This window comes from Varroa destructor, unplaced genomic scaffold, assembly GCF_002443255.2.
Source record: "Varroa destructor unplaced genomic scaffold, Vdes_3.0 BEIS01000005.1, whole genome shotgun sequence".
In the NCBI taxonomy this organism is placed as follows: domain Eukaryota; kingdom Metazoa; phylum Arthropoda; class Arachnida; order Mesostigmata; family Varroidae; genus Varroa; species Varroa destructor.
Genome location: NW_019211458.1, coordinates 19,527,872 through 19,599,960, shown reverse-complemented (window position 1 = coordinate 19,599,960; position 72,089 = coordinate 19,527,872). Strand labels below are relative to the sequence as shown.

Here is a 72,089-nt window from a genome sequence, read left to right as displayed (position 1 = left end):
GGCAAGCGAGCGGGCCAACTAGGCCTTGCAGCCTGCAGCAAGCTCAAGATGAAGACGAAAAAACTCGACGTCCTAACGTGATGTCAAACGGGGTCGGATTAGGAGCTGTACGAAGAGGGTCTACTGACAACCGCTCGCCCATAGGATACGGCGATGCAACCAGAAGAAGACATTAGTGAGCGAAGAGCTTTTTTGGCAAAGAAAGGAAAGGCCACCATCGGCTCTTTGTCGGATGCATTAGAAGATTTGTGTATTACCGCTGTAACACAGGGCTGTTGTATTATCTGTGGAACAGATGCATGCGCATATGTGAGCAAAGGTTGAAAATAGCTTGGAACAGAGCAATAGATATGTAGAAATTCCTCAGATACCTTCGTTAATGAGGTAAGCTCTTCACGAAGCGTAATCCTTTAAGCGCTAATTTCGCGATATATTCGGATATGCCTACGTTATCTCCGGAATATAGCCCATATTTGATGAAAACGGTTTGGGTGTAGTTGCGGGAAGCTGCGAGAGTGGCATTCACTTATAATGTTATCGGCTGTCTCGACAATCGCAATCAGTTACGACAGATGGTACAAAGACGTGATGCCTCTATGTTTCGAGTTTTACGCCTGGTATCGCCATTAGGTATTCTATCAGACGGCTGGCTTCCAGAACGAAACCAAGTCTGTCTAAGCCCGGGCTTTAACCCAGACCGCAACGTGTCCCTAAGATTAGCAAGCAAATACGCTGTCCACTAAATTATCACGAAGACAAGATGTGATGCCATATCGTTTGTAAACGTTCTGTATATCCGATAAAGGGGTAGGACTTGTGAAAGAATTCCTTGATTAGAAATCACAGTAGCGTTGTATAGGGTTAAGCAAGGTGCGCCAAAGATGAACGTTTCATCCAGATCATTTAGCCGAAATCAGTTGAGAATTAGTGCATCCTCTCGGATTCTCGTTATCGTCAACATAGCCTATTTAGGTTTGTTCAAAATTGGTCGATTTCAAATATATCGGTGGGAGGAAGACTTAGCAAGACATCTTCTGGCTAATTAAGTAGTATTGAGCAGTTCTATACGGCTAATAACGAAGGTCTGTCTCTCTTATAAAAACGGCTCGCAGGACTGGGAGTTGTTTTTCAAGAAGTTGATCAGCTTCTATTCCCGGCCGATGCATTAAGTATTCTCTCGTAGGCCTAAGAGAAGAGACAGAATTTTTATGCCTTTATATCGATAATGCCTTGTCGTAGTAGAGTAAAAATAGAACGTATTGATTTTATTGTCTGGAACATTAGGTAAAGTTTTTTTTGAACGTATGTTAAAGTAGAACTCTAGTGTTAGTGGCGGAATAGATAGCATAGCTGCTTTTCAAGCGACTCACCCAAGATAGATTTCCAGCCGACGCGGCCCATTTATTTACCCAGACGTCCAGAGAAATACAAAGTCAGTGGCAAAAAAAGTTGCTATAAACTATTATATGAAAGAATCGATTGCATGAGGTAAGTAATAATACTCCCCCAAATGATAATTCTTATAGTTTTTGTACGCCACATTTCATTATCGTCAACGCACACGTCTTTCACGATACAGGGAAACTATACAGCAGCGACTCATTTCTAATAAATTTGCGTTAGGGAACAATTTCCGACAACATCTCTATGTCGGTTTCTTGTATGGAACTTGCATAGACAGTACACAAACTTGTCCAATTTAGAAGTACGCGTTTCGACTACCTACTGCCATTGGCAGATGCGTACCCTCGGCGCATTGATTGCCCATTGAATCCATCAACTTGTGATTCATATATATTAAGCGCGAACCTTTTAAATATATACTATTTGAACGTTTGATCTTTGATTCATTCATACACCTTAGTGTACTAGTCTGAAGCAAAACAATAATCAATAAGACCTTAGATCCAGTTCGAGGGATGCCATTACTCACAGGTCCTAGAAAACTCTAAGAGGTATTAGCTAAAAGAATAGCGCTCTAACATATGTATCTGCTCGTTGTTTCGATTTTATCTAACATCAGTATCCATTCCTATTTTGTAACCCTTCGTCCAGTGATCAGTACTATCAAACCATGGACCACTGTAAGACTATGTATTTGCATTCTTAGTCGCTAACGAAGGCGATATGGCGTATAAATTCCGCTGTCTGTGGTACGCATTACACGTGTGAAACACCGAAGCCGAACCGATGGGAAACCGAAAGCCGTGAGGCTTAAAACTCGTCTGCAATTGTGGGTTTCGATCGCTTAAATGGGCATGAGAGCCCCCGTCACTGTGGATCATCAGTAGGGGTCATGGCGGCTTCCTACACTTGAATGAAGCCCTATGGCAGAAGGAATCGAATGCGGAGGACGTCCTAGTATCTTAGTTCTCTTTAGAAGGCAACTGTTGAGTTCTCGAACTCCTCTTTGCCCGTCCCTTTGATGGTTCTAATACGGCCTCTTGGCCTGTTAAAGTTGTATGTCGTTTCGTCCGTTTCCGACGAAGAATACGTTGTATCGCCGTTCTTCCGAATTTCATTATCCTTACCGATATCTCTTTCTCTCTTTTCCACTCCTTCCTTTTGTCTGTCCTTTTTTACATGCTTTTTCAACTACTCATGGCCCCCAATAGAGCAGCTGACACGGCGTTCTTAGACCTATCGGGTCCGCCCGTCCCCGCCAACCTGTTTCGTTCTCTCGCCCCACACGAGCTGTTCCTACCGGATTTCTTGCACTGGTCTTCCAAAGCAAGCAGCAGGTTCGGAGCGAACAACTCAATATCATTTAATTGCAAGCTTAATATAGGAGGAGAAAACAGGACAAAGAAAAACGTCGTTTTTCGGCGCTAACCAGCTATTTAGCTATCTAACTGTCGTGACGGCGGCGTAGCTATATCTTGCCTCTGCGCATAATATAACTGGAATTGTTAAGTTTATTTTTTCTTGTATTTCACGCATATTGAACATTATTGAAAGCAACAGGTCACACTACTACTTATCTAAACAATGAAAGATCTATTTGTATCTCGTTCAGGGCAAAGGATGTTGATAAGTATTGGACAAGTCTTTACAGAACGTTCCCTATGTTTGCGGCGTCTAGGGATTCTTTATATGCATCATTACTGTTTTGTTCTTATTCGGGCTATTACTTCGTCGTTGTTTAGTTAAATTTAAATCGCTTACCCCTCCTAGCATAACATCTGTACACAGCCATACGTTCGTACTCTGCATTTTAGCAATAGATAGAATCACTTTTGTGGCATTGGCGACTACAGGATAAATTCAGAAGTGATCGTTTATTTATGTAAGTGAATACTTACGAATCATAGCTTAGTCTATTAACGCTACTGATAGTACTATTAGTAAGCCTACCTGCTATTCCGTGCCGAGGGAACGCGTGTGGCGTACATTAACAGATATATGTATGTACGGCTGTATGTAGTGACTGCATCCTACTCGGACGGAGTGTGAAACTGAGTGTGTTAAATTTTTGTGTGTATCTGTATGCTGTTAACTGTCGCGTCGCAGCACCCAGGCAACTATTCTCCTGTTATTACTCGGCAACACATTAAACCTAACTTAGGCAAAAAGTAATGCTACTTCATCTAAGTCTCCTGCCGTTCCTGCTGTGCCCTTCCAAGCGGATTCATGATTACCAGCTAGCAAACAACGATGAGTCCCTTTTGCCATCTTCAGTCCCTTGCGTATATGCTACCTCTTAAAAGGTTCAAGATCCCTTCCTTCTTCCTGCCAAACTAACTCGCAGAGTACTGCTTCTAGCATTCCGTGTCTCCCGCTTACCATGTACCTCCTGAAACTGCTGAACATACTGACAATGCTACCAAGCCTACTGACGAGAAGGATTCTGTGTCAGTATTGATCGCTGCCGTCTAGCAGTGGCCGACGGGTAACCAAAGAGAAGCTGGTTACTATGCAACTGTACTCGTATGCGTCGTAGCTGCAGCAGCCGTAGTTAGAGAGTGGCGGGCCGCTGTCCTTCTCTCTGTGTGACAGAAGCCGCAGTGGGTGACACAGTTGTGGCGGAACGCTAGCACTAGGTATGTTGCAGCTGTAGAAAGCTCTTCGGAGAAGTAGCCGAGATGAGGAGCACAAAAGACCGCATGGGACTGCGTCGGACGCGAAGAGTTCTTATCATCAGACAGAGAAAGCCGCTTGTGATTAATGGGATATTTGTTGTTCGTGCTGTTACCGTCTTTGTGGCTGTAGACATCGTCACTGCAATGGTATCTGTAGTCGTATGATACGATATTGTCATTATCGTCTGTGTTCGTGGACGGCGTGCATAAGATAAGAATCACAGCCTTATACTAGTGCTACTTCGGCCGCTGGTCTCACGTCAACGTTAGCCAACGCATCACCGTTATGATAAAGATACGAGAAGAATATATATCAGCGCAAACACGTCAAAAAGACGAGGTAGGATATGAAGAAAAGAGGGAGAACGGCGAGAAAACAAAAGGCCAACGAGCTTAGTAAAAGTCTTCGAGAGTCGGCCAACATACCCCAGCGCTGCGCGTAGTTGCCTACTATGTGTGTACTTATGTAATACTTGATACCCGCTTATTGTCTATGGTGTTCTGTTATCCTGCTTTAATTTATTTTAACACCTAGTGGGTATTCACCCTCTTTAACATCATGCTATAATAGGGTCAGGTACGTGGTCGTAGAGCTACGTGAAGCGGTAAGCGGAGTCAAACGAGGACGTTCTTGAACAACAGTTGTTGGAACAGCGTTCCACAGTGAGAAACGGAAGTCGCTTGGGTTATTAGCGGATTAAATCTATGTCTTGATGTTCTATTTGGACAAGAACATGTATGACGTTTGTAACGCTCGCTTGACAAACAGAGGCTTTCTGCAATGCGGCACACTTACAAGAACTAACTAAAAATGCTACATTTATTTGTCAGTATGGTGATGATTTCTTCGGATGCCTCTGTGTTCCCTAATCGACTTATGGTAACCGTAATTTACCTTATATATTCTACGAATACTTACTTCAGATGAGACACTTTCATTTATCAGTTGTAAATGGTAGGCAAATCTATCAGTTCGATAATGTTTTGTGATGAACGAATAGGCACATACAAATAGTGACATTTTGCCCCACAGCGCTTCACTCCCACTAGCGTTTTTCCTTGCCTTTTTTCAACTTAGCTATCGCCAGCCCTTTCGTTACCATCGTAACGTTTTGCATCGAAACTATCTGATAGAGTCACATCAATGCCAGCCACGGCCTCGTCTGCCCACCGTAAGTACATTGCACTCAACGCTATATCGTACTTCATCCCTCACCCATGTTTGGTCTATCACATTCATCTGCGCAACAGCCGTATTTGAGCCCATTTATGTCACTGCCGGCTCGGCTGACGCGCAATAGCAGGTCTGCCCTGTTACCCCGCGCGTTTTCGAACGAACCCAGAGCCTCCCATCAGCGCTTACCCACCCAATGCTCGCTGTAGCCCTTCCAAAGGGAGAATCCGCTAATTTGTCCCCTATTGCGAACTGCCCTTCAGAGGTGAACAAACTGCGAGAGAAGCTGGTAGTCTTTGAACTATCTTGAATAACTCATTGCCGCTGTAGTCGAAGTTTCACGAACCCCGCTTGCCCCACCTGTATCGCCTCCTCGTCTATACAGAACCTTCAGAGATCTACATAAAGGTCTGCGTTGGTGTGTGTGCGATTGCCACTGGGCTTTGATGATTAATTCCACCGTCGGGAGTGGTGCAAGGGGAAGTTGGGTGTGGTGCGGCAACTATGCGTTATTCACGCGAAGGCGGTTTCGAGATGGAAGCCGGCCCGATATAACGGAAAGGGGCTTTGCCACTTTAATCTCATCTTCTCCCAAGGACAATGAGTAGACGGCGGAAAGAGTGCTCCACGAGCGGCGGGGGTAGAAGCGAGCAAGGTGATGAAATGGGGATGACGCCTGAATCCAACGGTGGTCGCGGCGCTGCCATCATTACTGCGTAGGTCGAGCTGGCAGCCGTTATAGGCCTGTTTGTCCTACTACGCGGTTCTACTGAGCCAGCCGGCTGCCTGGCCCCAGTATACGAACTAGGAGCAGTTAGCACCACATCCATTTGTATTCGGCATCTGGCGCTCAACACCTTCCGCATTCTATTAGCGAACACCGCGCAAGCGATGAATGGCAAGTGGCTGCTCGCAACTGGCTTTCCTGGCAATTTTCAGTACTCACAATGCCCCACTTCAAACTTCTCTAGGCATGAGCGTTTCACCGACGTATTCGTCGAATACGTCGTACAGCCGAAAGCTGTTGTATTGAAACCCAGCTGAGTGAAAGGTACAAGCTGTGATGCTACTTGGATGCACATAAGTACAGGCAGATATTCATATTCTTTCGTACGCACAAATGCATAGGCACAAGCAGATTATACGCACCCTTAGCATTAAATTCTGTTTACACTCGTTCTGAATTAAAACTTATGGGATAGCTACTACATTCAAAGAAGTCACAGACAGAGCCGAACCAAAGATAAGGCCGCTACTCAACGAATTTCTAAAATGATATGAGACAGGCGTAAGCGTTTGTAGACGGAGCCGACAACAGCAACAGTAGCAATGTACAGACTGAAAGAACTTGTGCGTGACTGTTTCTCCGTGCAGCAAGAGGCCTTCAGAATGTCTCGTGCAGATTGCGCATTCTAAAACATTCAATTGTTTATATAAGCCTTCATAGGCTTAAGGGCAGAGGACGAGTAACCGCAGTTGAAGGTGCTAGGAGGAACCCCTAATGTTTCTACTACTTTAGGTCGAGGTAGGTATTTTGAGAGACGAAATGGTTCGATCTAGATATTGCATAGATCGTATCATATCTAGCAATGGAAAATTCGTCGAGAGCTTGAGTCCATCGAACAAAAGGCTATAGCGAAATTTTTCGCTGTTTTTGCTTGTAGCCAGTTTTATCGGCTTTCTCGGATGTTTGAGGTGCGTAAATTCTCCCTAGCTGAAAGATAGAGTGAGGTGAGGGCGCGTGAAACGATGAATCACAATTAAAAGCTAATTTGGCCGCTACGGACGACCTTCTGGACAGATCATTACGAATGTTGACGGAAGATCGCCTTGAAAGATATTATCGTCACGGACGCCACCATGCCTAAAGTTCCTAGGTGATGCTAATATTTGTGAAGTGATGACTGGGTCAATAGTAACTGGGCCTATTTGTTGACAAGCAAATACGGACTGGTAGCCAACGAAAGCTGAATCTAGTTAGTTTGAATGGCTCAAGCTCATACGTCATACGGCTATTATCGCCTGAACACACATCAATGCGAAAAACGGGTCCTTTTGTAATCTCAGTGGAATCAAGGGACGTAGCATCAGAATTAACGTTGCCCAATGAATATGGACGTGCTTGTCCGAAAGTGACGCAATGGCCGCGTCTACTACAACCTGTAAATGAATAAAAAATGCAAAATGGATACTACATCATTTCTGTCGCTACTATTTGATTAAAAGCGATGACCTACTTTTGCTTTTAAAACTTCCACCAACGAAGAAAGTTCACTTACAGCAAACGTGCATTACTGCCGTACGGTCGGTACCCACAAAATATCCGAACACCTTTTTCCCTAAGCCTTTCAGCTTTTTCATTTGGACACAGATGAAATAGTCAGACTCGCCACCGTACATACCCGCACAAACAGCACAGAGCAAGTTAGTACACGTAGACCCAGCTTCATCATACCCAGCTTTTTTCAAAATCCCTGCAGTCGATTTCTGCTCCCTCGCGCGATCACCCTCGTCTGACAATCTTTCGACTACCGTCCATTCCGGTTACCGCCGCGTTTCCGTCGAAGCTAAACCCTTCTGTCTCTTTAACCTCAAATCGGGCTCGAACCTCAGTCACCCGCTCTGCAATACCTAACCCCCTTCCAGTTGAACCGTTCTTCAAATGTGATGGCGTCCATTCAGTCCTTCAGCCGCTGCGTTCCCAGCGGCAGCCGTCATATCCTCGCTTAAGAGCAGCAGTACAGTGTAACGAAGATTGCCCCACTGGCTACATCCGCTGCCGTCGATGTCACCATCGTAGTCGCAGCGGACGTCATTCGCACCCACTTCCGCATCCTCTTTCGTTTTTTTGGCATCATGCTCTTCCGGTCCTCATCTTCCTTACTTTCACTGTATATGTACCTCTCTTGTTTTCTTTTTCTCTATCCGTTTCTTTTTTTTTCTCACTGTTTTAAATTATTTTTATTTTATAGTATTATACTGCGTGATTTTACTTTGCTTTCAGAGAACAGGGTCCTGTTGTCCTAAAAGTGTTGTCGCTTCGCGCAGGCTCTGCGTTTAATTTTTGCGCGTGGTACTGCGGCTGCGTCAATAAAGTCTAGACCGCTTCGGCTGCCAATACCGACGGCTGTGGACCTAGAAAAATGGGAGCAGCAACCGAATCCTATGTTGTTTTGCTTCGTCGTATACTGGCCACCGAGAAGAACCTTCGTGGCATTAGGTTGTCCGTCGATCACCGCACTTAAAGGTCGTTTGTGAAACGTAAGTCTCCACTGAGAATTCTTACAGGTCTACTGCAACTGAAGTGTTATGCGCAACGAGTCCAGTTATATCGGTCGGTCTAATCAGGGTCGATTCAGCTCCTTCAGCGACGAGTGGGGCTGTTCGCACGGACTACCACTCGAAAGCAGTCGACGACTTTGATCGAGCTGCCAGTATGCGCCGCATTGCATACGTTCGTTACATCGGGCCGAGTTGGGCAGCTGGCCTTGCCATTTAACGTTTCGACTCAACACCTTCCTGAAATCCCCTTTTTGAAATGTGGGCGCCTGGTAGGCGTTTACGTTCCCCGTCTGCTGTAGTATTTCATAATGCCATAGAGCCATGGCCAAACTCTGAAGTAAGCGCAACGGTTGTCAGCTTTCCACTATGCCGTGACCACTTGGCCCTTTCAACCGCCACCGGTGAGGCCGTTCAGGTGTGGCCACCTTAGCAAAGTGGCCTAACGCGTGCTGACCAATCCAGTCCTGGGTGCATACGTTGCCTTCTGCCGTGTACCAAGCTGTAAACATAACCTACCGTTCACTGTGCTCGCCGAGTTTCGACTTCTCAGAAAATTTGTATAGCCGGATATTGTCGAAATACTGCGAGCTAGCTGATCCCCTACAAACGACTTGGGGAACCCTAAGTGCTGCCTTCTGGCCAAAGCAGAGCGAAGACTGCGTCTGTCTTATAATAGGACGGAACTAAAAGACACATATGTGAATCCTATAAGTGAGTTGAAGGTTTACCACAGATTTAGCACACTGCTGAATATCTGAAGGACTAGATAGGTCGCAAACGTAGACAATTTCATTTCACGCACAACTACTCTGTTCGGGTAAAAATTTGGTATATTAATGAGCTTGCCTAGGTAATCGTCAAGTATCGGCCTACGGACCGCTTTTAGCTAAGACTTTTACCCATCTATGCAGCTGAAAAGGGATTCATTTCCAAGGAAGTTTATCGCTTTTCAATGCGGGTAACTCAAAGTACAGTATTTTACGTGGTGTGTTTCTCCTTCCAGACCTCATTACTCCATTATCGGATTCTCTGTGTTACATTTGTAACCTCAGGTACATCTGAATCGAAATGAACAAAAATATTGTTCCCTTATCGTCATAATTTAGTTATTATTATCACTTAGTAGAAATAAATGCATTAAGACGCGTGTAAGGACCAGGGAAATTTTCATAGCCTATAATATTTATGGCTAGAACATTTTAATGAGCCAGCGACGAAGATCAACTCCTCACAACTCGTATGTCCTTCACGGGTAAATATTTGAGTCGGCTATTTTATCTTTAGATCACTACTAATTTGACTTCGTGGACAACGTGAAACATCCAGATCGAAGTACTGATCTTCACGAAGTCAACCGGCTAGGCCGCAGCGTCAACTGACAGCCGATATTCTCTAAGCTAAAAGGTTCCCGACAAAACATAGATCATTTGGCTGAACAGCACAGAAGAAGGTCAAACATTTACCGACGGAGTGCCGATCTTGACCGAAATCGACCTTTGCGCTGTATCTTCCAGTTGCCTTATCTAATAATTAACTTTTCGATTTACTCTTTGAATCGGTCAGCCTCTCGGTTAGCAGTCACAAAATACGTCATCACGAATAGACTCGCAGGGAATAGAAGAGGATGGAATGGCCAGATCGCACAGAGCACTGAGGCCGAAGGCGATGAGGAAGCCGTTAGACCGGAATCCTTCTCTCCGATGTCGCAGGACAACAAAGTGGCCAGGGACGGCTAGATATGATAACAAGCAGCAAATATGAATTAGAATAGTATTCATCGTTCGAATAATGGTAGTATTATACGGTCGTGGCATGGGAAGTAGGCCTTCGTTGCCTAAACACTACCCCGCTCTATTCGAGCAGCGTCGGCAACCAGAATTATCTATCGACTGCGGACGATGCCCACGGATATACGCACGTACTATCCATTGTAATGCGCAGAACGCGAGCTTTTCGCTTTTCAGATGATATTGTTGTGTCTATCGATTTAGAAGATTAGATTAACGACCCATGCTACGAGTATATATAATAATACATGCTCTATTTTAGGTTGTAGCGCATAGAGCAACGGGGGCGCTGACGTCGTCTACTGCTGCTGATGAATATTGCACAGACTTTTCCATTGCGGCTGACCACAGAACAGTTGACACTGCTTCTTTATAATATGGTTGCGAACAACTAGAATACTTTCCATACTGCGGCCCAATTGCACCGGCGGCAATTTGTTCTATACATATTTATATATCTACATATATATAAAGAGCGAAGCACAGTACTTTATAGCTGCAGACATGTACCATCTGCAACGATCTCCGTAGTGTAGGCGATTGTGCGCTAGTCAAAAAGCCGCCACAAAGAAGAGAAGCAAGCGAACGCAAGAACGATAGCCATAAGGATCGCCGCCACCCAGCGCGTATCGGTTCCGCTAGCCGATAATCGTCCAGCCTTCCCTCAGATCGGATTATGGAGTTCAAGAATTCAACTGTATTCTTTCGAGCGAGTTCTTTATGAGACCGATCAAACCTTGCGGTCTGGCCTGCGCATTGTGCCTTCTCCGAGCAGAGTGTCCTTACGGGGCCGCGGCATCGCGGTCTTGCGCCTATGTAGTGGTCGTCATTGGCTTTAAAGGCGATGTTTGCCGCAAAGTGCCACAGAAAGCCAGTGCATGTAACTCTGTGTGAAGCCACTGCGTGCATACAAAGAGCGGTAACTGACAGATATATGGGACTAAATCGGTAGGCGTTTGTCTCTGTTATCACAAGCCTATGCCGATCGCACGTGAGGGCGAACGAGCCAGCAAGAACACCAGCTGAAAAGCCGCCGATCAAGGTGGCAGGGGCGTTACAGACCAGCGTGCGGAGTATTGCTACAGAATGATATAGGGATCAACCTGGCGTCGTCCCTAAAGTTCGTGACGCTTTTCCAGATAATGCTCACATGAGCAGCTGGGCGCGCTAAAAGATGCCCTATATATTATTATAAATAGAGTCTAGTCTGGGACGATGCCCGAACAATAAAAACAGAAACCTTTTCCAAGCGCAGCGTTTAAATACGATAAGAAAAAATATGCACGACTTCGTAAATGTTTTCCTAATAGCCATAATCGACCTACTAATCAATAACACAGACACGAACAGTGACGCTATAATTAGTGGTAGTGGGCTACAATTCGGGACGAGTGTTCTGACGACGTCGTTTCAAAAACGTCAACAGTCATTGCTTCCCCACAAACTGTGTGACCAATATGCCTTTAAACAACAAAAAAGATGATCTCAGCAACCTATATGCGTATTTCATTTATTAACTGTGTGAATCACTGTGATAGTAAAGATCATTATTGTTACTTTGTTATTTTTTAATTACTGTTACTTTGCAAATATCCGAATTATAGGGTAAGATTACTTGGAGATCTATTTCGTAAACCCATTAAGCTTTATCCAGCATCTGTCATACTTCCTGTGGTAGATTTATATTAAAACAGGTATTATTGATGACTCTGCTTCAAGCCTAGACAGCACAATATTGTTATCATTCCACTTGACGCGATAATAAGCAGTGATCACTGGCTGGCAACGATATGTATGGCTCTTGCGAAACCTCGATGGGGTCTGTTCATTTAGTGAACTTTAAAAGCTTTTTTCAACCTAGCCTCCTTATCCTATCTCATATACGAGGTAAGGGCCCACTATGTCGAATTTTGTCGCTCCGCTGCGCACGGCCTGGTAGCAATCAGCAACTGGACATTTCCGCTCTTACATCAAGTGGTAATATAACCACTAGTGCTAGTGTTACCCTATGACTACTTCTACCTGATTTCAGTCGGCATAAACGAGGCTGAGATCTAGGCCCCTGATAACCGTTCCTTATGTTCGTTCTACCAGCTATTTCGTGCCGACACCCAGATTGTGTGGGCGTACACAGCATGTGGGCATGACAAAAACAGGAGAAACTATTCTGCCCCGAGAACTAGGTTGAACTCGACTGCTATCGAATTTGGAGGAAACAGCTATACTAATTGTATACGACGGAACGTACCGTGCCGTCTGCTATGCCAAATCTGAGATTTGCATAATTTACTTCTGACAGATAAAAACGAAATGATAGATTGCCATCGTAAGCTGGCTAAGATAACAGTACAATACCATATGCATTACTGTTGGAAAGCGAAAGGGCCCATTTTGGCGCTGACCTTATATAGCTCAAAGATTAGGTATCGGGTGGCGTCAAGCAAACATATCCGGATTGTTTATATTTTTTAATTGTTTGAAGGTTTGTCATAACATATCTGCGAAATCTGTAAGTGTAGTAGTGTTTAGTATTATGATTAAATTGAGCATTTTCTGGAAGAGCTGATTCTTTGGTTTGACGAGAAATCCAAACATTCGCCATTTCCATCGCTCTGTGTTTATTGAGTCGGGTATTCGCAATTTGTGCTCATTGCTATCGTCACCTCAGCGCGCGGATAAAGTACAATCTAATTAGATACGCATATATAGTAGCTACAATGGGGTACCTTTATACATTCTGCTTCTACACTTCCAGTCGAGGGTTTTGCTTACTATTTAATCGTTACAAAAGCCGTTGAGATACGGTTGAGTTGCCTGGCCTCAGGACGAAATAACGCGTTACATACAACTTCGAGCAGCATTTTTTCTGTTAACACATTGGCGTTAATTATGGGACCCTCACGGTAGTAAACGTTAGCGATTTTAATCAGTTGGCAGTACACGTTGGTGACCAGTCGGAGCCGCTCCTACAAAGGGAAATCACTAAGACGAAGGCCCAGACGGAAAACGAAAATGTAAAAAAGAAAGCCAGTTTTCATTTTTCTCCACCCCATCTTTTCCCCTGATTTTTCATGTTATATGCGCCATTTTTTGCTGCCTGGTGAGGACCACGACTCCGCTCTGGCGAAGAACAGCTTCTATTTGCGCGATTATTGTCTGTCGTGGAAACGCTTGCTGACGGCTGTTCTTTTGGCCGCATCGGGTCTACTCCGTTGATGGTTCGGCACTCGTTGTGCCGGCGTCTGCCAGCCTTTGCTACGATCACCGCTTACGATGGGTGACGAAAGTACGAGAAATGATCGGGGTCCGAATGAGCGCGATGAACAACGCCGCTTTTCAACGCCGCTCAATTGGTTCTATGCGGCTGTTGCTACCGAAACTGTTGATTGAGTTAGTGGCTCAACGGAGGCGCCGGTCGAGTTCACGAGTGGTGAGAACCGAACTCAGCAGCGACTCGACTCACCGGCATCTTGTGTTCGTGTCTGGCGGAGCTTTTTTCCTCGCTCTTTTCATTTTCGCATCATGTCGACCAACCTCTGTTGCTCCGCGACGACCTCTGCGATAGGTAGGACGTCGCATTGTGCGCTGCGTATTCTGCTGCAAGTTTCTCTCACCGGCCGAAGCTTTTTTTCGTTATTCTCTCTCTCTCTCTCTCTCTCTCCCTGTCTCACTCTTTTATGGGGCACTCTTCTGCACGCTCGATGTCGTCTCCCTCATTTCTGTGGTCTGTTGCCAGCAAAAAGATATACAATCGACTACCCGGTATAGTAAAGTACAATGAAATTCAAGCGACAACAAGCAGCAATAATACCTATCTATTATAGGATAAGTGATTACAAAAGGAAGATGACCCCCCCTGAATCGACTAGGCAGGCGAACTGGCCGATCGTCGGTCGGGCCTGAACCACCGCAGCTAAGCGAGTGTGACAATGCAGACAACATGAGGTGGTCAACAAGAACGCGGATGAGCCCAAACGGTCGGTTGTGCCTCGTCGAATGATCGTGTACTACTGCAACGACAAGGCTACTACAGCCGACAGTATTGAATCTTGTTTTTGGTGTTCGTACCGTTGTTGTTGTTTATTGTTTGCTTCGTGTGCAGTCTTCGTTTGCCTATTGTCGTTCACATCTATGCGTGTACAACGTACGTATGCAGAGAGGAAGCGCTTGCTAGAAAAAAGAATGTGAGGGACGATATGGTCGTGGATGACCATGATGTGCCATACGCACTGGACGGTTATGAGTACTGATCAATTTTGAAGGCGGTTCGAGTTCTAAAGGTATACCTAGGTCGTGTTTCAAGCCAACTATTATAAGAAAGACGGCATCAATGGTCGGAGCGAGGCGCTTCTCTACCATATTTAAAGTGAAAGTGCATATAAAGCTGCAAAGGATACTGTGCGACAGGTCTTTTTCTAACCTTTAAAATTCGATGTGTGTATGATTTTTTTGTTACGTACCAGAGGTCCGATATTCAGATTTATACATGCGTCTGTGCCACATAGCCAGCTAGTTCGGAATGTGACGAAAATACACCTCTGCTGATTGGAGCATGTAGTTGAACTACTACATGATAATTTGTAGATCTTGCAATAACATCAATTATGAGCTAATTGCCTACCGGCTGTCGGCACATATCCAAATACTATAGATCCCAATGAAATAGCTAGAAATAGGGAAGTACTAATAAGATGACCATCAAATCAGCCTCGTACATACCAAATTAACGCTAATCAAAAGCTACCTTAAATACCCGCTTGCGTAAGTGCTGTGTTTCTACTCAGCGAGTTGTCGTTATCATTCTTGTCTCACGATCTTCTCCAGCTTTCGACAGTAACAAGAGTTTTTTTTTTTACTTGTCAAAACCCACGTCCGCTTAGTTACGCTGTTCGCCTGCATAATTTGCTCGGCGCTCAGACCAGAACCTCAGTAGGAACTTCACGATTGGTTAGGACGGTCAACACCAATGGATTAGGCCCTTTATCGAAACCAAAATCGCCATAGTACCCACTTCGTCTATTGCCACCGAATCATCGTAATTATGAACAGTAGCAAAGGATGAAAAGTGAGCAAAATTACAAAAACAATAATCAAATACGACCAATCCAACATCTAGCTGTTACTGGTGCCATAGGCAGAGTTCGTTGGAGGGCTCACATTAATTAGCATAACATGCCTCACTTCAACCCCCATCCGGGTGCCGCTTTATCCCCATTCGAAGGCGGTATTCGCTCTGATGTTATTGTTTGTGTATTTATGATTGTTTGCCTTTGCTAAGTAGGGAGCTGTGGAGTTTGCCCTCGCCCCCCTCCCCAGTCGATGTGTCGTTAGCAGCCAGCCGGCTGTTAGTTGATTGTTGTTACTGTTAAAACGCACAAGAGATTTTTATAATAACTGTATGCAAAGACAGCGGAAGTGTGCATAGCAGGGCATACGAACGGCTTAGCTTCTGACTAGGTATTACCTATAATGTACGTTAGACGGCGGAATAGACAATGAATGTATGCCTGTTGGATGAGCCAGTCGAAAGATTTATCAGACTTTATCTGTTCTAGCACCGCAGCGATCAACTTAGCGTTCATGAACAGCTTATACCGCCCAAACTATCTTGAATGTCCGTCTTTAGTAAGCGAGAATAAAGAAGTTATGCCCTTAGAAACACCTGTTACGATGTTACAATATATCAACTCTTTAGCGGGGCATTGGAAATGCGCCTTTTGAGTATCATATAGTTTAAGTAGCTTAACTATTCTAGTATAGCCCTGAAAGCGTCGATAAGAATGGCTTAAAATCGATGGGGAAAATTAAGTGAGTTAACAACGTATACACTTATACGTCATAGATGACCGTGGGCTGTAACAACTTATTTATGAGTATTTCTTATATAACTATATTTTATATTATGGAATATAATTTGCGTTTAAAAAAAGCAGCGTCAGATACGAAACCGGTCGCATAAGTGTCGCTGGGAATCCGGTACGGACAATTATTTCGCTCAATACGTTTGTGTCAGCTCCGGCATGGAACCAATCCAGGGGATCACGTCATCCGTAGCTAGATTCGGCCTGACACCGATAAATGAGACATAGTAAAGCACGTTAAGATTGGCAGGCGAAGGCACCCAAGTTAGCAATAAGCCTGAACACTGACAAGTACGGTAAGAACATTTTAAACTCACTCTAAAGGAGGCTCACTTCCCTTTAAAGGAACCCAGAAAACATCAGGTTTTCCACTGTAGAGATTTCGTTAGATTCGACAAAATACGAGCAAACACAATGTGTCTTTTCTTCCTATTTAGCGTAGATCTTTTCGCTTCGTCGTCGTAATACGACGTTGACGGCAAGAAACCCCATCGATCGATATTACGTCAGCTGACCATTGCAATCAACGACCAGCTTCTTGCAACAGCTACAAAATAATCTCAGATAGTAGTGTCAAAGGCACTAGACAAGTGTTGGGGGAGTTAATGATCATGAAAACTTGATATCATCACTTGACATAGCGGTTTTCGTTAAATTGCCATAGATAAAGCTTTGGTTATGCGACAATATCGGCTAAACATATGAAGGCTTTTGTATGAATGTCGAAATTAATTTTTTTTTCAAAATTATAATCGAAAATATAATTAGCTTACGGATAATTATAGCCAGATAGTTCTTTTGTTTTCAACGACAGCTCAAGGTTCCTAGCTGCCATAATATTAAACATCAAATGCTGCATTAAGCGAAGACAGTGTCTAACTCGAGGGGATCAGCTGTAACTATTAAATACGACTGTATAGTCCACCACCGATACCAGGCGAACACACGTGTGATGTAAGTCGAAAAGGTCTTGAAGACTAGAAAAAGTATTTATATTGGGAGGTACACCTGTCAATGGCTTGCGAACCTTGGTTATAACCAGCCACAGCCCAGGGATGTTTGTTCGGGGTATCTAAATTCATTTGTAGTCTTTGAAAGGTTAGTGAACTTTGCCTTTAGAGAGCTGTTCATTGACGGATTAACATTTAAAGATGTCTGAGCTTTGTGTCAAGTGTTATTAGGATTGCTGTTAGAGGCTCTAGTAAACTTGGCACGCGACGAACTTCCAAATTGTCCACATCTAGGTAACTGTCAACTATAAAGGCTGTTGTTTGTTTAAGTGAGACGTAGTTGGACTGAATATGTGTAGTGGGGTGTTGGATTCAAACTCACCGAATTCTCACAGCGTAATCTCTACTAAACGCACTCGGTAGGTTACACGCCTTTTGAACAACGGCAGTCTTCTATGATTCAGATGTATCAGACGAGTATAGTCTCCATAGTCGTATAATTCCACCATTCAGTCCTTGGATAGCCTTGACATGGTCTTCCATAGTGGCCCTACTAGTCCTTGATCTTCTTCTTTTTCAACTGGTGCTATGTCATAAGTGAAGAATAAAATTAAAGGTCTAACCATTCTGCTTGATCGAAATCCGAAACAGCCAAACAGACGAGGTGCCACTAACATCCAGAAAAGTCGTGTCTCAAACACGAGCATGAGCAGTATTTATATATATCGTTCAAGACTCGTACCTGTTCCCTAGTTGTATTATTTTTGATATCTTCCAGGTGCAAAATTTATTTGCTTTATTTAACAAGGCGCGACTTTTGTCATCTCTTTTTTTTTTTCGATTATACCGTTGTGAAATCATTGCAGGGGTCATCGTTCAGCTTAACCAGATTCAAACAGTTGTTATAGGAGGCGTTGCTCGCTACTTCAGCTGTTCGCCCGCCCTATTGTCAATGTCTTATTATAACCTACAGATGAATTTCTCATTGAAAATTCGGATGGCGGAAGGACGTCGAGTGAAATTGCGTTGACAGCCAGCAGGGAAGAAGCGCCTTCTTACAGTAAATACTCTGAAACGAGGAAATAGAGCTTCAGCGGCAACATGCAAATACAGCGACCCAACGTAAAGAGTTTATTTTAATCGTGTCAACAATCATAGAAGGTAGTGACAATATCAATGTGTACATAGAATGATGACCCTCAATAGACGTTTGCTCTTCTCGACCGTTATCTAGAGGCCGTCGTCTGCTTTCGTCATTTCACTTGGCCACGACGTAATGCTCAGGTTTGGTGTTCGCCTCTATCTGCCTCAGCTATCTGCTGGAGCCACGGAGTGTCTCAGAGGAAGTCATGGTGATGGTGGCATTTTTGTTTCGCAGTTGCCCAATGTTCACTACCGCTACGGCTGCTGGCGTTGCTGTTTATCTCAATCTGTTTGTTGGTTTAGCCAAGCACGAAACAAAAGGAAGTCCTCGCGTGTGGTCCCAAAGTGGCTGGCAGTAGGTTGCGCGCAAGCATCGGCTAGCTCCCTGCTATTGTCTAGCTTCTTCAAGTTGTCTTCGTTTAGTCCTTCGCTCCTCAGTCAGTTCTTCTGTTGATGAAGCGTGATCTGCGATCGGTCACCAACAACTGAGGCTTCCAACTATTAAGTCGCTCCCCCCAAAGTTCCTATCGTCAAACTGGCCAAGCAATACTGACGAATCAAAGAAAAACACAATTCGGAGAGAAAAAAAACTATCAAGGCTGCGTTTTTGCCTATATCTTTTCATCTCATAGTTCATCTAGTTAGCGTTATCTTGGCAGCCGTATCTCGTACGCTGAAACGATCCTGTAGCGGCCTGTTTCATCAGTCTGTTTTCGTTGCTACTGTATATGCACGCAATCGGCAACCGATAAATCTCGTAGGGCAGCGATGCATCAAACAGTTACAAAGAAAAGTAGCTACATTTGTAGATAAGTGAAATACTTACGCCACCTTACCCATTCCATCCACAGAATAGTCGCAGAAAAAGCAACAAGATAGTCGACGCCCGACGACCTAGGCTATAAACGGTAAGAAAAATTTTGCTCGATCCGAGTGTCTCTAACTCAATGGAGCGTCACTGAGATCTTATGCGGAAAAAGTCATGGCTACAATATGTGTATCAGGTGTATGACGAATAAACACAACGTTAGTAGAAAAAATAGCACTAAAAAACGATTATTAAAAATATATTCAATTTATTTTAGTCTATATGCAAGATTTTTGGTTGCGGTTTATATTAAGGCGCGTAGGCTTTAGGCCAAGCTTCACCAAAATGAAAAAATCGACTCCTTCTAGATCAAGGACAAATATAAAGTTCATTAATCTTCTTCTTGCCGTAAGTACTAAATAATACAAACTGGTCTTCGGGTTTTTATCTTGGCGAACGAAGCAGCGTCTATTAAAATTGAATTAGGGTTTTTTTTTTTAACCAAAAAGCTCTTCTTATATTTTTAGCTAACTTCCTAAAGGCTGCGAATTTTTTCGATCCAGATTTTAGGACACAACGCAGATTCAGGAAACATACACAACTTAAAATCGAATAAAAAAATAACGGAAGCATTTTATCAAATCTAAAATTGTAGAATGAATCAATCAGCGTGGTGAGGCGTGATCGGTAAACAAAGTAGCGTTAGTTGCCATTTCCACAGAGTGTGTCCATTAACATTTAGTCACCTGGTCTTATCTCTAGTGGCGCTATTATGGCGGCTATTGTTCGAACTCGACATCCAAGATTCGTACCATTAGATTAACATACTGTACCAGATATCTCTGTCATATAATATGTTAAATTGTATTGCAATATATAGAAATATGTGCGGTAATAATGGAACTCTAGCGAAATTGTTAACCACTCATTCAATTAACTCCATCCATTGGTCGATGGTAACAGCGTTCCGAGTGCAACTGTAAAATCGACACTAACGGCAACACATACATTCTTCGTGATATTATCTACTAAGCTATTGTACTGTTACAATCCGATCTACGCTATTCCACACGCCCTTCTTCAGGCCGTTTCCCTGCGTTTTCTGTCTTCCAGAAACCGCGCATAGTCTTCAGTGGCGTACCTTTTCTCTGCTCGCTCTAGTCGGTAGTCAGTAACTTGTGGTAGTGATGATGCCGGTGATAGTATCGCCAACAACGGTATTTCTCCACGCGCACAGTAATACCTTGTGACACTGACACTTTCTAGGATTGAAAACAGATACCCACACTATCACCCCAGCGACCCTACACATCCACAAGCGGTTGTCCGTCTACGGTGTTGCTAGAAGCGTTTTCCATCTGCTTTATATGGATATATATATATATATATATATACATACACGCACGACCATTGCTTGTATGTATACAGTTGTAGCGATTCAACAATCCTGTTCGATGTGAGCGTGCAGCATGCGCATTCTTAACGCTGGCGGCCGTGCCAATGGCGATGACGACCGGCGAGCTGTTGTGTTCGTATGTAGAGAAAATACGAATGCGTACGCGAAGCCAATGGACCGCAGCCGAAAAGGTATCAGATAGAGCAGCCGTGAAGGATAGAGAATTAGAGCACGAGGTTTTAGGAGAAAGACGTCATTTTCCGTTACTGTTCGGTCTCTAAGTGACGCGCCACCTTCCGCCGTTCGCCGCTTCGCGTTCTCAATGGAGTTTTTATGTTCTGTAAAGCCGAATACGCGCGTCGCAGCCTGCATCAGCTTTTTTGGTGGTTTTAGTTGTTGTTGTCACTGTTTCTCTACGGTTTTGTTGGCGTCGCGCCGCGAAGAAGTGAGTGTAAAAACAGCAGTATCTCCTGTTCGGTGTTCTTTTTGGATGCGCTCCATATTGAAGACGCTAAAGCGAGGAACGATATCTTCCGGAGCAAAGAAGAGGCAGAAAGGGTGCAGATGGCGCGAAGAAGGCTTCGGCCACCAACGGGCCTTATAAGCGGCCGAGCAGACGGCAAAACAAATAGGGATAACATGTCAGTGCTGTAGTTTACGGGACTGATGCCAGAACAGAGTTGTGAATATATGAAATGCCATCATCGTCTGTTCCCTTTGCTTAAATGTGTTTTATTCTATTTGACCTCTTGTTGTGCCACTGCAAAATGGGCCCCCATACGGTCTATGCGAAGAACAAGGCCTGCGGGACTATAACAGATCAAATCAATATAAGGATGAATATAAGCTTTTTCAATTAGCCCGCTGGTTGATATGCGTAGATATTCGATAATAAATTGTGAATTTTGTCGTCGCACGGAACTTGAAAGTTTCAATGTACGATATAGAAAATAATATAGAACTTCGGTGATACACGAACACAGTTTATGACTGATCAAAGCTGTTGCAGGTTTTACATGTGTATAAACACACACGCATACATGTACATGTCGGTATAAAAATCACAAGGGTACCAGGTGATAAAAAAACATCCCAAGATAGATGAAATTGAGCGCTGTCGTGATTTTTGCAGGTTTTTATTATCGAATTGACTGATTTGAAAAAGAAAACATGAAATTTGTGCAGCAAATAAATGTACTTTGGCAATTACTGCGAATTCGATGTAGTTCTTGCCATATACGGAAACCAGAAATTGGACGGGTTGTTCAATCAACCGTCAAACCAAAGAACGTACATCCATTGGATTTAACGATCTTGACACGTGATTTGGTAGAGTACCAGATACACCGAGGCATGTAAAGTATCGACTTTTATTTTGAAAAGCGAGTCGGAGATTAGGCAATCCTTTCGCGCTTATTATTATTATATTATAATAACGCATATTAGTCCGTTGCTTTTTGAAAGTAAAATTTACCTAGGGCAGAACTTTGCCACGAACCTTTTCATAGCGAAAAAAAAAGTTCACGACGCTAGCGACGATCGATTTTTCATGCAAGTTATATAGATATATAGACCACAATGATATCAAAATAGATTCGTTGCTAAATCTTGTAAATGTTTCAGGGGGGATGGTTGGATGTTTAAACTCAATGCAACACCCAACGGGCCGTTCATTGGTAAACGAGTAATACATTTTAAAAAAAATCCTCAAGACCTAAAAGAGCTATTGCACGTGCGGAGCACTAGTACGAGGTCTGTTTGACACGTTAGCTCGTAGAACAATCGAGGATTTGATTGCTTTTTGTATGTCTTATTCTTATAGTGATTATGTCGAACTAATAATTGGTATGAGGTTACAACAACGAAAACCTATTTCTTCGTTTCTAAGCGTTGGTAACATTGTTCCTGTAATCGCTAATGTCTCAACAGGAAGATTGTTTGTATTTACTAAACGATAGGTCAATTGTCAACGTCAGCCATCGTAACATACTTGAGCTATCTTGCCCTCACTTGCGCTCTTCCATAAAGGCGAACGTCAAAATAGCTACCCCACACTGAAGTGTCATCGTTGTTATCGGAATCCTGCAAATCGTCCAAGAAGCACATAGTTCCATTTTGATGTGACGCACTATTTCAATTTTTAAAATACTATATCATATACCCGTATTTACATACGAGTGAGTCTAAACATACAAGCTGACATAATGTAGCCGTTGTGCGACTACTTGCAGAAACACTAGACGCGTTTATCCTATGAAAACGTACAAATCGACGTAAAAATCATGGCGGACAACCATCCATAACTTTGAATGTTTTCGAACAAAATCGAAACGTGCCATCGATCGCCGGCGTCAGCGACTGATAACATTGTCATCGGGCTCGCTAGCGCGTACACGATGAAAAAAAGACAAAACAGAGAAACAGTAATAGTTATAGCATGGTCACCGCGAGTCCAGGATCGAGTCAAGGTCCATCAACATAGGCGAAGCTTTACCGGTCAACGGACTGATTCGTGATCGATGGAGTATGCCAGCTATTGACTGATAGCTCCGTTTAACTCGTTCGTCATGGAAGCGGTTAGTTTTCGGTGTCATCCACTCGCAGCTCCGAGCTAACTTAGTCTAAGTGTTTTTCTTCCGCTCGATTCTTTACCGTATCTTTGCTACCCGCCATATATTACGACTGTAGGTGTCGTGGATGTTCCCCAGTTATACAGTGCTGGATTCGAACCAGCCGCCAGCACAGAATCAAGGCAAAAGCAGACCGAGCTTCCGATTAGCCGATGTATATTACCAAATAGGCCTACTGCGGCGTGGACAAACCGGGGAGGGGGGGAGTAGGGGTGAGAGGGGCTGGGGCTTTTTCGATTGCGAGTTAGCGGCAACGTTTACGACGTTAACGCCATTATGTATATTGGCGTGTAGTGCTGCTGCTAAGCGTAACTTCTTTTTGTACCTGACAAGTATTTGACGTTTAAATTGGTAGGCAGAAAATGCGAACGTGTTAAATATTGTGATGCATTTAAGAGGGAAGAGGGATAAGGGCAGTAAGAGAAAAATATGATGCATTGTCGTTCTTCCGCTAGAGAAATGGTTCGTGCCGGTTAGTGGGCCGGCCAACCAGAGACGTACATGTCACTTCATTGAAGTAACACGCGTCGGAATACATTCGTGTACGATATACTACTAATGGTATCAACGGCAGCGCCAGCGGCGAAAGCAGCAGCAGGGAGGTTCCCAAAAGCCTGCGACGTTTGAAGCCACACATTGATGCTTTTTATGTTTATGGCAGAGATCTGACTTAAATGGTACAGTCTTTTTGTTTTTTGAAGAAAATGCCTCTCACATTGAGGATGCGTGCCTGAAGGAAACTCTTCGTAATGTGTTAGTTGCGCAAGGCGATGCTGGTGGTTGTTAATGTAGCATGTATTTTGCAAGTAGACAAAAGTGTACAATCGTAAAAGAAACAACGATATCGGAAATGTCTTGAAACGTTTAGTCGATATTTTCTTCTCTTCCGGTTAACGTAAATCAGTCATCGTACGCAGCGCACAATGTTATTGTAAATTGGCCATTTCGACTTTGTTACCCTGAAACGAAGATCTATACAGCCTTATACTCACTCATGCATGTTAGTTACGACGAAACTGCTCATGTCTGAATAGAGCTAGATCGGTGAGATCAACAAACATTAACCGAAAAATAACATTGTTATGAACGCTAATTCGTATTCCCAGGAGTTGAGTGCTACTTATTAAGAAGTCTCATGCGAGTACAAGACCACTACATATGGTTCACGAAAGCAGAGGAATTATTTCCAATTTGCTCAAATGGAAGAGTCTATTTTTGAACTTCCCATTCGCAAAACATTAGGTTTGGTAGAACAATTCATGCGAGCCAGGCACAAGGTACAAAAAGGGAAGCTTCCTTGGCCTAAAGAAGAAAACAGAAGACATTCTCTCCTATACCAATCCGGAATCCCTAATGGATAATATATCCACCCGACTGTTAGATGTCGGAATCCAAGAACAAGGCTCTTGTGTAGTAGATTCTGTGCCCAACTCTCTTTATTTTGTAATCGGGCCTATTAAAGGCATACGAATGTATAAAAACGAGAAGAAGCACATCGAACGAGACTTCGTATATAAAGCTGATTTCGATAAACTTACGAGGCAGCATTACATCCGATTTGAACATGGTTTACTGGTGGATAAATCATTCCATCCTGACGGATCCGCTTGGCCCGTACCAAGAAGCTACAGAAATTTTCCTCGAAACGGTCAGTTCCCGTTAAAATGAAACCATTACATTTTCAGATACATTATATCGATCGGCTTTGCTTTTTTCTCATCAAATTGCCAATTCGAATTAACTATGACATTAAGTCCTCTTGTTTATTCAGCATATTTGTAGCTTTAAGTTAAGTTAGCCTGCTGTCTCACAGAGGTCAAATTCGTTTAGACTACGGCCTCAAACCCACTGAAAATTCTATTAAATGATCCAGTATTTCGTATTTGGCGCTCAGACCTCTGTTCGGAAAAAAATCCAATGATTAAAGTCAATATTGTCTCTTAACAATAACGTCGTCGTCGTCGTCGTATCGGTCGAAACATTTACGGCATAACGAGCCATAATTGTACTTTCTGCAGTAGCAACAGGAAATCAAATTGAATAACAATTTCGTGCAAACCGTGCAAACGCTTTTCACACAGATCTGGGTTTACCGTACGATTGGGCAGAATAGAAATATCTATTTCCCCTATTGACTTTATTCCCTACAATATCTATTACAGGCCCTCGTCCTTCTAGCATAGGTCTTATTATAGACATTTGATCGCAATACAGTAACGTTTATAAGTAATTATATGCATATACATAGCTCAGACTGGAATTGTAGTTCGTAGGAATTTGAAAGCTGTTTGTTTACATTGTTACACATTTACATTGAAGTCGTTTCTTCTTCGTCATATTTGTCACATGTTCATAAAACGAACAGCCATTACAGGCACTTGTACATACATCTAGGCTTAGGCAATTGAGTTCCTGACCGAATGATTTTCAAATGATCGTCAGTTGAAGGTGCACGCGTTACGATGGTACGTCCTTGAATGCGATATAACAGTTTTTACGAAACACGGATTCTCTATTTGTCAATAATAGGTACGGTGACGTTAGGAGTAGGGCCATGTTTCATTCAAAAATCCTACGGAAATATCTGCTACTAAGTGAAGCTGCTTCGTAGCGTTACATTGTTGTATACGCTTTCTACGTAAACATTGTAGCCCTTGATAATTTTTACTTAATACGCCTTTAAATCATTTATCCCTATAGTAAAGCTCGTCTTGTTGACGATCCTTAGCGGTCCTACGCTGACCTGCTAATGCTGATAATCAAGACGACTTAATTTATTATTTATTATATTTCCGTCGCTGATGAGAGGCTATACTACAAATGCTCACATTGTAGGATAATTGACATTGTTGAAATCGGCTGTCGATAGACTGGTTCTTTAATACGCTGGGCCTTGTTATTACTGCTGTTCCTGTTTGCTGCCTTCTAACATCAACTTGTTTCCCCATCAAATATCGATCTATTTTATTACAGAAACGTAGCCGACAATTTCATCGAGCTAGTTAACCAAAGTGTCCCATTGGAGTGACTTATTTATCTTACTATCGTTGGTGTTCTTTTCTTATGGACAGTGTTGACAGAAACTGTCTACTGTATTTTTGATTCATTTATTTTATGGTGCTTGTTAAATCCAGAGTGCAAACACGTTTCTTACGTCTGAGAGGCTCCGCTCGGGGCAGTCGACAGGCGAATGCGGATCGATTGCTCCATATTCTTATTCGCTGATAGTCCGTTGAAGTTCGCTGAGCGGCAGTGCTGTGTAAGCTGTATTTGAATATTTTTCAGGGAAATGAAGTTTTTCAGGGAAAGGAAACCCTTCGCTGTGATTCGAAGCTCGGACACAAAAAAAACTCTGGAAAATTCAATGCGTTTTGATGATTCGGAAAATAAAAACACGTTCTGTAGGTGCCTTTTGTAATGGCCCCTGCTATATGCCGGTTAAATAGGACATCAACATCAGCAAATACAGTCACGCTTGATGCAGATAAGCTACCAAACATCTGATCATTTGGTTGCTTTATTTACGTACCAAATAAAAGCCTCATAATATGACGACTAGATTACTACTTGGGCTCGCCATTCCTAATCATGATATTCTTCTTGTATTTAATAAGACTAGCGCTATTTATCTTCTTCATTTTATCGCACACATGTCGTAACAGATGTCGACATAAATATACTATTAATACAATAATTACATAGTACGGGTCTGGACATGATAAGCTTCAATCTCTCGTTGCCTTCGACTACGTTTGATTTCCATAGAATTTTTTTGTTCGATATTTTAATGGCTTCCCCCCTGTCTCTGTCTGTGCCCATCTGCCCCCTGAGGGCTAGTGCGAACTAAAGGCCTTTTATTCCCTCATTTCGTTCTTGCTATTCGCAACCAGTTCCTTAACAATGAAATAATTCTAATTGAAAGCGTTCTTTCCTAACATTAAATGCGATGAGCGCAGTCGATAGCAGGCACGATGCTCTTGCAGCGCGACTAGTGAAGCTAATCAGAGTAAGAAGCAAAGCTGTGCTTGTCAATTTTTTCGTGATCGGGTCAGTACTCATAAAGGGGCTCGCGGAATCAGACGTACTATTGCCGAGTAGAGCCTGAACGGAAGACATGTGTCTCATTTACGCCTGACAAAGCCAAGATCCGTCGCGCTTCTCTTGTCCATCCTTTCATAGTTTCACTGCAAAATAATGCGTAGGGAAAAGCAGAATTTTAGACCGACGAAAAAGAGCTGATTATTTCGAATCAGCTGGTTCTATCGTCGTGTCCTGGCTTACTTGGATTATTATTGTGCTTCTGTTACGTTGCATGTAATCAAGCGAATATAATGAAGAGAATAGCCGGTAAAGACGTGGCCAGATCCAGTTCATTGATGCTGTGCGTTAGACCCGTTCACACGTACGGGGAGATATGTTGGTGTGACGGATACGCCATGAATGCCTTCCAAAGCCATGTAATTCGCTTTCTAGCAATCGCTACTGCTAGACGGCTAGTAAGTAGTTGAAATGTGTAGCTTTCGCGTCATTTGCAGAAGGGGATCACGCGGAGTTGGGCACACAGAGACGAGACAGCGGGAGAATTAATAGAGCTCCATGGAAAACATGGACAGAAAACGCTAGTTAGGAACATAACCAGTGGCTGATGAACATAGTCTATAACCAGCAGTAACTCAGCGTAAATGCCACAGCAACAGAATGGCTAGAAGCCTGCAGCATCGGCTAGTCGTAGAATCAGATACGTCTGCGGTGCGTCGCTGATTTCGAAGCGTACTTGACGCTAGTATAGCTTCTGACACCATCCAGCGAATAGGAGCGTTCAATAGCTATTTGCAATTATCGCGCCCAGTTAAAGAAAAAAAGATATTATTCAGCCGAGGCATATTCCGGCGTTACCATGAGCAAAGGCGTCGTCGTTGTCGATTTTCCCGATTCACCCGAGTTAGCTGTGGTCCAAGCAGGATTGAATTGGGTGGTCTGACAGACCTAAGCTGGCAGCAGAGCACATTATAAACGTCGGAGAAGACTGGTTTTTGTTGAAATTGTCTCCGAATTCTTGCATCAGCCGTTAGTAAAATGTATAACTGAACCGCATTCGTGGCCGGCTTCGTGGCCTGCTTAACAGCTGCTCGCATAAAAATTCACGGTTTCTGCCTCTTTGCAATAAATTCACCGTAATTGGCTCTCTCTTTTTCGCGACCAGGATGTCTAAGTAGAGAGATTTGAGCGGACGTAATCGGCAGCTCTAAAGGAAGGCAAAGTTTCACGCTATGTACGACCTACATGGTGAGCTTCTGCCTGACATTCCAATCTTTCAGTTTCTAAGGACAAACCTAATTTGAATGGCGTCTACTGCACAATACTGCTTCGACAGTTGTATAGCAGAAGCACCTATGAAGCTTTGTCTAACCTCTTCGTGACAATCGCACTCTACAAACATCGCCATTATAACCGACCTTTGCCCGAGGGCAAATCAAACTAAGCTAAGCGCACAACCGTAACAAGCGAGAATCTAGGTTTCGGGGCAACTAGCCTGTCGTCGTTCGGTGTTGGCGTCATTTGACCTAGAACGACAGTGGCAGCACATGGTGTTTTGGCACAAGGATGATGTATGTATTAACATGCACACTAACCGAGAACTGGCTCGAAAGGTCACCATCAAAAACTGTGCGTTTGATACAAGACAAACTGTATAAAGACGTATTATAATAATAATATCGAATTGCACATACAGACCGCTGTTCTGTGACACACATATACGGGAATCCCTTTCTTGCTGTTAGTGTGCCAAATTGCCCTTTGAATAATAGCGTATCGTATTGTATTTATCTGCAAGGTTTTTCAGTCGGACCTTTACTCACTTCGTCAGAGCATTTTCAACCTCTTGAAACATCGAAAAGAATAGTTACCATTTGAATAGTCTGTCGGACGCATATGCTTGTTGTTCTTGTCTAAACGCTGCCCAATTGCGTGGGATGGAAGTTTATTGCTCAAAATTACTATTAGGTTCCGCGTAGGGGCATTATGGTGTTTATGTAGACCCCGAATCGATGCACACGTATTACATTTCGTGACAGGATGGACTTCTTGTTTGACACATCGATGAATCCTCGTTCATCGATTTTGCCATTAGAAATACGTAGTTGTACAAGTGCGAAGTCTTCAATGCATGTACGTGTAGCTATATATATATATACATATATATATATATAGGCCTGTTACAGACGCGAGTATAAATATATGCTAAACAGATAACCCCTATCACTCTTTATTTGAGCGTGAAGGTTTATAACGGTAGTGCGTTATTTTTCGCTGTTTCCATTTTGTCAATAGGTGGTCCAATGTGTAATGCGTGTCGTTGCCATTCTTGGCGTTGTTGTTGTTGTTGTTGTTGTTGATGTTCTTAGATATAAAGTGGCCTCATGCGAATTGTTTATCTTGCTTGACCTGCAATACTGGCTGTCGTGACTCTTCTGTGGTATTCTTCTTTTTCTTCTCGAGGCATCATGATCACCGACAAGATCAACGGAATCGAGATGAAGCAAGGGCCACTTCGGCTTCTTCGTGGACGTCGCTTCGACCGCCGGATGGTACAAGTCAAGCGTCGTAAGTACGGTGAGTTCGATTCACCCTTTAGCAGAAGCGGCAGCACCAGTTCATGCAGCGTCTCATAGATCTGCTACTGTTTGTGCTGCGTATGGCTCAAGAACAAAAAAGTCAAGATCTACGGGCCACAAAACAGCCTTACGAACATATGACCGCAGACGAATCAGTGGACAGATACACAGACACGAACCTATGCGATCGTACCAAAGTATTCGTCCGTAAGTGTGGAGAAACAAAAAACACAAAGGATTCTATTATGCCTGCGTATGTGACTATCTTATAATAGTGAAATAAAGAACGGCGAACGAATCTGCAATATTAAAAAAAAAAAACGCAGATAACATTAAGCTGATAAGCCGCTAAATTTTGAACGCTGTCCCGTATGAAAAAATATCCCCTTTTTTTGTGATCCGTCCTAATCGTCGTCGTCCGTTAATTACTTCTCTAAAGAAAATCATATAATGGTAGATCTATTATAGTTATATGAGAAAAAGGATAGTGGAGGGAAAGCTCGATCGCATGCCAACCACAGTAAAAGGCAATGACATCGTTTACTATATACGAATTGCTCAGGAACGGCGAAACAGATTACTGCTTGAAACTGATGTAAAGATGTATATATATATAAGTTAAAGCCTCGAATGCACGTATCTATAAATTTCTCGAAAGGCTGCAAGGCCAATACAGTTTGGAACTAATGTGGGCGATCCTTCCTACGATAACCGTTATTCAGAAATGCTATTTAGCCATATTGATCTACTTTTGCGAAGTGTAACCTTTCGAATTATACAAGCAAGGTCCTGCATTTGAAACGCCCTTCAATCGCTAGCAATAAGCCCTAGCTAGCCTTTTACATTGAAGGTTACGAGTGTCTTTCTCCCTATAAACTTTGTCCCACTTGGGTCCTTTAGAGTTGAGGTATCCGAATTACATTTTGCTCTTCGACTGGGACGCTACACGGATATCTATCATCTGTACCTGTGGCACGTATTAATAGCTCTGGGCACTTTCTTGCCGTAAAGTACTGAGTTGTCTTGTCAATAATCGGTGATCTTCTCTACCCTAAGCCAAATACGATGTCACACTTGCAGATCACCAATAAGAAATAATCAAATAACAGTAACATTATCAGTGTACGTACGTGATTAAGATGGCAAGTCGGCTTGGGTCTAGCTATATTATATATACACGACAACTGATTCAAAGCCATACTTTGACGCGTACGGCTCAAGGAAGATCTGTTAGGTGTATGACGGTAATAAATAGCCAGCTACAACCACGTTGCAATTCTCGTAGTAACAATGGTATCGTTGTCAATACTGGCTACACCCTATGAGAGTATCATCACCGGCTAGAGTATCGCATACGGGCAACGTGCCTAAAGGTTCGTTACTGTTCCCTTAGCGCACTGGGCTCGTAGCACAGTCGTGCAAAGTGTTTGAGAAGGTTCAGGCAAGCAGGACGACAGAAGATGTCACACCTTCGCCGATGTTAACCGGTGCATCCACAAGATGTTCGACAGGTACACAGAGCGACTCGCTGGTTAGCTGTAACAACGACCGCAGTCGAAATTGTGAGCAGGAAGAACGCGAAACGTGTAGTACGTAACAAGCAACACAGGTCACACTTGTGCGTTTGGCTACGAATAGCATATGGGTGCTTTGAGAGCACTAGTGTTGAGGAAACGGGCACGTGATATATATAGAAAAACAACAATATCACAACGAGCTGTCAAGTCATTTGTCGCGAACCCCTGTTGTGCTAAGATGCTTCGCTGCTACTGCTACGGGTGCTTGGTCTTCCTACACAAACCCGATCTCCATCAAGCCTTGAATAGTAGAGATCAATAATCTACGCGACCGACGCGTCGACTTTCCAAAGCCTCTTCACTGGGAGCCTGTGACGTTACAATTACAGACAGATTTCGCCACTGGCAAGAATGACACTTTACAACAAAATGGATTATTGAAGTTTGCTTTTGTCCGACTCAAATATACTGCCATTCGAAAATTGCATGAGAAACATCTAAGTTGGTCAGACAAAATAGGCTTCAATTGGCCACTTCGTGGGTACAAACACATTTCGCTTTATACCACCTGAGGTAATCTTTTGCAACAACAACAACAGTTATTTATTTGATTAGTTAAAGACTACGACTATTCACGTTTTATAGAGCAGGATTAGACTGGCCTTGAACTAGTAGGACAGTGGTTATTTTGGCCGGTATTGAGCAATGTAACAATTCAGTGCGTGCATTGTTGTGTACAATATCATTGGAGACAACACCGCGTACACGCAGCCACTCTCGTCGTTCGGGGGGTCTAAACATGGCTACGAACGACGATATGCGGAGGCGTGGATAACAGCTGACTTCGTCGTTTTGGCTAAATTTGTCGTGGCCCAACTAAGATCCTTGCCAATATCGCTGTTACCTTGCGATAATCCCTATTAGCTTTAGTCTTTGCCGAGCTGGTAGCGTTGAATCGACACTCAGATGGTGTTAAACTGTCTATTTAACGAACGGCAGATTATAAGCACGCTTGAAGAATAAGCCTTTACTGATACTACAGCCACATCGAACTGTTCTTGTTGGCGCACTCGCTGCACACATAAGGCGGGCTTTTTAAACTTCGAATTTCAAGTAACTAACGCGCGAGTAGCAGATCCGTAACTTTAACCAATATTTAAACAAGCCATTTGAAAACAACAAGATGGCAACAACGCCTCTTGGCCAGGCTAACCTGATTTTCCTACTCGTCCGTCACGCTTTTAGCTGCCTGAATAATCATAGTATTTAATGGCATGCCAAAACGACGACCTCTGGCTGCGGATCATCAGCACGACCGTAAGTAACAGCGTCCCTGCAGTGCTACGAATGACTTCTTAAGAGAACCAATCGTCTTTCGTAAGCGAGATGCCACTTTTACTGTCGCTACCTACCGCTTTTGGCAACCGATTCCGATTGACCGTCCGTGATCGTAGTTAACGCGTGTGTGTGTGTGTGTGTGTGTGCGTGTGTGGAGATTTGCTATAGATCCTAAGGCGATCCAATGCGCCATGTAGACCAGCGGGATACCTTTTGATATCGTGGTGCTTAGGAGAATCTCTCCATTGATTGCGGCTCGAATTTGTTAGTCTTTGTCCTTCTGCAGATTGCTTTGCGATTACATGGAATCATACCGATATTTTAGATCGTCTTACGCAGATAGCACTGGTTAGCTAACGCCTTTGTTTACTGAAGGACCAGGAAAATGACCTTGGCCGTCATGCCTGAACGCTAAGCAATACTACCGTCAGGGCTTACGTAGCGGTGGATAGATTTATGCTCAATGGGACAAAAGCTTTTCATGTGAGATATCTGCGTTTATCATAAAAATGCTATTATAACGTATACAGATCTAAATGATATTCGTTCATATATTGCATTTTCTCCAAGTGTGATAATACTCACAAAGATTGGCTTATTGTTGACAGCCTTCGTGAGTGAGGCAAATAGGGGTTTAGTCATCGATTTTCATTGATGATAGCGAATCACACACACGTCGTCAAGCTGAAACATATGACGTCTTAATGCGTCGGTCTCCAAGTGTATTTATATCATACGAATAATTATTTTTCAGAAGAACGCTTTGTTGCACTACACAGTACTTGCAAAAAAACTATCGCGGAAGCGATGTTTTGTATGTCTACGTCTATTTGCTTTGGGTTTCGTCCCGTCTTACGCTTCTAGCACGAGTACGATCTGTCGTTGTCCTTCATTTATACGTTTTATATTGGGTACTGTTTCTTTTTATCAAAACCGTTACTTTTCATAGCGGACACACAGACAGGTAAAGGAGATTGAAGATTTCCTCAACGAGTTGCTTCTAACATTCGATAGCCTAGAACCCGGGTCGTTAGAAAGCTCAATGTGTGGATATGGTTTCCAGGTATATCATTCTGTACTCCACGTCGAAGGACTTATGGTGTGTTTTTCTCTTCTCATAAACGCACGTACCTGTAACGGCACGTCCAGTGTCGCGTCGCTTAAGGCTACAATCGTTGCCGTCGCCTTGTCCCGCACGCATTTCCCGTCGATAAAGGAAAAGGAGACAACTGCTTCGAGCTACCAATGAGCCTTGGGTGCAGCCGCGGGAAGCGGTAACAGGCAACCGATAGCTTAGCTCGTCCGTCTCTGCCGCTGCGTGCAATTCAGTTTTACCTTCAAAATGCCGTTTCCCTTCAAAATATCGTTTTCCCTTTGTCGTAGTGTATCCTACATTTTACTAAGACTGGATCCTGGACATCGTTCAAGCGGATGTGTCTTTTTTCTCCTCCAGCGACGGCCTTTTCTTTCTCTATTCCCTTCTTTTTTTTCTTTTCAGCTTCGTCTCTCGGAGGCCTCCCTGCCTTTGCCCTATCTAGCTACTTATCGTTCTGTGTCAGCCTGAGCAGCTGCTCTTCGCTTCTCCGCTTCTGGCTACTGTCGTCCTGAATGCGTCGTGTCGCTTTGCTAGCGTTGCAGTTTGCAAAGGGTTTCCTAAAAACGAAAAAAAAAAACACTCGGGTCCTTCTCGAGTGTATATCGTCGCGTCGGTGGATGCGCTCGTAGGTCTATGCCATGTACATGTATATATCAACCCGTGTGAACCTGTTTGCAGTCGGACGTGCATAGCACGACGGGAAAAAAGCAAACGAGAGGTAGAGGAAGAGGGAAAAAGAGAGAATCGATACCCAAATGCCGAGAAGTAGAAGCTCCAGAGAACCTGCTACAAAGCCTAGATGAACGCGCAGCCAGGCATTTGAGAATAGCGCAGACAGAATAAAAGGAAACCAGCAAAGACAGCAACAACCACTAGCTGAGCTAGCCGGACTCAATCGCCGACATTGCGGGTATGGCCCTGCCAGCAAGTAGAACATGTGTGTTGTCCTGTTTTCCTTTTTGTATCCCCTAGCTTTCGTCGGATTGGCTGCAGATTCTGCAGGTGGAGCTGAGCCTTCGCTTTTCTGCCGTTCACAGGAAGGACAAACGCTACAACTAAGTAGGGCCTTCTGAAAACAAGGTCGAGCTGGACCTGGCCCAAAAGTACGAGAGTATCAGGGATAGCCATAAACGGGTCTTCTGCCTCTGTCAACCTTCGGCCTTGAAAGGACACCCACCACTTGTACCTCGTTCTCATTCGTTTGTCTGTTTTTGCCTCCGTTGTACCAACTGAGAAAAGGGTATATAGCAAACGAATCGAACCTCCGCTTTCGTTAGGCTGTGGGTTTTCCGTGCCTGATCTAGCCGTACTACAGTTCAGCAGAAACGAGAGCCAGCAAAACCCGAAAGCCGAATGAAGTTGTTCGGTTCGGCGTATGCTGAAACTGTTGGTTTCTACGCCGTCTTGCGTGTGTATGTGTATGCATTCATGTGCGGGCATTCTACTGTGACGAAGAGCCGCTGGAAGAGGCGAGTAAGTGGGGCTAACTTCTTTTCGCCCCGAAGTGATTACTTAGCTTCTCCTTTTTCGCTTTACAATGTGGGGCTAAAACAGGGACGACACACCTCGCCGACAGCAAGATCCGAAGTTTACAATGACTTAGCAAAGCAATCGCATAGAAACCACCAGTGTTATCAGATAAAGTAACAAGTCAAGCTGTTATCAAACTGCAAAGGGTTCCCTCTAAAAAATACATCCAAGTTGCGTTGTTGTTATTGACAATGTTGAACATCGTTTTAGCCTGTCGAAAGGGATCTTAAGCCGTCGACTTGCTCAACAACTTTTTTCCCAACTTTATCTGCTGTAGTTTGTTAAATCCGTCTTGCAAAACCTAAATTCTGTTTCTAACGAACGAAGTTGTGAACCCAGAGGGACTGGCGCTGACCGGTGTATAGGCCGAGTGAGCCTAAGAAACTAAGATCTACCCATCTCATTAAATGGTTTCACCCGCTGCTGCCGTTTGTTGTAGACCAGATCAGTACTGAGAGTTGACGCACATAAATGGTTTATTCCCGCAACAGCAACAGTAGCCAACGAAAAAATAATTCTCACAAATTAGCCCTAATTACTTACGCATTTGTTGTAGGTTAGAAAATATTGCTATTACTGCCTTGTACTCATAGAGGTCGATATTTTTTTTCTGTGACGTTGCCCTCTAGACATTTTCGGCGGTTGCCGCGCTGGCACTTTCCTGATTCTGCTGTAGTCGATCGGCGAGCACCGACCATCGACCGTCGTCATTTGGTCTGTCGAGAACCGAAAAACATTTCGATTTCAAGTAGAGCCTGGAGGATAATAAGCGGCAAAAGAAGCTGACGGGGATATGGCTCGAACTGGAATAGCGATCAAAGAAGCGGGAATCGAGAAGCAGATATAAGTGTGCAAAATTTCGGAACGTGCGCAGACTGCTGGCTCTGCAGTTACAGATGCCACCGTTGCTTGTACGGCTGTTGAGGATCAGCCAGCCGGCATGCTGCTGGAGTTGCAGCTCAGAGTACAGGCGCCTAGCATTAGTGACAGCGGGCGAAGGCGGGTAACTGTGCGGTAGCCTATTTGTCAGAGCCGCTTGTTTAACTTGCTTAAATCCAACAAACGAAAGCGGTAAAGAGAAGTAAGTCACAGTGAGGCAGACGTATATACTTACACAGGCTCTATGTATGTACGTGAGACGTACACAGACACACAGTCAGACACGCAAAGCCAGCGCAGCCAACATGGTCAGGCCACTTTGCCCGAGCTAAACGGTAAACGGTCACGGCCACCAAGGTACACATAGAGATTTCGTTTACATCCTCTCCCCACTTGCGCTGGTTAAACGGCCCGAACGACGAATGTCTTCTGATCACGAAATCTGAGCAGCGACAATTCCGAATTACTGTAACAATGGCGGCCACGGCATTGACCCAGCATGATGGGACCAACGGTAACGGTGGCGAGGTCCAGGAATCAGATACCATTCTGGCTGTAAAACACGACAGAAAAACAGACAACTATGAGAAACAAATACGTATATTTAGAGACTACTTAGCTAGACTTGCATTGACTATGACCAATGGTCAGTGATGTTTAGTAAAAGCTGCTCGCGTTACGATTATCTATTCGGAAACGCATTGACACATACATCAAATGATGTAAACAAACGAATACAGCAGGTAACTGACTAAACACTAGCGTACAAAGGACAAAGCATTGGTCGCAAGAGGATGGAAGCATTAGTGCCGAGCCGTCTAAATAAACTAAATGCGATGGAAAACAAAGAAAGATGGAGCGTGTGGGAAAACGCAGAATAAACGGCTATGGAATAATAAGGCGTGTTCGTGAATCGAATGAGGTTGAAGGTCCTCAGTTCCAATATCTCACTTCCTTGATGAAATCCAGTTCTTTCAGCATTTCTGCTATTTTTTTCATATCAATTGTTCCGCCTGCTACTTTCCCTGCAACAGCGGCATCTACAATAGGCTATGCAACGTCTGCAAAGCAATCAGACAAAAGTCGAAGCTGAGGCAGCATCAAGAAAATGAACAAATGAAAGTGGTACCAGGCACACGACAACCGTACGAGTGATAATAGGTTCTACGGTGGGCTTGCACCTTTCTCGCCATTCTACTCCATCGATTTCACTTCTTCATGGGGACTGCAACCTCCTCGCAACAGGAACGCACTCAAACGTAGAGGTCCCTTTTCTTGAGAAAAGAAGCACCGGCGCCGAAAGCACAAAGCGAAAAGATGGGAATACAACTTAAGAAGGGCAATCAAGTTCAAAGCGTTTGAAACTAGGAAAATGACGAACAACGCTTTTGCAAGAAGCGTTGGCAAATAGAATTCAATACAAAATGTGCTGCTAATGACGTTATTTCGGGAACGCCGGGTGCACCAAAAAGATGGTGCATGCCATAAAAGGGGGCCTCGCACCATATGCGTCAACATGAAGCTGGCAGATTGCGATCCGTGACAGTTATAATTCCCATTAATTTCAGTGGTGATGCTCGTAGTAACTATAAATTTCGAATCGCTAATAAATCCGCCACTAGAAACATAACAGCTACAGCATCCTGTCGTTTTAGGTCTTAGCGTGCCTCCGCCAGATAGAGTTAGTCATCTGGAAGCTTTGTTTTCGAACGCACATGACTGTACAATATGGCTTTCCTATGTTTACACTCCCACCAAAGTCGCCTCCGAGTCCTCCTATTACGCAATCATTAATTTTCCGTTGCTCTCGTCATTCGTTTAATTCAGGTCATCCGTCAGCTGAACGCTGTCCATATTTAGTTATGGCCATTGGCGATAACCAGCGGAAGTGTGTAGCCAGTCATCCGGCAGTCAGAGGTTCAAAACATTCTAGGGAGGGAGAGGAAACCGAAGAGTGAACAGAAATTACTAGGAAAAGCTCAATGGAGGAAGCAAACAGTCGCCATTTTGGGAACATCTATCAGTACCAGCATCTTTGCGTTACGAGAAGCTACCACGAAATGGAGAATATCATTCTGTGCGCGACTTGCGTTGTTGTCCTCGCAGCATGTTGTCACTGGTGCCGGCGTCATTGCTATAACTTATCATGAAAGAAGAGCAACTAGCGGTTAGCAAACGATAAACAGCCAAGTGTCATTGAGCTCTCTGATCTCCGTAAAAGATTGCAATCTAATGAATTTATGCAGCGGTGGCTGTAAGCATAGTCATCGCCCGTCGCCACAACAACAGCATCGTTAGCCGTCTGTTCGAAGCACTGAAGTCATCACGACGGTCGGCAAGCACGCTGAAGCTCCTCGATGTCGCTGTTTCGAAAAGTTCATCGCTCGGGCGGTCGACTCTTCTCCGGATTCGACCGTTTATTTCGATCAAACCGATAGTGAAATCGAGCGGCTCCGGGTGGGGATCACCTTGAAATATCCGAAGAAACAGTTGCGTGGGATGACGCAGGAAAGCAAAGGACTCATCTCAGCTATTAAAACAGCTGCGATGCTAGTAGTCTTAACATAAAGCCGCCCTTGTTATAAAGGTAAGAGCTAATGACGAAGGGGGTTGGGGTGACATTAGCACGAAATGATAACGCGCCTTATTTCGAATCAATCGTGCGTACGTCGTTTGATTAGCTCTAGTAATACATTGGCCGTATACATGCATGTGCGCGTATATGTACCCTTTGCTTCAATATCTCATTGATCAATGGATTCGGTGAATTGCAAAGGGGTGGTGGGAAAGGATAGCGGCGGTGGGGAAGCAACAACTTTACCACAAACTTGCTATTAAAAGGATTCACTATTAGCGATTTGTTTACAGGCATTTCTTTCTATATGCAATGATCAATATGGGTCCACACAACGTATTTGTTCCAGTGGACCCGATGCCTTGCCCAGCCCTCGCGACGCAAATAAATGGTCAACTATAGATCGATTATGTAAATGGGTGAACGCATAATAATATGTTAGAACGAGAAACGGATTTCCATGCGTTTCTCTGAATGTGATAGCCATGATGTTTAGATAGGCACTTAGAGCAGAAGCAGATCTAAAAAAAAAATTGAACTATATGTAGTCCAAAGTTTAACTATGTCTGTCTGTAGTCCAAAGTTATAACTTGTAGACGTATCGTTTGAGATTAAAAATGTATCTTAACTATGTTTACATTGCAACTTATTATCGTTACAAGATCTAAGATTTTTGGACGCAAACCTGCGTCTTTGTCTTCTAGTTAATTTACTGTTGTGTTATTATATGTTTCAAGTTCTCGCACGCCATAACTTGAACGTCTCGTATTTCTACGACTTGGACTCGCTAACAATAGGCATACGGCAAAGATGTCCAGATTTGTGGTCTTCTCGCTAGTAGTAGGAACCTTCTAGGGATTTATGTTTGTACCGAATTAGTCTATCAGTTACAAGCTGAGTATAGACGAAAGCGCCTAACGCCATTGGGACACACGGGCATATTGCTGGAACAATTAGTCTCGTCCTGGAAGGACGACGGCCCACCGAATCCTGATTACAGTACGATCATATAACGGAAATTCAGAAATCGTACGTAGAGAAATCCGGGCATGTCAGGTTCAAACATATCGCAAAGGTTGCACTGCGATCGAGATGGGTTTTTTTTTTTCTTTAATAAGGCGCTGTTATGATTATTAGTGTGCAGAATTCGAATGACTTGATAACCGTAAATAATTATAGGAACGAGTAATGTCTAAATAGTTTACTAAATAAGAAAAGATAACAAACATAAGCATGTAGCTAGCAACATATGCGTCATCGAATTGCAGTATGAGCTCGTTTTTAACAAACGTTACTAACCAATAGTCGGGTACCTATTGTATCAACACTCTACAAAAGCTAATTTTTTTAGTCCTTGAAGTCCTCTCACAGTACAACCAATGTATGTACATAAAGGCTACATACGACTTAAAGTGAGCCAATGAATTACAGGAGGCGGAGGTCAGTTTGCGGTCTAATACTTATCTACATCCAATTCGATCTTCCCAGCGGCAGGTCTAACGCCCAATATTCGAGCTCAGGCCTCCGCAAAGGACCGCACACATGATTCCTCGTTAGTTCATTCAGTGTACACATCGGCTAAAACTTTTTGGTCTAACTTCTTCTCTCCTTTTCATTACACAACCAAGTAGCGCGTGAAGACCCGCTCTCCTGGGGAATAGAAGCCGGCGACGCAGGCTGTACACTCAGTCTGTCGGAGTCATTGACAGCTCTTCAAAGCAGCATCTACTCATGCGATAGTGACATGAGCTATAACAACAGAAATTGCATCGGTGGCAAGGGTTGTCGGCATCCCGCCAAAAAAGTCAGCAGAGCGCTGGTACATCCTGTTAGAGAGGCGTAGGCCAAAGGTGCGATTGCCTTGGGCCCGCTGCTGACGCCACTGCCGCCTTGTCCGGAACAATCGCCCGCAGCCAGCAACATCATTCCCTTCGCTGTTTCAACAAGTCATTTGTTCTTGTTGATGTTTGTTTTTGTTGAAAAAGTTGTTGCTACGACGATGTTGTTGCGCCTGTTCTGTCCAAGCAGCAGCAGCAGAAGAACTGTCGAAAACCACGAACCACGAAGCGCATCAAGTATGCGTGTCTGCCGCGTTGAAGATACATAGCCCGTTCCGGGCACAGCAGCAGCGACAGTTGAAGTCGCTCAAGCCATAGTCGCTGAACTATTTCGATTCGCTGCACGCAACCGAAAGCGATTCTTCGTCACTTGTTGGTGTCGTCGTCGTCGTCGTCGTCGTAGCTCTTGTTGCTGCTGTTGTGGTTCATGTTTGCTCAGTGTGATATCTTGTTTAAGATGAGATTTATCGCTCATCTAACTCTACAGCGATCGCCGCTGCTGCTGGAGCCGGCAATAGCGGCCGTCGGCCCTTGAGTCGCTGTTCGGAACGTTTCTGCTGCCGAAATTTATGTCTCTAAAGATCTCTCATTCGTTTGCTGCTCCCTCTCTTTCTCTCCGTCGCTCAGCCTCATAGACACGTACATTCTGTTCCCCCTCCAGATCTTCTGCTGCTCACGCCACCGCCACCTCATAACGGAAAATAGAAGAAAAAATCGAAAGAATCCTCGAATAGGCTGGACCCCGTCGGCGCCGACGCAACGACACCAGCATCATCCTCCGCGGGGGGTTGGAACATGGATGCTTCTCGTAGAACGTAACGCTGCAAGGTGAAGACGCGCTACCCAAACGAAAAATAGCGGATAGTACCATAGACAAATAAGAGGGTGGCGGATAAAAGGCGAATGCACACGATACGAATAACGCAGAGAGGAAGTCGGGGATGGGGAAGCTGAGTCCCGTCGCCACCGCTGACGATAGAGTTGAATCCGTGTTCGATAGTTGGTAGATAACTGCGGTGAGGTTGCTTAGTCTGCGCTACCGATAACGACCTGGGTATTGCTTCCTGAATCGCTATATTCTATGCCGAACTCGACTGGATCTGAAGCGAAGGATTAATAGCAGTAGCCGAAGTGGCGAAACATGTAAACGATTCATTGTCCAAATATTTTGTCGCCGTCATTGTTGATCGGCCGAGTTCACCCGGTGCAATCAAATTAAAACGTTTTATGTCACTAGGCATCACTTCCCACTTTTTTCCCGTCTTTCAGCACAAAAATAAACTGTGTCTACATCCGACTTCGAACCTGGACCAACACGTGTCCCTAACGTTAGCGTCCAAACGTGTTGCGTTGTGCCGGGGATCAACTGTCTAATCAATCGATAATCGTTTCTCTCCTCACCGTAAAATTGCTGGCCGTGCTAATTCGTTTTTCTCCTCAATTCATTGGTTGGGGACTCAGAAACGACCCCGGCAGCCAGCGTCTGTCGATTACCAAGCAGACCAAGAGCTTCCGACCAGCAGGGACAAATCGTCGATCGGATCGGTTATCGCGTTTAATGTGTTGTCTCATAGCCATTGATATCACCAGTCAGAGTTATTCACTATATATATACACGTACAAATAAAAATGTCTATTCGGCTGTCACATGTCAAACGAGATCAAGGACCCACTGTTAAGAATACGCGCCCCACCTATGGCTTTGTATACTATCGAATATTTCCCTTTACATCAAAGTATACGTTAGTTAGTATCGGTATTTTAGTATATGCACTAATTGTACTGATACTAACAGACAAACTAGAACAATTCGATAAATAATCCACATAACACGCATGCTAAACCATACTAAATCCGGTAAATATCACTGCTCGCCTGACTGCCGGCGTCTGACTCGCTGATAAATAGCTGCACTTATGGGGCATTTGTAACACCGTGGAACACCATTAAGGTACGTTCTTGTTGAGGAGCACTTTAATTAAGTTTAACCCTAAACATTTCACTAGAAGAAATATACCATATTGCAAAAGGGAAATAAAACATGGCGAAACAGTATCGGAGAACAAGTGCAATAAGCTAAACAATACATCATAAACCCAGGTCGGATTCGAAGCTGGTGGCAAAGCTGCTTGAAGACTGTTCGTCATTGGCTTCGTAACCCTATAGCTAAATTTGATTTTGGTCCCGTACGCCCACATCACAAGAGCCACTCCTGTTGGCTACAAGAACAAAACTGCCCGAAAAAAAAATGATCGAACGGTTTATTCACTCCGGGAAGATTAACATCAATAACAGATGATACGCTAGTTAATACATCAATAGCAGATATAGATGTGCGACTACATACATATTACTTAGAAAATCTCAACCGTTACAAAATATATCGGGTTTATACTCGAGTTTAGCGAATGACCTATCCAATTGATAGGTAATCAGTACAATAATGTATGAGTTATACATCTACAAGTTCAGTACAAGTTTTGCCATATGATGGCGGACATCGAATTCGTTCCTCAACGTTTCAACACAACGAAGGTTCTGATTCAATAGAAGTTGAGGCCCAGTCGAAACTAACGCATGTTCAATTCATTCAGCTGATGCTTATACTATCCTCAGCCTTATCTGGTACATCTGCGCCTTTTATTTCGTTCGTTCAGTGTCCAGTCGACACCTGTAGTAAGCCTGGCACCCCATATTCGAACTACATGATCACACACCGTTACGGAATCAATGATAAATTGTATCCGAAGAAGAACTACACTCCAGGCACAAAATCTCTTAACGTAACAGATAGGGGAGGCTTACATAGACTTAGCTTGCCTGAGGTAATGATATCGCTGCACGAGCCATTTTTTAGCCTACAATCAATCCACATAACCTTGTTGCTGAAAGCCAATACTTCGTCTTCTTTAGGCGTTTCTCTCTTATGTATTTCGCTTGTCAGTAGATATAATTTAACTACTTTTCATCACACCGAAGCTGAGGTTCATTATTGTATGTAACGCTGAAGTCGCGGTTACGAATAAAGATCCGTCGGTACTTCCGGCGCGGCGCCGTGCGTTGACATAGCCATCAAGAAATAAGCGAAGTAATAGACGGTGAGGTTCATTCCTTATGAAGGCGTCGCGGCGAACGGTGGTTTGCAGCGTGCGGTTACAAGCCGATTATAGTTGTTCTGTAGAGTAACGTTGAAATGGCACGAAGGTCGCAACGGACGAGCCTGCTGAAGCTGTAGAAGCGATCGAATCCGTCGACTGGTGGCGTATATGAACGTTAGCGGGGAGTCGAGCTTTCTACCATACCAGATTCCTGAAACAACGCTAAACAGCGATATTAAAACCTGTCGTAGAACGAACAACTCTTAAAAGTCAGCGGCCGGTGAGCTAAACTTGATTACTGTTGTCAGTACACCTGAGCGACGTCGACAGCGGCTCCCGGCTCTATATCGTGACTATCCATCATCAGCTGATTATGTTCTATGTTGCATTGAGTACGTTACACATGATGGAAGGCAAATTGGAAGTTAGATGCAGATAGAAGATCCGGGTACCAGACAGCTACAGTAAGCAAAACCATTAAAAGGTGAAACTGTACACGCTATGTAGTGAAGCCGTTGCAACAGCATCATATCTGCGTCAATGAAGAGCAAAACGTGGTCGTAACAATTGATTGCATATATATATATATATATATGTATATATTCAAGTAGTTGCGACTGAATTATATGATACATTATGAAAGAATAATATCTGTTTCCCGGAAGTAAGTGGCACGGTTTTTCTAGGATTACACAAAGCTGCCGACTACAGCAGTTCAGATAGCTTTAACGGAATGTACATAGGATCGTTTTCTGCACATAATTCAACGAATACGCCGTCTTCACCCTCCACTGATCTGTGCATGCAGACCCTTATCAACGTGTCTCTGTGTGTATTTGTATGTCCGTATTTGATATGTACTTTATGAATCATGAGATACAATCATCCTGTTGCGTTATTATTATTATTTATATTATGTAGCAGTTACATATAGAGAAGGCCGAGATAAGTTCGACACGATTGACCTCAATCTAAACGTCTATATCTGCCTCGGTTTTGCACCGATGATTTTACTGCAGTAGTAATCTTGCAGTTTCTTTGGTTCGCCATCAAAGCCAACTATTTGGTCAGGCCGCTAAGGAGGCCAGCCTACTTTCGTCTTATTACAGTTGCCGTGGCCTTCTATACATCGACAGTTTCTACGCAGCAAGCCTTCGTTGGACGGATGCGTTTCGCTCCTGCAGCTGTTTACGCGCGTCGTTCAAACTTGTCTAGGAAACGATTTGATCTTAGCATCTTTCTCTCGAAGGTTGCCAAGTTTCGTCTACGAAGCTCAGCTGATTCTGTCCGTCAGCGAACGCCTTCTCTGACTCAAGCAGCAGCTGAAGCGAGACGTCGCTGAAAATGGTATCCAGTATGCATATATATGTACGCTCTGTTGGCATTACTAGAGAAACTGTCGATAGCAGCGCGGCACTCTCATTGTTTCGAAGTCTCGGATTCAACCACAAAGGCCGATCTAATGTGGGAGAAAAAAAGAAATCTATTTCTCCATGCTAGCCGTCTATCGGCCACCATTTTATATCGTTTTCAAGCTAATATCAATAAAATGAACAGACCGTTTTCCCTTTTCTTTAGCAGGTCTGTCCGTTTGCCTTGGCTGCCGCTCCTTAGTGTCGATAAACGTTCTGGCGTTACTAGACCTGCTGTTGTGTGACAGCCATCCGACATAACATCGTCTGAGATGACTGTGTCTATGATGGTTTCTACGATTCGTCCATTTCCTTCCTCTCCCTATGAGTCTCCGGCGAGGCAAAAGGTAGGCGGACGAACCTTTACTCGACGTTCGCCTACGGCAGCTTGCGTGCCGCTCCATGCTCGTCGCCGTCTCAAGCTCTGTACAGGTTTGCGACCAGCTGCTGCAACCCTCTATCGGGATATCGCCAAGATTTCTAAGCTGAGCAGGGGCGATTCGGTTCTGCTGTCGCGGCCTGTGTTCGATTGCCGGCGACCAATCGCATGGCTGTCGATCTGGCAATCGCGCAGTTAACATCGGCTGTACTATTATATCAGTACAACAGGATGCATGGTGGAACAGGGCGATATGCCCGCTGCGGTCCGCGACAATTCGTTACTTCAAAATGGCTGTCGTTTCTGCTTCATCGAACAAAGTAAGTGTTCCACTAATATAACCTGTGATGGCGAAGCATCTTCACCTCTTGTGATCTTCTGCTGTCGCTCTTTGTGTCTTCTGTAGACACTCACACAAACACAGATATTCTCACTTTGGCTTGAGTCTTTCGATGCGTTTCCCGTATTGCAGCGGCTGGTCGTAGGATAATACCACTGCGGCTATACTGTGAATGTTTTCATCGTTTGTTGCTATCTTTATTTCCCATTTTATGGCCTGTGGAACTGAGTGGATAGGATGTGTAGATGCGAATATACATAGTTATATGCGGCGTTGTTTCTTCGCATCACCTGTGAACGTAGAAGACGTACACTCTACCGTTTTTGTACGCGAGCCTTTCAAACTTTGGCATTCTCTCCCTTCGCCATGCTGTACACTGCTCTCTCTCTCTCTCTCTCTCTCTCTCTCTCTCTCTCTCTCCCTATATATATATATATATATATATATATATAAGTGTTTCCCGCTATGTGCTGAACCCGTGTTTTTTTTTCGATTTCGTGTCTATGTGTATGTCCCTATTTATACTTGTGTATTCACTTTCATTCGGTCTATTCTATCCTGTCTTTTTTGCCTAAGTTCATGTTAGTAAGAGGACGCTAATGAAAACGAATGAAGGAAACACACTCTTATATATAATGCAGCTAAGGGCAGTTGTAACACCGCAGCATATAGAACTGGAAGTCTTTCAGGCTCTCACACCCTTTTCGTCACGTTTACACTGGTCGCCCTTCGATTTTGCTGCGACCTGCCGATGACATTCTGAGTCTGTTTCCATTTTCCTGAACTGTGGCAATAATCAATGCAAAAATTTCATTTGATGCAAGCCAAGCCCTCTACCCAATTTCTGGTTTTGTCACTGCCACCCAATACAACTACAAGCATTATAAATTATTGCTACAGTCCGTAAAGACCTAGATACGGCATTATCGATAGAATCACAACGGTTGGCACCGCACACACGGTTGCGCTCTCCTCTTCTCACCGGTTTTTCCATCTATTTTCTACTATAAATAACGCAAATCTGCTTGCTACTGTCTGCGTTTTTCTGCACTGCTAGAATATGATCTGCAGTATAGTTTTCCACATAGTACTGGCCCCGTAGAGACGTTGCTTTTGATCGAACTTTATTGATCAGCAAGATGAGCAAGTCGGTCGCAGTAATTAGTGAAGCCTATAGCGCGCTTGTGCCTATGTCAAAAATAGGCGCAATCGTGACAACGATCGCTACCGTGTCGCTAGAAAAATGACTGGAAGGTGTGTTATTTCAAAATTACTTCACAAGGTCCCCAGATATTTTGGCCAAGTGGAATCTTTCCAGTGCACGCCCTATTCATTAACGGACATCAAATACTACTACACATGTCGGTATAAAAAAAAAAAACAAACACTTGAGAGAGACTGAGCAAATTATATATTCAGAAACATATATCGTTATCTTTGCAAGCAGATTACCAATTATATGTAACACGCACATTCTCGATACAGTCTATCTAACAGCAGATACCGTGAGAACTGCGTCGCACCTTATACGATTTTACGGCTGTTACATGTTGACAACATAGAACCTCGTCGTACAAGCCGTTTCAAAGCTTTTTTTTTTTTTTTTTTTTTACTGGTTTGTTTTTCTTCACGATAAGATATCGCAATCACGTTAGAGTTCATCATTGTACGCCTTGTTTTATTATATTCCATATAGTACAAACGGTGCTGTCAGTAGCAAAAAAGTCAAACGGAAGGTGGTTCTGTTTGTGTCTTTGGCTGTTCACGCGCCCAATGATTCATTATGGCCAAGTCGAGCAACTGTATTAAAAACTCTAATTCTTAAATGATTTTGTCGTTAGGAATCAGCAGAAGCGAAAAACACATTTAAAAAATCTATCCCGTATATATTGAATTAGGTTGTGTTTTTTGCCGTACGTCGCCACTCGATGCCCATGTCGACAAGACAGAAGAGTTCATCTTTTTATCGAGCGTAACTAGCAAGTCTTTGTAGATGATAAAATGCCGCTGATCCAAGTAGTGCCTCGTGCTGTGGGGAACAATGTTTGGATCAACGTATTTCGAAGGAGATAGTTCTATTAGAGTTGCCGCTCAGTGAGAACAAGTGCAGTTAAGCGCTTCCCAAACTTATTGCGGGTCCCTGCTATTTCTAATCTCTGTATGTATTTTCAGGACGCGCATTTAAAGTGTGGCCGAGGTTTCTAACGCATGACCTTTTTTGTTTCTGTGCCAACGCTTACATCTTCGCCAAACACAAACAGTTCGCCATCGTCAAGACATCAAAAAATGAACTCCCATTGGCCACCTATATCCAGTATTGCTTGTATGGCATGGTGGCACGTTTCCCGGAAGTCTTAAATTTATGAATATAGAATGCCAAGTTTCTTCAAGCAAGCTCTTTCTGTTCCAATCGCATCTAAGGTTACTTAGGGTGATCATACCTTTGTCCCTTATTTCGTTGTCGTTTCCTTAAGCCCCCCAGTTCGTGCTAAATTCAAGTAGCTCGATTTAACTCTGTAAGTAAAGAAGAAGAAAGAAGCTTGCAAAACGTAAAATATATTACCAAACTACTGAAGGTTGAAAAATTCGCTTGAACATGTCTATTACTCATCCGTCCGTCCGTCCGTCCATTGTCATCTGCAGTAGAGTAAGAAATTAGCTGTATGGAAGCGGACAATCGGACCGCTATCGTACCTGCTCGTCAAAGTTGATGTTCTAGATTTTTATATGTCGAGTTGTCTCGAATCAAAAACGCGCATTGATTCGTGCTATCAGTGCTTCTTTCATGCGTTTTGAACAACGAATACATAATATCTGAGACGCAAGCTAGAAGGGGATACATCAGCTGAAGTACCCGGCGCCATATTTCTAGGCTAGATCTGCCTAGCGGTCCGCATATACTAATATTCAGTGGACATACGATGGCGCAAAAGCAACCACATCACCACCATCTTGCAACGGCCGGCGTCGCATCCGACAGAGCACTGCGTAATACCGTTTGTCGTCGCCATCGTTGCTATGTCCGACCTTTATCGACACGCATCCTACTTCTGGTGCGTATCCGCTCGATCTGTTACTATGCGGTTTATCTATTTTCTTTCTAATTCTCTCTTTGCAACTTCTATTTTTTCTCACTTTTTCTTTTGCAGTCCTGCCATCATTATTTCGTGCTTGTTACGTTCCGTCGATGTCGCTGCGCCGCCGCCGCCGACGATGCTGGGAAGTCAACGTACACGATCAACATAGATATGTCTCTATCGATGTTCCTTACATGGTGTACCCTCCATTATATTATACATTTTCGCTTGTCTATTCTGTGTTGTTTTTTCATTACCCGCTGGCTTCTTCGCCGTTGACTCACTTCACCTTCGTCGGCGGCGGCTCCGCTAAAATTGTGTGATTCAGTTAGGCCTTGTGTTCTCTAGTCGTCTGACGAATGGCCGACGTCATGTGGTGCGCATTAATTTTACATGAGAACTTTATTTATTTATTTATACGTTTTGTTGTGTGCGTCGATGGATGACTCTGCGGCCGTTTTGCTTCTACGAGGATTGCTAGATCTTTTTGTGATTCTTCGCCTATTCTTATTATGCCTTGAACTTCTTTTGTCGCTCGTAGGCCACTCGCTGTGAGGATTTAGCTCAGCTGTATTTTGTGGCCCTCTTTTTTCTCGTTCCTCATGCTGATGTTGCGTGGCCTGCTTCTGTTAAGTGGCTCGGACGTGGTAGGCTCGAGCCGGGCGTCGTGGAGCGCCTGCTGCTGCTGCTGCTGTCGTCTTTAGCTTTTTGTTTTTTAGAAAAGAGAGAGGAAAGCAAGCGACAGAGTTCCTGGAGTGCGTGAACTCATCGATGCCCTGCGGCTGTCAGGCGAAAATTCGCGGAGATTGTGCACCCTGCGCAGGCCTGTCGTCGTGTACGAAGTGGACCGCTGTCTCATTCTGAACAGCAGAGCATGAAAACAGTGACGATGTTAAACCCGAAGGGAGAAATACAGAGAAATAGAAAGTAGCAAAAGATACAACAGAAAAAAAAGACGTATTAGATGTATATAAATCATTCTCGGGAACATCTTCGTGAATTTATCATAAATAAGTAGTCACCATTGCCGTCATTGTCAACTTATGAGAGACCTCGCCGCTGCTTTTCTGCCCCTTTAACTCGTTTTTTTCATCTCTTGATGACCTTATTCGTTGTATATTATACATATAGAGCGATGTGAGGCGCACGTATTGGCATAATCAACATAATAGTAAGTGAAACCTGGACACTGTGGCCGTCGTTGTAGCAGATCGGTGTCTTTATTAACATAATGCATTAGCATGCAGAGCGTTAGGAACAACGGTGACTTGAAGATGTCCAACGTGACACTGCTTTATCACTATATTAAAATGAAGATCAACTTGTGTGTCAGCTAGTCATCTGTCTCTCTGTCTCCTTGTTTCTTTACCCATATCCGCAACTTCATATATTCTATACGTAATTGGCTCACGAACAACGTTACTCCTCTGCTTTCACTGATTCATACTAAACGCCACTTACTACCCTGAGCGTCGTGAGATAGCTTGCTTTTTAGCTGATCCGTTTATGAAGGGGAAGTCGTTGGCTGTTCGAGATTCTAACAAGCTGTTCTACACTGATTATATCATTCAGCTAAATTATCTGCGATCGTAAAAAATCACTGCGCCTTCTATATTAATAAGTTCTAATTATAAATGACTATTGGCAATGTAACATGCTTTATACATTTTGCCGTCCACTAAGCATCGTACAGACAATGTAGTTGTTTTCCAGGCCGCCATCAATGAAGTAGAAGAGCGTCTGTTTTTAGAGTAAATTGTCTCTTTAAAGACAGCAACGTTCACAGAAGTAGGTACGACGGTCCTTAAGCTTGCTTTGAAGAGGTTATTAAAGTAGAGCATGCTATTTGGTCTCAAGTACTCCGTCCTAGGGCACTGAACACGCCCGACCTGCTCCTGATAATCTTCAGTCCTTAGATCAAAAGTAAATCTTAGATATATAAAATTACTTAATATCACTCGCAGGCTCTGATCTGCGTCCATCAGTAGACGGTTGGAGGATACCCGCAAGGCAAAAGTGGAAGTTCCACGAAATACGAGATTATGTCACAGTGAGTACAGCCTTCCAAGAATATATTTAGGATTGTCCCTATCTATAATCGAGAAAACAATGCCTGCTAATGAACCTACATACACTAAGTTCAATCAACAACTGCCCTTGAAAGACACTATTCGCAATTTAGCCTCTTAAAAAGCTAAAAAAAAAAAAGAAAAAGCAAATGGGTCCAGCTTTATAGCTGTGATGCCGACCCTCGCGAAAGCGCTCAGCCATCGTGGCACCAAGTCAAATACACGACAGCTTAGCTAAGTCCGTTAGGACAAGCACTTTAAGCGCTTCCTGGCGAGGCCACTGAGTCGATAAGGCTCTCTGTGCGAGTCTCTCGAGCGCCCTCTGCAACCAGCCTCAAGACCTACAACAGTTTTCAACATGAGAGAGGATAGAGTGCGTCCTAAAAGTGACGGGGCCGACTTCGTCACGCGAAAGTCTCAAGCATATAGAATGCAAATCTATCGGGCTACGCATAAACTAACTGTGAAAGGAAAGCAATTTTTTTCAAAACACTGAACAAAATAGGGTTATTGTCTATACGGTAGATAAGCTGTTATTATTAGGGCAATATATAGATCTTTAGCAGCTCTCCTATGCTTACTAAGAATGCCTAGAATAGTACCTAAAACTGGCAAGTTGGTCAAAAGTTAAAAAGTCTTACTGTTATTGTTCTATTACGCGCAATAGGGAACCTTAATACTCTGCTACCATTAATACTCTGCTTCCCTTATGAAGATGATACAAGTTACTTACTTAGATGTGTAATCTGTTGCTGGTCCTACATTTTATTCTTTATAGATGTCATCCTGTGAAACATACGCTAAAATATCCCATATACCGATTTTCTTAAGGGCATAATATTGAGTTCGTTACGCGAAACGTCTGAGACTTCTACATTCAACTAAATACTGTCCAGTTAACAATAGCTAAATGCTATCTACTCCTCCCTACGGGGTCTAATAATCTTTACTCTTTTTCCTTGGCAAATATATCCGACCAGTTGCCCAGTGTTTCAGGGTAAATATAGTAAGTAGTACTCACATCACACCAGTTGCAATTGTAACGTGTAGCAATATTACTGTCATATATCTATATCGTTTAGCATCATATGTGAAATAATAACAAAGCGATTCATATCGTTCAGCTTACAATATAAATGTGACAGACTCAGCTTTTCTGATAGATGACTGGCAATACATATTGTAAACGAGTTCCTATATTCAGTGATAACGACAGCAACGAAGTTTTCGATCTTCTTCGCGCTCTCCCAGGATACCGACAGGCAGTCGAACAAGGGTGTCTCGACCCATCGTGTCCCGAGAAGTAATAGCAACAGACATGCCATCTATGCTAGCCACCTTCTGGTCGACGGCTGGTTGTTCGCTGGTACTGCTAAGCGTGATTTATATTGTCATCTCATATTTGCCTAAGATGTCCGTTAGAAAAATAACGGAAGCTCGAATACTACTATCGCGAGGGCACATCACGTAGCCGTGTCATTAGTCTAGGTGGCATCACTTAGAGTTGACCTGCTGCTGTCTGCTCATCGTTTTGCCGATGTATCACGAGAATATCTTCTATCAGGGCCGCTGGCATTCCGAAGTAGATATCTGCATTTTGAACGCCAGTGGCGCTAGAGGCAGCATGTAGAAAAACAAGAGCGACCGTTAACTACGAAACCGCGTTGTACGGCGCTGCTGACGCCTCCAGACGGCGCGTTTCCGACAACGGTTTCAGATGTTAACTACACTTCCTATTTGCTGCGGCAGCCATATTCAGAGATTTCAGTTTTGTTTCATCTAGTACAAGAGAGCACCTGCTCTGCTAAGCAACTGTTCAGTCGATATGGCCCAGACTGAATGTACGTACACACAAGAAAACAAAACAAGAAGGACATGAAAACCGGGAACTCCGACATGAGGTTGGGATAACCATTCCATAGACATCTAACATAGATTTAAGGTGGTAATACCAAAGGCCCCGTATAGACCCCACTACAAGCTGAAGAAGACACCAGACGAAAAAAGAAGTCCAGAGTATTTATAGCAATTTCTCTAGGTTTTCCAAGACCACATTTTCCAGTCGGCTCTCTACTCCTTCCGCCAGCCTGGTCGACCCCCTGTTCAATGTCCATGATTAGAAACGACGATGCGTATGGTTTATCCTCAGCATGTGCAGGCCATACCTTGCCTGCTCATCGAGGCAGACAGCTATTGGCTAGCGCGAACACCTCTAGGGCGTTATTGCAGGCACAGCTATCAACAAGATGTTTTCCTGTATGACTGATGACAACATTCGCCTACTGGTGACCTATCCCGCTCGAGGCTTACTCACTCAGCCACAGCTTCTCCGGCAGCCTCCTTCTCCTAATGAATTCGAAGACGCAGAGGCGGGCAGAAATGTGCCGGTAAAGACCCAGCTTCGTTCGCTTTTCCATCTCTCTCTCTCTCTCTCTCTCTCTCTCTAATTCTGCCGCTTACTCTCGTGAGTTTTCTTCCTAAACTGCGGCCTGTTATGGGAGAGAGATTAAAGTTGTGAACAGGCGGTGAACTACAGCCATATATTCGTATACGACTGTGATCGCCGTTCTTCATCGATCACCATGCGAGCGTACCACTCTGTTGTTTGTCAAAGGCGAAAGACAGCCCATCAGAGGAAACGGCCCAGCAACAGCAGCAGCGGGAACGTCACCAGAAACGATTAAAAGTAAATCTCTATAGGTATCGTGCGACACGCGCCCAGAAGTGTGAACCACGAAATCCAAGTAACGAAATATCAAAAAAACCTATCGGATGCATATATGCTAACGTCATTTTGTTTCACTTTGAACACTATTATACTCGACAGTGCTCGGCAGGCCGCCTACTACTAGTTCCTGTTGCATTCGCAACGCGAGCTTCTAGTCGTTTTCCTACCTGTTGTTTCTTTTTATTGTTGTTTTAGCGTATGCCGCCGACTGTCGCTGTCCGCGTTACGTCATTCCGAAGAAACAGGATCGAGCTAGAATAACGCCTATAGCCAGCGTATATATTGTATCAGCAATATCATCCGGGTGATCATCACCAACAATCGTTCATTGCATAGAGACTCATCGGTGAGAGTAAACCAAGTACCTAATGTGAGCATTTTGGCTTTTTTTTTTGTTGTTTTTTTGAATCTCTTTGGTATCGCTTTTTTTTTGGTTTTGGGACTTAGTTGTTGTTACAGCTTAGTCAGGGTTGGAGCCTAGCAATGGTACAGCCTGTGTAGCTACTGGTTCGAGGCAATAATCAGAAACTCAACGAAATCAAGTATAAAGAACTTTAGCACTGGGTGTGCATACACAAAATGGGACTGATAATTGAAGATAGCTTAGGCTAGCAATTAAGCAAAGTAAATTATAAAAGAAAACAAACAGTGAGAAGTTAAATATAACAATTGGGCATAGGAAAAGAAAGCAACATCACTTATTTACTGACCTAATGCTCTGTTCTCGCGCAGTATGGCTATGTAAGTTACTGTCCTGAAATCGTCGACAAATTCCGTCGCACCAAAGTTAGAACTTCGCTCAACATTAACGAAGAGCTAAAAGTAAGTTAAGCAAGCAAACGCCACGCCGATGTTACTATACGGTGATCATTTCATCTAGACGTTGATTACTTTATTTCCAATAAACGAGGCAGTATCGATGCGAAAACAGAATCCAACAAGTTTAGCCTTAAATCGTGTCCATTTTTGAACGTTCCAGTTAAACCACTTGTTACGGCGCTAAAGACGATACCAGACAGAATACAATCGTGGGACGATTACGATGTTTGCTCGACGTGTCATGCTGCCGACATCCCGTGTTTTTCAAAGCAGAATCCCTGCCTGCAAGGCGGCAGAGGCCTGTGTCAGGAAAGCAAGCTGTCACCGGCTAGACTCATATTTCAGCGACTTCTATTTCCAGGGTGACTGCCGCTATTGATGCCGCGGGTCATGGGATCGCACCGCTGACACCAGTCGCCAGGCTCAAGACACCTTTTGAACCGCAACTTGTCCAGAATAAAAAGTATCATGATGTGATAGCGCACTAGAGGTTGCTGCTGGTCACCACATGCGTACTTGTAGGCGATAGGACTGTTCTACCGATATTGCGGGGTACCTTTGTTCGATGCTATGACTACGCATCAAGGGGTGCACGTAAAGCTTCCCTTAAGCCTTAGGCGCGACGCTCGCAGATGTTCTTTTAGAGCAAAGAGATCGCCAGCCATATGTACGATAGAAAGACCTTGGAAAGGGAAATTGGACAATTACTTTTAATTGGCGCTTTTTTTGAGCGATATCGTGCAGTGTTATCAAGGGGCTACTATCAGAACGACTCGACTCGATATGTTGATCATAAACGTAAAGTGACAGGATGCTATTTTGTTGGGTTCCGTCAAAACAACGGAATCAGTCTTGTACTAAGCGGGAAGGGAGAGTTGTGTGTCTAGAGGGAAGGCACCTTTCAAGGACCATCATTCGGTCTGGCCAATGTAGCTACAAATAAACATGTCTATCTATATAGAACACAGTCCAGTCAGTGTAAAGGGGCAGAGGAGACGACCATTTCCGTGAATGCCGAGTAGAGGGAACGATTGGCTGAGAACGTATGCTTGTTTTCGACGAAAAAGGACACGAAAAGAACAGACGTGCGCGTCGTAGAGGGAACGTTTCAACTAGATTTCAATTACTGGATCAATGGATCACATTCACTGCGTAGAAGGATAGCTAACGAGCTAGATTCGCAGATAAGGCGAACGGCGTACAAGATCCACGAACAGAGCGTGCACATTTTTTATACGACGTAACACAACAATCGTCCAGCTGCTAAGCGTGCATGAGTGTCATCTTTTATTCATTCTATTTGCAGCTGATCTAGAAATGGATCTCACTTGACCCTTTTGTGGATCTGTGTGTTCCGTGACATCGGCAGACCATTGTAGGCATAGCGGTGCATTAGCGAGACAGTATGTGGGCATCGTTGAAGATGAGTTGGCTATTCCCCTCTAAACTAAACCTCTTTGAATGAGAAAGACTAGTCATTGTATTTCACTAGATACTGCTATACAGTCGAGAACCAAGTACCTTAGCTATAGAAGCAACAGCAAGTGCGACAACGAAATTTAAGATTTGCTTTTTTTTTTGCTTGCTATTTATGATTCTTATACGTTTGCCTTCGCTAGTGTTTACGTTTCTAAGGCTAATTGCTGATGGCAACCCTTCTCAGTATGCGGGCTTCGACGTACAAAGCTGCTTGTGTCGGCTGGCTCGAGCATGCCTATTTTCCCGGCGAAGTCATAGACCTCAGCTATAAACCCCCCCACCTGAAGACAACGCATCGGCAGTAGCTGCACCGAGTCACGTCATAGGTCGTAAACCGACACGGCAATCTCACTATCACCCTTGCGTTTGGCAGTACGACGCGCCTATGTAACTGCCTCCGTCGTTTGGCATATTAATATGATGGCAGAACGAAGCGTATTTGATGAAGTCAAGGGCAGTGTATCGCAGCGATCCCGGAGTCAATGCAGCTTTGCACATGCATGCATATCTGTCTATGTAACTATAATACGGTCTGCTCAGTTCTGTCCGGGATGCGATTGCTGCTATAGGAACACCAACATCAACTAAATTGTCAACGACGCTCCTCGTCTCATCCTTCTACGTCATCTATAATATAACCATAATACAGCTTACTCTGGTTGTTTTTATTGTTTCGCATACGCTATTCAGACGGTGGATAAGTTTCTTCCAGTTTCTAGTGAGTGTGCGAATCTTTATGCTTTTGTAATATGTAGTAGTCTTCACAAGCACGAGTAGGTATGCAATAAATGAAATGTAACCAAATGGACTTTATGAGAGCGTGGATGGAAATTTGCTCGTGTGTTATTTTGTGTCTCTAGATTCAAGGGCAATGGACGCCAACGAACGTGGCAGGGGCTAAGTTGTGCCGTCGAAAAGTATCATCTGCTCTAAACAATCGTAGAAAGAAAGCACGAGGGGCTGCTGGCACTACCCCTTCAGACTGGTTGCAAACATGTGGCTCGATCTATCATTGACATTCGTATGATCGATCAGACGTCCTAGCTTCCTGTAGAGTTCGTCCAGGCTGGTTGCTTTGCTTGCTTATTTGATGCCCCCTTCCCAAACAGCGTGCCCCCAGTGGTGATACGTCACGCAGGCCTTCTTTCGCTCACAAACCAGTAAAACGATGAAATAGACAATAAGGCAGCATGTCTCACTACTATATATAAAGTTCACTGTCCAAAATAATAGGGGATCTGTAGACGACCAGGAGTTTTTACGGCAGGACGTGACCGATAATACACTACTTTGCTCGTCAGAAGAATGCTCTCTAGCAAAATTTTGATTGAGTTGTTTATCCCAAATCACACTTTTGTTGTCCTAAAGAGAGTCATAGAAGTACACCATAGCTTAAAGGGCGAGCGTGCTGTCTATATTGAGGTGAAGGCTAGTGATATGAAACGATAGTATCGTCAGGAGACACGGCCAGTTGTGGCATTTGACGCGATGCTTACTTAATGTCATTTAATATATGCATTACCGCTGATGACGTCTCTCTGCCAGTGGGTCCTCGTTCGATCCAGACACGTCGTCGATCTACATACGTTTGTTAGTCGTAGGACTCGAGCACAGGAACAGGGACCATTCTAATGTTTGTGGATCTATTTTGAATGCGTACTTCGTGCAAGATATGATATATTGTACACTTCTAATAAGAACGTTTAAGATAGTGGGCGTCAGTATGTCGGCGGTATTATCATCACAAATATCGAACGAAATATACGCTCGGTACCAACACAGTATTGTCTTGTACTATGTACGTTTCGTCTAAACACTTGCATCTCAAACAGATCAGTACATCGTGCGGCACGACATATGAAACTGAGAATGTACTGCTAATTTAGTTTCATATATAGTCCGTGCATATCTGTGACATGTATGTAACGAATTGTTTAAGATACACTCGTTATATAATGTTATTATGTTTATTGTTTAAACAATATATAACTGTGCTTGACATATATTTAATGCATAAACTGAAGCCATAAACGGCAACATAAGTTCGCTGCATTACGATGTATTGGTTAACAAGTCCCGCATAGGTAGATCCACGGGATTCGTAAATTGCCAACAATATGTGAACGAAGGGCTTCTTGTAGCACGCTTATCACTGATGTTTTGGGTGCTTATTTATGAAACTCGTTTTCGTGCGGTATTCATCGTGTGTCAAACCTCTTGACTCAACCGCAGCTCGCGTCGATTTGGACGTAGGTTTATCATTTGTAATTCGAGTAAGTAAGTCCGCGACGCCTATGTGTAAGGAGTCGCGGATCCTTCCGTATTTTTCTGTTTTTATATGCGTATTGGACGAGACTATCAGTAGTATTACTCTCGTCACAACATGTCATTCTCATTATTGTCCTTCGTTACTTTCTCTAGCCCGTTATCTCTGGCTCACGTTCTATCTGTCGCAGTGCTTTTTGTTTTTGCGAAGATACAGCTGATCACGTCTGGGGTCGCCTCCACCGTCGTCGCTAGGATGACGCTCAGTTACGAGCGTCGTTTTCGTTCGCGCTTCTAGTCCTGATATACTCACTCCACCGTTCGCGTTGCAATGCAGGACGTGACAGCTCCGTGGGGAGGCAGTACGGCACGACTTTCCGGGTGGCGGGATCTGTCGCAACAAAACGAATCGGGTAGCTAGGTGGTCTTGTGTCGTTGTGTTAATCATTTCCTATACGACCTTTCGTCACTTTTACCACCTTTATCATCCTATTAGCCTCAATAAGCGGTAGTAATGTATATATGGGCGCGTGATGCGTGATACCTGAGCGATACTTCTCATACTTATGGACGCACGAAAGCCGTTAACAAAACGTTCGCCAGATCTTCTTATAGGCCCATGACTATTCATTTGTGTGACGGTCTATCGAGATCGATTGCAATAGATGGTTTGCGATCAAAGCACTCGGACAAAAGCAATCGCAACTGCGTCTCGAATGTGGGCGACAGATGCATGTTCGAACAGGCGGAACATTGTTGCTTCACCGTTACAGAATTGAGAAGATCCCTTGCCAGCAGATATCCAGATATAATCCAGGGGGCGACTGCTAAAGCCGAGCTAAATGAGTCTTATATACTTACTCGTCTACGATCTGATTTTTACGACCGACACTGTTATTAGACGTTGCTTTATACGGCTAGCCCCCTGCACGAAACGAACTGTGTCTGCAAACAGTTTCAAACCTGGACCACTAGTTAATAATGGTAGATGTACATACACATACACAGTCGAACATTGAAAGAATTTAAATGTTTTGTCGGGTACTGAGAACTTTTGTCGGGTACAATTGAGTATGTATTGCTCTTCAATCGTAAAAGTTCTTAATCCTAAACTAAGTGATCAATATGTTCTGTAATGGAAAAGATGCGGAAACGTACTTAGCCGATATCAAGTTGAAGAATTATTTTCATAAAATCCTTCAGGCGCATTTCTGGAGCCACCTTTCGAGGAACAGTAAAGTACCATAAGCATGTTTGATAGTTTTTAACCATGGCTACGAGGGACAATTCGTAAAATCGCTCATATCAATGAAGATTAACTCTCTAAGATGTATGGGGGGTGGGGTATGAGAAGTAGTTGTCTTATGCCGATGTAATCCAGCTCACAAGGCTGTCGTGGCGGATCCGAATACGAAAATAAAAATCATGCAGATTTCCGTTCTTAGTAAGATATACGCAAGACTCTTGAGCCTCTATTTTCGTATTCTATCTAGCTTTGCGATACTTCGGTTCACCATTAGTATTATTCGACAATTATAGCTAAATAGGAATCAATTGTCGCACAACAGTCATTGCGCGATGGAATGGCCCATAAGGACAGATAAGCCCGAACGGGCGATCTTTAAAAAAATCGGTCGCTAATAGATCCATATGGAGAGAATGCAGAGATCCGCGTTCAACTGAATACACCTTATGAGTGTGTATACGTATTTTGCTTTGTTAGTTTAACTTGGATTTGAGCTGAAAATCAAGCAATCGCGTTTCTCTACTGATTAGTGTTAGAAAAAAATGATGTATCTTTAATACGACGACAGAAACGTCGGAACGTATAGACGCGAAACACAAAAGTAACAGCCGAAAATATCAATAGAAGGAGAATAAGGTTCTAAGGGATGGCATCAGTATATTGACCATGTGTAGTTTTGCTATCTGGACCCACATCTATGCATGTGTTTGAAACAGTATGGAGCTGGCTGCGTGCGGACAGGGGAACCAGCCCCAGCAGCAGCAGCAGCAGCAGTGGCAGCTGAAAGCAAAATGAAGCCCTGAGCATTATCATACCACCTTTAACAGAGTAGATTACAAAAACAGGCGATATCTTGCTGGCATGTACATCATTTATCTGTGCAACTAAACTGTGTGGTTTGGAAGTGAAGCACCTGTGCAGTAGCAATAATGCTGGTGGTAATCGTGACGACAAAAGCACACTTATCTGTATAGCAATACATGCGTAATTTTTGTTTGTAGTTTGTTGTTTTTGTTTGTAGCAATACAAACGAATTAAAAAAGAAACATTGAGTGTTTATATGTGAGCGGAGACACAGGAGGCAAGCATATGGTGATTGTGCCAATGAGGCTTATTAAATGCGTCGCTTAGGGAACGTACTTAGGGAAAATTAACGATTGCAATGGGAACTATCAAAAACGCTATTCACAATGACAAAAGCGTGTTGAAAGATAGAATATAATAACAATAATAATAATAATGATAACAAATATATTCCATTGCATAATAGGAGGGTATCAAACACAAGCGGCTAGAGTGAACGTTGCGCTTCGTGTGCCAAGCAAACATGTTTTCAATATATTTTTCCATTGAAACTTTTCTTCATTCTTACTTACTATAAGTACGATAATATGTTGTATATGATTTGATCAAATTATCAGCAGCTAGGAGAATTCTTAATACAAAAACAAATTATCGAAAACAAAATACTCCCATAGACGACGCCCTTAAGTCCAAAAGCTTTTATTTAGGAAAATCTGTAAAATCTCATCGGTTTCATACGTAATTCATCACGCGATGTCTCATATGCAAACAATGACAAAATGATGACAGAAGTCCGTCATTTAGATTCACATCATAAAGGGCTATTACCACCAGTATTATCGGCTACATAATGATCTCTGCATCCAATTCGATACCAATCGTGCAACGCACGACGTTCATCCGATTTCGTGCACGGTCACGGAAACTGGCTTGATGCTTTGCTCGATGCAAGTCTATCTTCGAATCTTGAGTTTCTTGAAGTATTACATATCTTATTAATGCCAGCCGTTTACGGGTCCATACATCGGCATTGATTCGATTGGACCGAAGTCCCGGACGTTCCCGGTGATTTGCGGTGCGGCAAAACAGGCCGAAAAAGAGCATGCATGCAACTTTATAGTCGTTCACTTGAGACAAAAACTGAGATAACAGCAACGTGCCTTGAAACGGGCTACGCGGGGCTTGCTCATCCATACGCCCCACGATAGCCTATGTCGTCCTGCAGCAGCCAGCGATTCGGTTTCTGTAATCATTTCTAATCACGCTGCCGCATGTGGTTTACTTGAGACAAAGAGTCATAAGGCACAACAGAACGAAATAGATTTCTTAGGACTACGTACACCGTACTATATGTCTAACCCAGATATATGAAGTTCCCAAAGCTAGCTCCGTATGACATCATAATCGTATCAAGCAAAAACAGTACGTCGAGTAGACCAGGCCGCTGGACGTATCAGAGCATAGCCTCCGTTGCCTAGTTGCTTTTTTATTTTTTAATAAAAAGAAAACTTCTATTTTACGAGAAGCAAGTGGGCGTCTGAATTGTTGTCAATTTGTCGTTTCTGGATGATTAATCCACGCAGCAAAGATCATACAGATGGAGACTTTTGTTCAGGCCTAATGATGCATAAGCCAATATGATGAAACGTTCAGTTTCATCATTGTCCGTTATTCCGAAATTAGGCGCTGCATTCTCCCAGGCAGACAGTGATATCAATTAGGAGAGAGGTATGGTTTTTAATTTTATTGTTATGATTTCTTTGGTTTTTTTATTTGACAGATGGAAATAATGCTACCTTAATTATATTACGGTAGCTAATTACCTCCTACTAAATGAGCTATTTTATTGTTACAGGCATAATGTTTATGAAGCCTTAGCTCTCTCTGTTAGCTACATTTGTCAGACAGCGCACAGTCTGATCATTTTAAAACGCTGGGCTTGCGCGGGTCCGTGCATGCCTCTTCTTATTTCTTTCGGTCTACACATGAATATTCTCGATCTTTATTTGCAAGACTGCATTGCTTCTCGTTCGTGCTTGCCTCTGATATTACTAAGCGTAAACAGAACCCCGTTGCAATTACGTCGATGTGTTCCCGCTGGTCCTGTTGTTGTTTCTAGCCGATGAACGTTTTGTGCCGTAGGCTCATTTTGGAAGCTCGAAACAAACCAGGACACCCGAAAAAGCTGAGAGGGACCGAATGAAAAAAAGAGGAACAGCGTGAGCAAAAACCTTAAGAAGGCCTAAACCCAGAACAACCGTTTAAGCAGCAGCTTTTAAAGCATGACGTATCTGTCTTCCAGTACCCTCCGGCTCGGTCCAGCTTCTCTAGCAGTTTCACCCTAGTTTTTTGCTAAATTTTCTTGAAAGAATTTCCTCAGACAGACAGACTCTAGTGGGACAGAACCATCGGCATCAAACTAGCGACTTGGTCTCATTTTCTCTGTGTGTCCTTAGTGTTGTCTGTGACCACTGTTTCGAATTGTTGATGGGCGGGCTCCTTCTTTGCTTAGTGTGCCTATCCATTGCTATGTCAATGGAGGTTTCGATGCTTAACCTAGCGAGAAGTCCGCAAGGGCCACTAGCTCGATTTTTTCGAACTGCCATTACGCGACTTGGCGCCTGCGGCAGCAGCAACGCCCAATGCAGAAAACGACGGTGTCAACAACTAACAAATTAATCGTGTTCGCTCAGTCGACGGTCGCAGCTCGAAGGAAACCAGCGGAACCGGACCTCTACGCCGTACCCTATATGAACAAGCGTTATCTTTTGGTGGCAGACGCGATTTTCACATTTCAGCTCTGGCCTTTTTCTCACTTCTAGTTCCTCTTAGTTCCGCTGATGTTTGTTGCGTCATCTTGAGCGTTTTTTTTTTTTTGACTAGTTTCACTATAGAGCTTTCAGCGTCGTCACTGCTCTCAGGGCCGCTTTATTTTCGTTCAAGAACAAGAGCGGCTGCGGCGAGAAAAGAATTCGAATTTTATAGCAAAGACAGGCGACAACGACACGATATAGCAGTAGTGAACCAAGCGGACTTTGCTGACAACCACGGAGAGACTCTTCGCTTCCTACATTAATCACAGTGTTTATTTGTTGGAAGACTACCGTTGTTCCTTTCTAAGTATGATTAGGGAGAGCGCAGATCATCGGATGCAAGGTTAGGCGTTATTGTATCTTCTTTCTGGTAAGTGATCATTTCTGTTGTCATTTTTTGCCGGCTTTTTGTCAAAATGACTGCAGTATAAATTTTGTCATTTATCGGTTTAGTAGGTCACAACTCGTAATAATTGCAAAATTGAGGAAGATATCTTGATGGCAGTTTGTCTACTTTTAAGGCTTCGAGTAATTACTAAGTCTGCTCTTGTTCACAGAACGCTCTAACCAGATGTTTCTGACTCTGAGAATACAACCGCCGTCATCGGCATAATCGGATACTGAACCTTCAGTTTTCCACATCAAAAGCAGGATCACGTCTACTATCGGTTCCGCTATTGATAATATGACTTTCTGTTCACGAAATATATATATATATGTATGTGGAGGTGATTGTTGAGCCATTCAGATTCAAGCTGATAGTCGCCCGTCGGCATTTTCCTCTAGTTGAACTCACGAGGACAACGCGTTGTCCGAGTGATGACAGCCTGCGTCTCTAAAGGCGCGGCTCCGACTTCGGCCGTTACAACAACAACTGCTATTGCCACGACCAATTCGCACCATCGAATTCTTCATCTTGTTTTCCTCCTTCTTCCGTTGTTCCGACGATAAGAGGCACAGACAGTTGATTCATAGTTTTTTTTCCTCTGTATAATCGTACATGTGGTTTGTAGGCTATGATTTCTTACGTATCTCTGCTATTGTCCCTCTTCTAACCTGATCGTCCGGCGGCGTGACCAAGTTACTGCAAGCAGCTCATAACAAATTGCGCTGGGTCTGGCGCTCTTCAAGAATAATCTCGCTCTATTTATCTTTTTTCCGCTCCACAAAAGGCATTTGCCATCTCCATCTACCTATCGGCGTGTTTCGCAGAATAGACAATGATGCTCATAGAGATCAATACCGGTACTCCGTTATCGCTACTGTCTCATGGACGGTCGTTGTGTCCGGTTCGACTCATCTACTCGTAATCCCGTAGCCATTCCTTAGTGGAGGATGCAGGACAGCCAGTCGCATGCCTTTTAATACACCTTCCGTCATAGTAGTATTACCATATTCGTCGCACATGTATGTCTAATGATAGGAACTACACAGGAAGGGAGCCAAAAAGTAAGAGATAGATATCCAGATGTAAACAAAGCCAGTCACTGATGCCGCCACGACGCCGCATTCATTTTACGCGGATGTGTGATAGATGCGATGACAGGCTGTTGTCATCAGGCCAATGCTACTTAAAAGAAAGGAGAATAGAGATTCAGGCTCTCGTGCTTTCGATTTCAGTTGTCCGACATAACGAGTATGTACGAACTCGTAGGCCAAGCGATGTTCCTAAAGGGGTTCAGGTTCCGAGACATGAAAGGAGTAAGCCAGAAAAGGAAAGATACAGGGGGAAACAAACGCAACGTAGGCACACTAACAAGGTATTTTCGTCACGAGTAGAATGCCATACCTTAGAGTGAAAGCCTAGTGTATGCTCGTACCGATATGACCGTAAGGACCTGAGCAAAAATTGGCAGAGTTCTCACCACGAGGCGAACGAAATGGTAGGAACAGGTTAGCTTCTCTTACTAATTAGAATTCTACCCTAAGGCGATGAAAGGCTCAAACGAATGGAGATAGTATAGCTAAAAGAAACCCGCCGATGAAACAGAAACCCTTTATCATCAGCGGCCTCTTTCGTTAGCTGCCTTTTCTTTATATTCACCTACTGGCTAGGTTTGTAGCGGAGTAATCAAACCCAGATGCCACCACGTAATTGTCAGACGTCGTGGTGCTTGTAGCGGTAGTGAAAATGAACAAAGCATAGCCTCTGTACCGGAATATTCGAAATCAAACCTGCGCGCACGAAGCCACATGGCCAGTGTGCACGACATGTCTCGCATACAGCCATTCCACAAGTGAAACTCACACCACATCACGAATGGGTGAAGACATCACAAAATCCGCCTTACCATGGCCTATCCATATCCATTCGACAATGCTGCGTTGTTATAATTCAGAGATGTAGAAATGGGTTTTTGTCCGAGACGTATTACAGCAGATTTTCTAGCACGCTACTCTGCCATCGTTCTTGGCATGGTCGACCTATTCCTGCCATTCTGTTACGACGTTCTGCCCTCCTGGCACAACTACGTCTTTCACAAATATATGATTCTATCTATATATCTGCGTTTGTGTGCGTATGACAGACGTAGACAAGTAATGCCGGCACTATGCTTGAAGTGCTGCGAGGTCATCAGATATGGAGTGTGGTGCCATCCGTGTGCGAATGGAAGGAAAAGATTGAGAGTGACCACACAAAAAGGGCGACTTCGAATCGACTTACCACTAAGGTTTGAACGGCAGCTAGGGTAGGTTGAGTAGTAGTTAAGTGCTAGTGGTTATGCAAGAGTAATCTGTGTTTAACACTGGGGAGGATCGGGCTTTCAGAACAAACAGCTGTTAACACTGCATCGAAAGCGATGATACGATAGCAATGCGTTTCCCCCGTATTAGGAATATAATTAACCCTCTCATAGAGCTTTGGACAAAACCCAACTGAGATCGGAAGCACGCTGGAAAAAGCCTAAGCTGAACCTTCTGTGGCTCAGAAGGAGAGGGAGACGGACAATACGTTTTCTGTTGAGGCATGACCCACTCACAATCGATGAAGACGACGGAACAACGGAGCAGCTGGAGGCTTGATCTTCATTTAACGTCATCATTTCACGCATTGCTGACCGTTGTCAACACAGATATTATCCAATATTCATTTCGAGAGAGGACTCGAAATACCACTTACATACGCACACCGTCCTTGTTTGGTCGACAGCAACAGAAATGGTATGGGAGTGTCCAAACGACTTACTGTGTCCCTATATTTACACAGGGTTCAGCGTCTAAATACGGGTAGACTTCAGCGGTCGTTTTTGTCGTCGCGAGTATGGGCTCATTGAATATTCGTGGTGGAGCCGACCAACAGATTTATCATGACGAAAAGTAGCACGTCGTTATCGGAATTTTACCAACGATCAGTTACCATCCAATCGTTTCGCATTTATCAAAGCGAAACTGGAAGCTTATTTTCTTTTTTTCGCAGTCTACGGTTAAGGTCAAGAAGGTTCGAAAAAAGCATTCTTTGGAACATTTTTTGATGTACCTCGATTTTTTTGCACAGAAATTAGCAATCGTAATGGAAAGAAAACTATTAATAATTGATCGAATTGTTCAGGTAAGTCAAGACGGTTGGCCATTTTGAAACTCTTTGCTTTTTTTGCACGCCTTTAGACTTTTCGACGGTTTTGATCTATTGCGTTTTGGGATTTTTGTCCTGCCCTCAAAATAAAATTTAATTTTTTTTAGGACATTTGAGCAACACTTTAGCAAGTTACATTTTTTCACATACGCTGCCTATTTAAAAGTTATTTAAGGGTTAAAGAAAAAATATGACTAGTAAGTGCTTTAAGTCCTGGATTGGAGCTTCACCTTGGTCAATGGGCGTCATATTGAATAGTTATGTCCTTTAAGAGTGACCTCTGTAGCATATGTAGAAAACTTTGTTGAATTACATACAGTCTTAAGAACAAAGCATCATAGAAATTCCCCGCACCCCATATATATGTATATATATATAAGCAGCGGTTTTCGATCAAGCATCGATGATAGAATACTATTCGCGTTTAAATACTACAAGCAGAAAGGTTACATAATACACACAATGTAATATCATTGTGTATCACGCTGTCTTTTACGCGGACATCCTCAGCCTTCTGCAATTAACGTTTTACGCGTTAACTGCTTGCACACACGACCCCCGAAATTCAACAGCGACAGAAACACCAATACACTCACTTCATCCTTATTCAGGTATACATCAAGCACAAACGTGTATTTTGTGCACTTTAAATGTCCCGAAGGGCACAACGACCAAAAATTAATTTGGTCAGTACGTAGCGGCTGGCCGCAAAGACGGTCAGGTCACAAGTGAAGGGGATATGGAACAACAAACAACTGCCGGAAGGCCATGAGCAAGGTGGCTTAGGATATAGTGAAGAAGCAGCCGGCATGAGGTAAGTGTCATCTATTAAACGTCCTAACATTGGGTGAGAGGCGTGGCTTGGAATCGGACCGGCACGTTTCGGAAGGCTGATATAGTAAACATTGCATGCTGCTGAACTTATCGGTATTCGGAATGCAGCTAGGCCAAAAAGTAAGAAACACGTAGAAAGACATATCGCTAACTGTCCTGTTTTACGTAATAGACTAAAAGAAATTACACGAAATAAAGGAATTTTATAAAGCAAGGTTTTATATATTATATTAAATGGACATATTAAATCAATATTTCACATATTATACGCTAAGTGAACGCTGCACGTTTCAGTAGATACTCAGATGAATAAACACCTTGGCTTCTGTCCTGTAAATGAATTTTACATAGTACGGATTGAGACTGTATGGTAAACATATTCTGTAAATATTCTATATCGGTTCTTTTCACTTCTTCTCTCTTTCACTCGTTTCATTATAACGGCACAATCCTGTTGGAATCCTGCTTTGTCATCGACTGTGATGTAAGGACACCATAATCTATTTGTTACATTCGATGTGATAGGTATTATATGGCTTCAAACCAAATGTTGAATTGACCACTTCAATGAGGAATTTTCGTACACTTATAAATAGCTCATCAGCTCCGATCGTCGTGTTAAATAAGAGGTTGTGTAACAGGCAGTTATATAATCGGCAGAGTCGCTGCTTTGTTCTAACGTAACCATTTTTTCAAAAACACATAATATTTTCTATCTACGCGTCTTGAGCGAACAACACGGCTGCGTGGATTTGTATTTTTACTGAAAGTTTATTGACCTGCGAAATGAGCATATGCGGTACTCGCTGCGTCAGTGTAGTTGCCGCAAAAAAGCTGTTAGAATACAGCCGTTGAACACCATTTGCTTGCTTCTGTTACACGCTTACTGTCTCCACTGCTCCGATTATCAATCAGAAATGATAATTTGAAAGCCTTCAAGTGTAGAGATATAGCATGCAAGTGGTCATTAAAAAGATGAGTCACTGAAGTTCGGAGCTCCAATCTTTTTGCCCTTGCTTTTTGCTTCTGCTTTCCCAGCAGCAATACAGTGCTTGTCGATTCTCTCAACTTTTATCGTGCTCGAAATTCCGCGTGCGCTTGAAGCCCGCTCCATAGAACCCTTCTACTCGTTCTTCGGCGAGATTGACGTAGACAGGTTTGCCGCTTGCATAGTATGTTGACATGCGCATATATAAGGCCCGTTGTCATCTTCGTCCCTTATCTTGCGCTCCTTGTATGAAACAAGGGGGTGCTCAATTTTCTTGCAATGGCAACACTAGCATAGCAAGCCCGGCGTCTGAGAGCTACGCAAAAGATTGCCAGCAAAGTGAGCTGCAAAGGACTATTACGCAACGTATCTGTAAGAAATTAGCGCATCCTTTCGTCTACCTGCCTTTGAACGGCCCATCAGATGTCCTCCCTATTACAAAAACCAATGCATAGACAAGAAACCTACACGAGTTCGCGGTAAACTACACGTAAATTTTGGCGAGACCACGTGTCACTGGGAACGAGCTTCCCTCGAAATCTTCATTGCTTTCTGGTGTCGGCTTTTTATGTTTTTCTGGTGATGTTATTCCTTTAGCAAGAGGTCTTACAGTTAAGTCGTCCTGTTGTTTCCGCAATTTTTTTTATTTTAAGGAGCTTTAATTGTGGTGAGAAGGGTTAAGATGGCTGCAGCGGTATCGATTATGCTCTTTTGTACATTTTGAACTTTCATCTGTTATACATACGTAATAGGGCATTGAATGTGTTCAAAGTGTGAGGCAAACATGCGCGACATGCTCTGCTAGCGCCTCGGAAAGCGCTACCATTCTAAAGTCCCCCGTAGTATTGGTAGAACGTGGCAGGGCAAGGCGAGGCAAAAAGTAAGGTGGGTGACAAATTTGAAGCTTTGTTGCGGAATGTGCTGCCGGTAACGCCGACGCCGATGTCGCTCACATCCGTGATAGTGTTAGGTGAGCGTAACGCCTCGAACTCGGCACATTGACGGCTGCATGCACCACGAACGGGGCAGCGTTAGTAGTGGCAAGGCACAAAGCAAATAATCGTCTTGGTTGTTAGGCATCGATTTCCGATCAGCTTCCCCAAAGCGCCTCCGGCGTGAAGCGGGCGATTCGGGCGCCCAGACCGCCTGTCGACAACCTTTTCGTGGGAAACCCCTACTAGAGGCTTTTGATGTTACCACCCCCAAATTATTTGCAGGTGATATCAGCCATTCCGCAGCTTTCTAACGGGTTGTCTGCGGAAAGAAAAAGACGTCCCGGCCTCATAAGCCTGCCCTGTCTGGCGCCGGCTAGATGTCCATATGATACACGTCAACGCGAACTAACTACAGGCACAAAGGGATCCTAAAAAACCGACTTCGAAGGACTTATTCTACACGCATAAAGCAGGAAGACAGCCCAGAAAATAATAATAATGCAATACTCAAGGCGGCAACGTACAAGGAACAAACGAATGGCTATGTGCACATATACATATATATAAAAGTACTGGGCATCTAACACGAGTTGGCGCAATGGCGAAGCTTTTTCATACCTGAAGAGATGATGCAGATAAGGATCTAAATTTAAGGCTCGTAATTAGATAGGTTTTATTTTGGACAGGCAATAAGGCGGCAGTGCACTTCGATTTTTTCACCCCATTAATATATATATATATATATCGTTATTCTTATTCCAACTATTCTAACACGAACGCGTTCAGCATCCCCTGAAACTAAATAATAATAATTTATTTCTATAGAACTCTTTGAAGTACCTTTGAAACAAATCAGTCGGTCAAGCTCTACTCCGATCTGAATCCAACTGCTGGCCATGCATACAAGAATAAGGTCAGCTTTAGGCGCATGAGCTACATCTCAACGCATATGTCATTATTGGCTGCCGAACCGATAATTTCAACGGTGATGCCTAACAGTGTTTCAGAAACAATTTTTCATGCGATTAGGGCTTTTCAGTTGCCAAGAAAATTGATTGTGACTGCAGAGTTAATGCTTTTAGAACCGAGCTAAATTACGCTAAGCCAAGAAAAAGATGAAGAATGGCATTTGGTTTACATTGCGGGCCAACAAGTTACTATGCTTCCCTTCAATCACGTCCATGCGGGGTGCACGCCTCTTTACAAACTGCTCATCGTCCCCTACGCTCAACACCGTCGCCGACCCACTCCCCAACTGCCAGTTCTACATTTACCTCGTAGACGACTTTTCGCAGCACAATCCGCAATTATATACTGCGAATAGGATTGGTAGCCAATTATTTCAATAGTTGTCGAGATTTCGTCAGCCTCTGTTTGTGACAGCATTAACCACTGGAAATGGTGGCAGTGTACTGTTGGGCGTTTTCTAGTGCGCCCCCACATGCCTACCCCGTTTAGATCCCATCCCATTTGCCTACTAGTGCACTATCTGCTCCATCAGTAGCCCTTCCTTACTCAATCGGTTTATGCCGCACAGAACAAAAATCATGGATGAAGTAGCTCAAGTACATTCCACTTGGGACGATGGCGTGCTGATCTCACTGAGTTACGTTGGCTGCCTCTCTGGATGTATGTGCCCCTGGATGTAATGGTAACAACAGCATATGCATGCTGCGCAATTGCGAGAAAGAGAGAGCGTACTGGTAAACGGGGCCGTACCGGAAACTTCCCTCCCCACGTCTGTTGCCCTTAGTCGTGAATAACCGCCAATACTCTCTCTATCTGCGTGCGGGTATGTTTGTGTCTATTCCTCGTTCTCTCTTTCTTTCCCCCTAACTGCAGTACTCTAACCCGCTTTGAGCGACCTATGCGCTACAAGCCGTATGCGGCAAACAAGCGACCAAGGGAGGCTGTCTGCTGCTCTCCAGGGGTCGCTAGCTGCCAATCTGAATTACGCTCCCCGTCTGACAACGAATAGGGCTGCTGGCATGACCAACCAGGACAAGGGAGTGGAGGCCGCTTGCGCTAGCCGAGCATGACAGAACTGGCAAGGCGGCATTACTGGACATGAGCTCGGATGGCGATGCAAAGCGGGGCAGAAAGCCGAGAGAAGGAGAGGCGAATATAGATATAGGTGGAGAAGAAACGAGAAATCGAAGGAGAGGAAAAGACTCAGAAGTGCATGTGGTAGAGAGCATCACACAGGATTCGCGGTGTAAGGGGTCAGAGTTCGGGAGTTCGTTGGTCGGTCAGGAACATCGAGGTTTATTCATTAGAGGCGAAAGCACGACTGCTACAGCCACCACTACCAATATTACTAATACTACAATCAGAGAGAAAAAGGGAGAGAGGGACGTCCAACGCGCAATTGCCGAGGTTGAAGGGTAGTCGATAGTGGTGGTCGTCGTGGTGGGGGGCTACTTAGAGCATCCATAACCCCCGCATACATAGTATAGGTTTAGAGGCTTCACGCAAAGGAGCACCCCTCCAACGATGGCTAGTCGGAGAAGCCAACGGTGCTCAATGGGGATGTCGGCCAGCCGAACCAACTAAGGGCTGGGTTGATTGAGAGCTCTCAGATGCACCTGTTTTACCGCTGAGTGGACGGCAACTGGTCGTTCTACTTTAGTCGCCCCGCTGCCGCTGCCAACTTCCTTCTTGTTCTCCTAGCTTGCCTTCTAGCATTGCCTGCTATAGAACAGCAGACGAGACAAGGCCCTACAGACGTG

General features: G+C 43.7%; 3 long non-coding RNA genes across 10 annotated transcripts; 1 reads left to right on the top strand and 2 right to left on the bottom strand.

The window, feature by feature from the left end:
* Window positions 1–19,332: 19,332 nt before the first annotated feature.
* Window positions 19,333–36,462, bottom strand: LOC147755397 (uncharacterized). The gene is made up of 2 exons (XR_015328392.1): window positions 36,323–36,462; window positions 19,333–21,077 (listed from the first exon to the last, which is right to left on the bottom strand). It is a non-coding gene; the product is annotated as an uncharacterized LOC147755397 (long non-coding RNA).
* On the top strand, window positions 32,208–56,554 carry LOC111251524 (uncharacterized). Of its 8 annotated transcripts, XR_015328390.1 has the most exons (8): window positions 32,446–32,561; window positions 33,646–33,681; window positions 35,838–38,674; window positions 47,902–48,782; window positions 49,348–53,561; window positions 53,799–53,973; window positions 54,336–54,425; window positions 54,583–56,554. It is a non-coding gene; the product is annotated as an uncharacterized LOC111251524 (long non-coding RNA). The 8 variants fall into 8 exon arrangements; XR_002673829.2 differs by lacking the exon at window positions 33,646–33,681 and having other exon boundaries at window positions 32,208–32,561; window positions 53,799–53,949; XR_015328387.1 differs by lacking the exon at window positions 33,646–33,681 and having other exon boundaries at window positions 32,208–32,561.
* On the bottom strand, window positions 48,265–52,116 carry LOC147755396 (uncharacterized). The gene is made up of 2 exons (XR_015328393.1): window positions 52,005–52,116; window positions 48,265–49,666 (listed from the first exon to the last, which is right to left on the bottom strand). It is a non-coding gene; the product is annotated as an uncharacterized LOC147755396 (long non-coding RNA).
* Window positions 56,555–72,089: the final 15,535 nt, after the last annotated feature.